Source organism: Chiloscyllium plagiosum, chromosome 22, assembly GCF_004010195.1.
Source record: "Chiloscyllium plagiosum isolate BGI_BamShark_2017 chromosome 22, ASM401019v2, whole genome shotgun sequence".
NCBI classification, from domain to species: Eukaryota; Metazoa; Chordata; class Chondrichthyes; order Orectolobiformes; family Hemiscylliidae; genus Chiloscyllium; species Chiloscyllium plagiosum.
The window spans coordinates 1092932-1165020 of record NC_057731.1 but is presented as its reverse complement, the minus strand read 5'-3'; the positions used below and the strand labels follow the sequence as shown (position 1 = coordinate 1165020).

The 72089-nt window shown below is 41.3% G+C and overlaps 3 protein-coding genes and 2 long non-coding RNA genes across 10 annotated transcripts in view; 2 read left to right on the top strand and 3 right to left on the bottom strand.

Annotated features, from left to right (window-relative positions):
• herc4 (HECT and RLD domain containing E3 ubiquitin protein ligase 4) overlaps nt 1–14874 on the top strand; it is a 102308-nt gene extending 87434 nt beyond the window's left edge. For 3 of the 4 annotated variants that reach the window (XM_043712274.1, XM_043712276.1, XM_043712275.1), the window contains 4 exons: nt 3146–3228; nt 4886–5069; nt 12601–12703; nt 12823–14874. In XM_043712274.1, the coding sequence (XP_043568209.1) occupies nt 3146–3228; nt 4886–5069; nt 12601–12703; nt 12823–13031 (579 nt within the window). In that variant the 3' untranslated portion in view covers nt 13032–14874. Of the gene's footprint in view, nt 1–3145; nt 3229–4885; nt 5070–12600; nt 12704–12822 lie in introns of those variants that run through there. The other variant, XR_006314881.1, reaches the window with a different exon arrangement.
• LOC122561010 lies at nt 9816–20001 on the bottom strand. The gene is made up of 3 exons (XR_006314882.1): nt 18778–20001; nt 17316–17452; nt 9816–10691 (listed from the first exon to the last, which is right to left on the bottom strand). It is a non-coding gene; the product is annotated as an uncharacterized LOC122561010 (long non-coding RNA).
• Nucleotides 20002–24858: 4857 nt separating this feature from the next.
• Nucleotides 24859–33398, bottom strand: LOC122561008 (cytochrome c oxidase subunit 5B, mitochondrial). Its single transcript, XM_043712273.1, has 4 exons — nt 33239–33398; nt 32377–32447; nt 28878–28977; nt 24859–25095 (listed from the first exon to the last, which is right to left on the bottom strand). The coding sequence occupies exons 1-4, from the start codon at nt 33381–33383 to the stop codon at nt 24983–24985; spliced, it is 429 nt and encodes a 142-aa protein (XP_043568208.1). The 5' UTR covers nt 33384–33398; the 3' UTR covers nt 24859–24982.
• Nucleotides 33399–40297: 6899 nt separating this feature from the next.
• Nucleotides 40298–47122, top strand: LOC122561007. 2 transcript variants are annotated; one of them, XR_006314880.1, is made up of 4 exons: nt 40298–40628; nt 43707–43859; nt 46120–46287; nt 47039–47122. It is a non-coding gene; the product is annotated as an uncharacterized LOC122561007 (long non-coding RNA). The 2 variants fall into 2 exon arrangements; XR_006314879.1 differs by lacking the exon at nt 43707–43859.
• Nucleotides 44601–65737, bottom strand: sirt1 (sirtuin 1). 2 transcript variants are annotated; one of them, XM_043712271.1, is made up of 8 exons: nt 65575–65737; nt 62353–62594; nt 60541–60693; nt 55500–55647; nt 54552–54631; nt 52968–53154; nt 50115–50705; nt 44601–47352 (listed from the first exon to the last, which is right to left on the bottom strand). In XM_043712271.1, exons 2-8 carry the CDS (start codon nt 62563–62565, stop codon nt 47027–47029), a joined length of 1698 nt encoding a protein of 565 aa, XP_043568206.1. In that variant the 5' UTR covers nt 62566–62594; nt 65575–65737; the 3' UTR covers nt 44601–47026. The 2 variants fall into 2 exon arrangements, with proteins under 2 accessions (XP_043568206.1, XP_043568205.1); XM_043712270.1 differs by having other exon boundaries at nt 65581–65737.
• Between the last annotated feature and the right edge of the window lie 6352 nt (nt 65738–72089).

Sequence of the window (72089 nt, the reverse complement as noted above, 5' to 3'; positions counted from 1 at the left end):
ATCTGGTCTATCCTTTTCCATCATTATTTTAAAACTAATAGAATTGTGGTCGCTGGCCCCAAAGTGCTCCCCCACTGAAACCTCAGTCACCTGCCCTGCCTTATATATCGCCAGTTCTTCGCTATTGCTTGATCAAAACCTGGAACTTCCCAATAGTACCATCTCACCACAGACTGCACCTATTTAAGAAGACAACTTAGTATAGGGTGTAGTTTTGCTCACTGAGCTATAGGTTTGATAACCAGACGTTTCATTACCTGGCTAGGTAACATCATCAGTGGCGACCTCCAAGTGAAGCGAAGCTGTTGTCTCCTGCTTTCTATTTATATCTTTCCCCTGGATGGGGTTCCTGCGGTTTGTTGTGATGTCATTTCCTGTTCGTTTTCTGAGGGGTTGATAGTTGATATCTAGATCTGTGTTTGTTTATGGCGTTGTGGTTGGAGTGCCAGGCCTCTAGGAATTCTCTGGCATGTCTTTGGTTAGCCTGTCCCAGGATAGATGTGTTGTCCCAGTCGAAATGGTGTTTTTTTTCATCCGTGTGTAGGGCTACGAGGGAGAGAGGGTCGTGTCTTTTTGTGGCCAGCTGGTGTTTGTGTATCCTGGTGGCTAACTTTCTTCCTGTTTGTCCTACGTAGTGTTTGTGTCAGTCCTTGCATGGAATTTTGTAGGTGATGTTGGTTTTGTCCATGGGTTGTACTGGGACAGAAAATGAACATCACCACAAACCCCAGGAACCCCATCCAGGAGAAAGATATAAATAGAAAGCAGGAGACAACAGCTTCGCTTCACTTGGAGGTCGCCACTGATGATGTTACCTAGCCAGGTAATGAAACGTCTGGATATCAAACCTACAGCTCAGCGAGCAAACCAACACCCTTAAAGAACTATATTTGTTTCAACAATTCTGGTGTGTGATTAGTATTTTATTGTGTAAATGTCTGAAACAAAGAAATGTAATGTCTTTTCAGCTTTTTTGCTTCTAAAGGTGTTTGTTTTTAAATATACTATCCATGACAATGTAGCAGCATGATTTTGAAGATTTGATTAAGTAGCGTAAAAGACTTAATTCCCTCACATCCAACAGGAAAGTGGTTGTGATAATAAAAAAAATGCATCCCTCACATATGTCAGGATTTTGTAGGTTTGTTATGAACAATTGGTATCTAGATCTATCAACCCCTCAGAAAACGAACAGGAAATGACATCACCACAAACCCCAGGAACCCCATCCAGGGGAAAGATATAAATAGAAAGCAGGAGACAACAGCTTCGCTTCACTTGGAGGTCGCCACTGATGATACCTAGCCAGGTAATGATACGTCTGGTTATCAAACCTATAGCTCAGCGAGCAAACCTACACCCTAAACCTCAACCTGAGCTACAAATCTTGCACAACTTAGTATCCTTCTCAAGGGCAATTAGGGGTGAGCAATAAATACTTCCCTGGCCAGTGATACTCGTGTCCCTTGAACAAATTAAAACAAAATTGAAGTTTTGCTGGATAGCTAATTTTCTTCAAAATTGTTGTAGAATCATACTCAAATTTACAGCAAGTGAAAGACCCTTCAGCCTATTAAGTCTGTGTGTCAATCAAAAAACAACTCTTTTAATCCCATTTTCCAGCACATGGCCCACAGCTCTATGTATCTAGGCCTCACAAGTACACATTTAAATGCTAAAATGTTATGAGGGTTTCTGTCTGTACCACAGTCTGCGTGAAGTGAGTTCCGGTGTTTTACCACCCTCTGAGTGAGAAAAAAAAATTCCTTATATCCCTTCTAAATCCCCTATCCCTTGCTTTAAATCAATGCCTCTCATAATTTTATACATTTCAATTATGTCTCCCCTCAGTCATCTCTGCTCCAACAAAAACAGCCCCAGTTTATCAATCTCTCTTCTTAACTGAAACTCTCCAGCCCGGGCAATGTCCTAGTAAATCTCTACACCTTCTCCAGCGCAGTCATATCCCTCCTATAATGTGGATTCCAGAACTGCACACAATACTTTAGTTGTCCTAACAGTGTTGAGTGTTTTAGTGAGTTCAACAAAGGTAAAGGTCTTGCATGTGGAATAACATTAAGCTGATTCTTAGGACTGAGGTACTGATTTACGAGACCTGGATTTTCAACACCTTATATGGCTGTGAAGCATGAATGACAAGCAGCAGCCATGTCCTCAAGGAAGTTCAGCAATTTTTTTCGCTGTTGAAAACCCATTCTGGCCATTTCATGGAAGGTCCAAATGACAACTATGCCAAATATCTCAATGGCAAAGCTCCCAAACATATGAACACTGACCAAGCAAACATAAATATGCTGGCTGGAGCACATTCACAGGATAGAGGAGTATTACATACTCAACGATTTTCTATATGGCAAGATAATCAGTCATCAAACATCAGGATATCCAAAGCTATGCTTCAAGAATGCTTGCAATCATAACATAATGGCCCTAAACATTGTTTTTTGTTTTGGGAGACATTACCTGATGACAGAGAAAGATGGTAATGTCACCTGTGAGCCAGTATGCATTGCCATGGCAGACAGTTCAGACAATAACTTGGCAGCAGCCATATTGATTTTCCTGGTACCTTTTTATGTCTCATATTTCTGTAGTAATTTATTTTGGTGAGTAGGACAGGCTATTTTCTGCAGTAGAGCACCATGGTATTTGGGACTCAGATTTTCAGCCATTTGTAGGACTCCATGATTTGTTGAGTTTCCAAATTTTCATTCTGGAACTGCAGTTTTCTGAAACTGTTCATTTGTATTTCATGTGATTGGCACTCAGAAGGTACTTTCTTGGTACATCTAAAGCTTAATCACATAATGTTGCGTTGCTTTTCGGTTTTTAGTGTGACATCAATGTGCTTTTCTATTTTTTTACAAGATGTCAGCCAAGCAACAATATGATTAAAACAGGGAGGAGAAACTGGAAATCTGAAATTAAAATAAAAATGTTAAAAATAGAAACCATGATGGATAATAAATCCAGAAGAGACACCCTGGTCTCTCCTTGCTTATGAGTATTCTATATGGCATAGGGTAGAATTCATATTTTTTGTGGCAACTGAGCACAATGGTTTAGTAACTATTTTAAATTTGTTGGCAACTTACTGCATGCAATTTTCCATCTAATTAAACAGATTGCAGTAGAAAAATTTGATGTAACTGAAGTTAAAGAGTTGGTTCCAGATGGTGCCAATATTCCTGTCACTAAATATAACAGGTAAGGTGACTTGTTCAGATACACTGCAGAAAACTACAAACTAAAGCCCCAGTACTTTTGTAAAAACTTCACCTTGTTCACAAATGTTCTGTTAATTACAATAATTGTATAAATGTAAGCAGTCACTAAAATAATGTGTTGATATTTGGCTGTTTAATTTTACTAATTTTTGTTATGGATATTATCAGTTTTAAATGTATTCAAATGATAGGGAAAGGCAAATGATAAATGTTTTACTTCACTGCATTCTCACTTGCCCTTGGAAATTTACATATAGTCAGGAGACAAGTGTACTATATTCTGGGGATGTTTAAGAGAGTGAGTGAGTAGTGCACTTAATGTTGTTTAAAAGGAGTACAAGAACTCCTCCCCTGAGCTAATCAGGACACTATCCTTTAAGTTTGCCTTTATTTCTCAGTGATCTATCTTAAGCCTTTGGATTTTTTGAGCTGGCTCTCAAAGCATCCCATCTCTACCAATCTTAGCTCAAGTAATTGAAAAATACAATCTAACTTTAATTCAAAGTTGGTTACTTCAATGTGTCTGCTAGTTAAAATTGAAATTATGCAATGTGTGTTTGCTGTGTTCTTAACTAGGTCATTTTAAGTCCAATAATCCTTTGGAAGCACAGATTTTGAGTATTGCTGGAAAAAAAGACATGCAGATAAAGCTTTTCAGCTTGCACTTATCAGGACAGACTCAAGAGTGCCGAATGACAATTTATTCTTCATGAGGAAGGCAAATCTGACTGCTTGTGATGTTGCCCAGGTGAAAGCACCAGGGCGTATCTCAAACATTTGAGCTACTATACAATAACAGCCACACAAGTGGTGGTTTCCATTAATAGGATGCTTCATAAGACACAAACATATCTGGACTGCCCACAAATGAGCAATGTCTGAGAATTTTAGTGCCAGTGTGATACCAGATCTGTAGGTTGTTCATTCCAACGACTGGCAGATTGTATCAAGCAGCACATCCCTTCAGCTATTTGGAATGAGCAGGGAACTGCCCATAGTCAACCAATTCTTGCTTGTAAAACTCAATCTAATTTGAGTTTATTCTGTGTTTGGGTAACATTTTTTGATAATTACGCAATCAGCCAATTTGTGCGTTATCAATTGGGCTCACCGTGTAGTTCATTTATAATTGCTAGAAGGTACCTGTGTATTCATACAAAGTAACCACTCCTTTAGGCAAAGGAACATGTCTAAACCATCAGTGGGACCTTTTCAATGATGATCAGGTGATCTCTACCAAATCTTTCTTTCCAGAAATGTGGTCACTACTGCTGAGCACTGACACTAACTGGTTCAGATTTTAAAGAAAATCTAGTGGCAATCATTTGTAATAGGAAAGAGATGATACCATCATCTATTTGCCACTAAAACTTTGGCAGGTAGAGATTCAAATGTGCAGTTATGAAGTTTGCAGCCACTAGGCAGTCTAACATCTCACCTATTCTTTAAATGTTTTCACACCAATACATATTGCACAGTTTTACAAGTCCAGTGGGCTCAAAATTAAAATTTGAATTGAGATCTTTGAAAGCTTCTTCATGAAAAGAGAAATAGTCTGCTTACATAGATAAACACAGACACTACTGACAGCATTTATACATAAGCCACTTTAAGAAATGTTGCTTGTATGCTTTCAGACAGGAATTTGTGGATGCATATGTGGACTATGTGTTCAACAAGTCGATTGCTCCTTTATTTGACGGTTTCTATGAAGGTTTTCACAAAGTGTGTGGTGGAAAGGTACTTCAGCTCTTCCAGCCTAATGAATTACAGGCGATGGTGATTGGAAATGCAAATTATGATTGGAAGGAATGGGAAAAGGTGAGTATGACCATTCCATAAAAAAGCACGTTTGCTCAGTGGCAAACTTTTGTAATTTTCCAATGAAAATTTGGTGAGGAATGTAACAGATTTATTCAGTACTATTCAAATAAAATTCTAACTTTGAATAAGTGTAGTACTACCAAATAGCATCACTGCTTTTTATCTGATGTTTAAATACTAAATGTGTAATGCTTGGCAATTGCTAATATCCACAACATGTGTTTGAAATAGCACAAAGATGTTGTGGTTGTTGGTGGAAGTCAGTCATCTCAACGCTAGAACATCACTGCCAGACTTCAGGGTAGTCTCGTCGGCCCACTCATCGTTTTCAGTAACCTTCCCTCCAAAGTAAGACCAGATGTGAGAAGTTCATTGATACACCATGTTAAGCATCATTTGCAATTCCTTGAACAGCCCATTTCCATAGCTGCCAAGATTTGGACAATGTTGAGAGTGTGGTGCTGGAAAAGCACAGCAGATCAGGCAGCATCCAAAGAGCAGGAGAATCGATGTTTCACGCAGGAGGCGCTGATGAGGAATGAGGCTGGGAGCCTTGGGTGTGTTGAGATAAATGGGAGGGTGGTGGGACTGGGGAGAACGTAGCTGAGTGCAAAAGGTGGATGGAAGTGGGGGTAAAGGCGTACGTCGGAGAGGAGGATGGAATGGATGGGTGGGAAGGAAGGAAAGAAAATGGACAAGTAGGACCGGTCAAGGGAGCGGTGCTGAGTTGGAGACTTGGGACTGGGATAAGGTGGGGACAGAGGAAATGAGGAAACTGGAGAAACTCACAATGATCCCACGTGGTTGCAGGGTCCCACGGCGTCAAGTAGAAAGGATTTGGCAATGGAGGCGGCTTATGGCCTGCATGTCCTTGGTGGAGTGGGAGGGGGAGTTAAAATGTTCAGCCACGTGGCGATGGCATTGGTTGGTTTATGGGGGTGTCCCAGAGATGTTTTCTGATATGATCTGCAAGTTGGCATTCTGTCTCCTCGATGTAGAGGAGACCACATTGGGTGCAATGGATACAGTAGGTAACATGCTTAGAAGTACAGGTAACTTTCTGTTGGATGTGGAAAGATCCTTTGGGGCCTTGAGTGGATGTGAGGGGGGAGATGTGGATGCAGGTTTTGCACTTCCTGCTGTAGCAGGGGAAGGTGCTGGGGTGAGCTGGTGGTGGGGAGGAGGGGTGGGGGGGGTGGATTTGACAAAGGAGTTGAGGAAGGAATGGTCCCTTTGGAACGCTGGTAGGGGTGGGGCCCAGTACCAAAGGTTGGGCTGTTAATGACAAGTAACATTAAAGCTGCATGTGCCAGGCAATGACCATCTCAAACAAGAGGGAATCTAATGCTCTCCCACCAGTCCACCACTCTCAACATGATAATGATTGCAATTGACCAACGGCTGAACCTGCCATATGCAAGAGCAGGTCAGAGGCGAAGAATTCTATGGTGATTAGCACCTTCTGTTGCCTATGTCTGTCCATCATCAACAAATTACAAGTCATGAGTGGTGGAAAACTCCCTATTTGCCTGGAGATGTGGTTCCAACAACACTCGAGGCTTGACACCATCCAAGATAAAGCAGCCCATTTGATTGGTACCCCATCCAACAGGCCCTTACCAGCCATGTATATGTTTTACAGTGCAGCAGTTTGCCAAGGCTCCTTTGGTAGTACGTTCCAAAGCTGCAACCTTTGCCACCCATTAATAAAAGAGCAACAGTTGCATGTTAGTACCACTGCTTGTATTTCTTCATTAGACCACAAAACCACCCAACTTAGAATTATTTCACAGTTCCCTTACTGTGGCTGGTCAAATTCCTGGAGCTTTCTTTTTACTGCACCTCATGGACTGCAGTTCAAGAAGGTAGGAAAGTTATCTTTTCAAGGGTAATTAAGGATGGGCAATAAATGCTGACCTTGCCACTGACGCCCATGACCGTGAATGAATTGAGAAAGATATACCTCATCGTAAAATATCTTATTAACTTTAAAAGGAATTCTCGGTCTGTACCAGGTGGTTCTTAAAACACAGAATCTATTCTGCTGGTGATGATATCTACTCAAGAAGCCTGGACCTATTCTGCACCACTTGGTATCTTTAAATTGATCTGATTGATCACCATCTGATGGCTGTGGTCGTTAATTAATTTGAATTGATGCTAGCTGATGCCATCATCTGACTGACAACATCTTCTGCCTCTTGCATTAAGATACCACACTAACTGGTTCAATCTGTGACTTCATTAGGGGCCAAACTATTGCCTTACTAGTGCTTCCAGTTCTTGTGTTCTTTTAACAAGCCATCTTCAACAGCAACACCTTGCAGTGAATATAAAATACATATACTGTATATAGATATAAAATTCATCTAATGCAGCAAAATTTCAAAAGGCACTTAAGAATATTATGAATAAAAAATACTTTTGGCACTGACAGAGAGATATATATCAGGACACGCAACCAAAGTCCTGGTCAAAAATCACATTTATGGACAGTCTTTCTGTTTCTGTTCTTAAAGGAGAAGATCAAGGCAAAGGGTTTAGGGCAATACCACAATGGTGGAGTAATGAGAATTGGAGAGCCAGAGGAGCGCAGAGATCTCAAAGTTCCATATACCATTTGGTACCAGCACCGATGGCTGAACTGGAAATGAGATTTTGCTGAAAGACTTTGAACAGTTAAATGCCAAATTAAAAAGCAGAGCCTTCAAGATGATCTTTGGATTGCCATGTGAGTCACAGGCAAACTGGCATAGGGTAAATGAAGCCAAAGGAGTAAATTGTGTGGCTTGAAAATTGGTGTGTGTGGAATGGGTTACAGTTTGTGTGACATTGACCAGAACAGGGTAGAAGGAAGCTGTTCTGGTGGGATGGGCTTCACTTGAACCTTGCTGGAACCAGTGTCTGACCAAATCAAATAATTAGGTCTGTAGAGAAAGACCTAAATTAATAGCAGGGGTGGGTAACTGTTTGGCAGGGGAAAATGTAGGCTTTCGAAGGAAACAAATATAGTATCACAGAACAGCTATTTAGATAATACCCAGAGTAGGACAATAAGGGACAGTGTACAAACATAGAAAAACAGTAAATAGGGTCAAAAATTGGAAAATAAAATCGTAAAAAGACAAAATTAACAGCCCTTTACACCAATGTAAATAGTACTTGGAGCACAATAGATTAATTAACTGCACAAATATGTGTTAACCCTATGTTACAGATGTGATCTCATAGCCATTACAGAAACATGGTTACCAGGGATCAAAGCTGGGAACTGAATATTCAGGGGCATGAGAGACAGAAGGAGCAGGTGATTTGGTAGCATTGTTGGTATGGGATGAAGTAAGTACGATAGCAAGAAATGATCTTGAATCAGAAAATGTAGAATCCAAATGGGTGGACATAAGAAATAAAAAGTGAAGACACTGTCAGAGAAGTCTTTCAACCCCTAACAGCTATACGGTAATCAGAGAATGCATCAGTAGATAATGAGGGCATGTAAAAAATCTGTACATTAATCATGGGTGACTTTAATCTTCATGTAGATTGGGATAGTCTGGTAGAGGAAAGATTCATAGTGTTCAGAACAGACCTAGACCACTATGTGGTGGATCCAACCAGGGATAAAGCTGTTTTGGATCTGGTAATATGTTCTGAGGCAGGTGTAATAAATAATCTGAGCAACATCCCCTAGAAAATTGTGATCCTAACATGTAGAATTTAGTATTTAGTTCATGAGGGAGGAGGTTGGGTTGTTAAATGGATTGGCAACTATTATAGTGTATTCAGATGAGGTAGAGGGGAATAGAAGGGGAGGTGGAGTCACAGTATTGATCAAGGAAACAATTATGAGGAGAGTCGATATCTTGCAAGGATCATCCAATGAGGTCATATGCGTCGAAGTGAAAAGCACAAAAGAGGCAAACAAGAGTATTGGGTTTTGCCCGAAACGTTGATTCTCCTACTCCTCAGATGCTGCCTGACCTGCGTTTTTCCAGCACCACACTCTCGACTCTAAGCTCCAGCATCTGCTGTCCTCGCTTGCACCTATTGGATGCATATCTAAGCCCCAAAGCAAATTCCAGGCCTGTCAGTCTAACTCTATGGTGAGGAAGTTATTAGAAAGAATTTGAGGGGCAGAATTTATCTGCAGTTGGAGAAGCTGATTACTTGGAGATAGTCAGCATGGAATTGTTAACGGAAGGTTGTGTTTGACAGATATGATTTTTTGAGCAAGTTACCAAGTATGATGACAAGGGCACTGCATTTCTTGTGGTTTAAATGGATTTTAGCAAGACTTTTGATAAAATCCCTCATGGCAGACTGGTCAAAAAAAGAACGTGTGGATCCTTGGGTTCAGAGTGGCACATTGGATCCGAAAATAGCTGAGGAGCTGGAAATAGAGGTGGATGATAGAAACATGTTTCTGTGACTGACGGAGTTCCATGTGGTTTGGTGTTAGGGGACTTTTTGTGGTGTAAATCAATGATTTGTACTTAAATGTAGAGGGTATGACCAAGATGTTTGTAGATGTACTAAAATTGGTAGGGATGAGTGGCATTATGGCTCAGTGGTTAGCGCTGCTGACTCTCAGCATTAGGGACCCACGTTCAATTCCATCCTGTATTGAGTTTGCACATTCTCCCCATGCCTATGTGAATTTCCTCCGGGTGATCTGGTTTCCTCCCACAATCCAGCATTGTGCAGGTTAGGTGGATTGGCTATGCTAAATTGTCCATGGTGTCCAGGGATGTGCAAGCTAGGTGGATCAGGGTTACTGGGATAGGGTAGGGGGTATGGATCTGGGATGGGATACTCTTTTTAGATGATTGGTCTGGACTCAATAGACCGAATGGCCTGTTTCCACGCTAGAAATTCTATGAAATAGTGAGACTGATGCAGCAATACATCAATAGATTGGTCATGTTGGCAATTCAGTGGCAAGTAGAATTCAATCCGGAAGAGTTGGGGAAATGTACTTGGGAGAGCTAAAAAGACAATGGACCACGACATGGTAGGACCTAGGAAAGTCATGAAAATTAGAGGGAACTAGTTATTCATATTCAAGGACCCTTGAAAGTAGATTAGAGGGTTTTTTAAAAAGGGATATTTGCCTTTTTATTGGCCAAAGCATAAAATAAAAGAGTAGAGAAGTTATGTTGAATCTGTACAAAATGCTGCTAGTGGTTACTACATTACAGGAAAAATGTGATTGTATCCAAGATGCTGCAGAGGAGATTTACCCGATGCTGAATGAGCTGGAGGGTATGAGCTATGAGGAAAGCCTGAATTGACTGGGATTGTTCCCCTTGAAGCAAGGACCTAATAGAGATTATCTGGTCATGAAGTAGATACGTAGACTGTTGCTTACCTTGCAGTGGTTTCAAATAGGAGATGGAAATGTGTTGCTGGAAAAGCGCAGCAGGTCAGGCAGCATCTAGGGAACAGGAGTATCGACGTTTCGAGTTTCAAATACTAGAGCAAGGATGCAAATCATCTGGCTGAACTTCAGGAGTGTTTCCAGAGTAGAGGTTATAGCTGGAGAAAGAGGTTGGTGGTGGAGACTTCAGTCTTTGTCCCTCCTTTTAGTTTTGAGATGAAGGAAATGTTTGCATTCTGCAGCTATTTTTTGGCAGCAAAAACAACAAATTGCAAAATTTAGATTTGTGTACCAGACCAATTTCAGTAAAAGCTGAAAATATGTTGCTGGAAAAGCGCAGCAGGTCAGGCAGCATCCAAGGAACAGGAGAATCGACGTTTCGGGCATAAGCCCTTCAGGAATGAGGAAAGTCTTTAGCAGAGGGATTGAATTCAAGAGTCGTGAAGTGATGTTGCAGCTGTACAGGACTTTGGTTAGGCCACAGTTGGAGTACTGTGTGCAGTTCTGGTCGCCTCACTTTAGGAAAGATGTGGAAGCTTTGGAGAGGGTGCAGAGAAGATTTACCAGGATGTTGCCTGGAATGGAGAGGAAGTCGTACGAGGATAGGTTGAGAGTTCTCGGCCTTTTCTCGTTGGAACGGCGAAGGATGAGGGGTGACTTGATAGAGGTTTATAAGATGATCAGAGGAATAGATAGAGTAGACAGTCAGAAACTTTTTCCCCGGGTACAACAGAGTGTTACAAGGGGACATAAATTTCAGGTGAAGGGTGGAAGGTATAGGGGAGATGTCAGGGGTGGGTTCTTTACCCAGAGAGTGGTGGGGGCATGGAATGCGCTGCCCGTGGGAGTGGTAGAGTCGGAATCATTGGCGACCTTTAAGTGGCATTTGGATAGGTACATGGATGGGTACTTAATCTAGGTTAGAAGTTCGGCACAACATCGTGGGCCGAAGGGCCTGTTCTGTGCTGTATTGTTCTATGTTCTATGACATTAAACTGCTTTCTGATTCTTAAATGGATATTTTGCAGTTAATCTATTTGCAATCTATATCTTTTTATACGTTTTTTATTAAATAATACTATGGTTATGGTTTTTACAAGTCAAACCCATGTCCTCCAACAACTGGAAAGACAAAAGCAGAAGGCGCAGTGGAATATTTCTATTAGTGTCACTGTTTCAACATCCTAGCTTCTAATTGTGTTCCCATTCATTTATATTTTCTGTGTGACTGAAGAAACTTCCGGAATCTTTTTCCAAAACTGAAAAATGTGAAGATCTATCATGTGTTCTGAAGGGATGAATCTCAGCGTTTAACTACCTCTCTTCACAATCCAGCCCTCGGGGTCAACCTTTAGCCCTGATCTGAACAACTTCCTACAAGGCCTCAGTCACACCTCAGTGTGATGGAGTCCTGTGTCCTGGCCAGAATTTATCCCAATATGATTTTTTTTTTTGGAAAAAAAAGATGATTTGGTAACTTTTTTGTGGTGTTTTTTGAGATGCTGCTATGTAAATGGGCTATGGCATTTCCTGTATTTCAATAATTCAAAGTCTTTCCATTAGTTATAAAGCACTTTGGAGCATTCTGTGATATGAAAGATGTGTAAGTAAATGATTGTCTGCCTGTGTGGAATTCCTCAGGTAACTCATTTCCATTAGATATTTCTCTACATATGATAATTGTGCTCTCTACCTTATGAGCACATTCCTGATGAAGGGCTTTTGCCCGAGACATTGATTTTCCTGCACCTCAGATGCTGCCTGACCTGTGCTTTTCCAGCACCAGTCTAATCTAGACTCTGATTTCCAGCATTTGCAGTGCTCACTTTTGCCTCTCCACCTTATAGCCATATGTAATTCAATATACCCTATATACTTGGACACCTTTACCTCAGAGGACTGGAGGAGCAATCATTGAGTATATTCGAAACAGAGATGTATAGATTTACAAATTCTAATCGTATGAAAGGATATGGGAATAAGGCAGAAAATTGCATTGAGGTTGATGATGAACCTTGATCAAAAGTGATGAAGTAGGCTTGAGGTCTATTCCTTCTCTGTTCTTAACCTAATAGTTGTTTCAAATTGATTCAGTTTGTAACTAAACTTCTTGGTTTTGCAAATAAGCAGCTATGTATGTTTTCTGTATAGAATACTGAATATAAAGGAGAATACTGGGCAGAGCATCCTACCATCAAATTATTCTGGGAGGTATTCCATGAACTGCCTTTGGAAAAGAAGAAGCGTTTTCTGTGTAAGTCTTTAAACTAACTAACTGACTTACTGTGGAACTCACCTGTTTGTGATTTTGTGTTTTTATCTTCTCTGCTCACTGAATCTGAAAATGACACTTTTTTTGCAATTATTTTGCAGTGTTTCTAACTGGCAGTGATCGTATCCCAATTATTGGGATGAAGAGCCTAAAATTTATCATTCAGCCAACTGGAGGTGGGGATGAGTATCTTCCAGTTGCACATACCTGCTTTAATCTTTTGGATCTACCAAAATACACTGACAAAGAAACCCTTAGGACCAAGCTAGTTAAAGCCATAGATCACTATGAAGGCTTCAGTTTGGTGTAAAACTGGCAACTCTTAATTACACATCTTTTGCTTTTTATGTTCAGTAAAAAGCAGCATCCTTGGAAACTACACGTTTAGCAAGAAATACTGTGTTGTGAGAAATTGAACTGAACAATTACAGTGTTAATTTTAGCAACTTGTATAGAATCATGTACACTTGATGCTACATATTAAAATTATATTTACAGATTATGGGTGAAATGATCTACAGTGATAACATCAGAAGAGTCCTTCATACATTGCCTTATTGATACAATGTCAACTAGGGTATAGGGAGACTAGAGTGCAGATGCATGGGAAATTCACCGAAAATCTTTTCATTACTTGTTGGCGAGTGTAAATTAAGTTGTCTGTACGATTACATTGTTGGTAAATAGTGTTAAGATTTTTGTAATACAATCATTTTTTGGTACGTAGACAAAACACTGAGAAAATATACATATGGCAGCACTGGCATGCTGTACATAACAGCATGTGTTAACAAAGTCTACTTCTAAACCCCTTGTTCATACCTCTTCAGTGCTATAAATTATCATATACATAGTGATTGAATTATGGCCCGAAGTTAAATTACAGACAGATTCTTGGCCAAAGGAATTTTAATCAGTCTAAGCCAAGATGCAAAAATAAGTGACAGACATAGTGTCAAGGATGTGTACAATCCAAGAAACTTGCCACAAAACAACTGGAGGGATCAAAAACTAAGATTGCAATTTAAAGGGACCCTCTTCTTCCATAAAATTAATTTGCATTACAATTTTGAATCTTAGAATTATTTTTGTAGGACTCCATCACAACAAAGGGGTAACTTTAGGTGAAGGCAGAGCTGCTGGGTAAAGAAATAGCTTAAAATTATTTTTGTAATAGATACAGACGTAAGATTTAAAAATTTTGGATTTAAACCTAAGCCAACACTCCAGTGTCTTTAATGTCACCTGATCCAGTAGTCTTATGTGACTAGCACTGTTTCAATAGCCATTGCTGTCTTGTAGAATTACAGAATAAAATATTTCTACCATAAAAAAATGCAATGTATTTGTTCATAGGGTGTCTTGGCTTGATTTTGAAATGTCAATATTCTGTAACTTATTTTCTAGTTACTTTTGGAAAGTTATTGAATTTTATCTTGCTCCATAAAAGAAATGTTACAACCTTGAATTGAAGATTTCATTTTTCAGTAAAGATAGTAAATGCCTTAATTAAGCTTGTGTGTATTTCTCTGAAAACAATTATATAATCATTAAATTTCCTGTTGTAATGCTGTGATTTTAGTGAAAATGTGGCATCAAGAGCTAGAAGTGGGCCATTCCATACAATGTGTATTTAGCATTAATGCCTGTGGACATAAGGTATTTGCATATGAGAGAATTGTTGTAGCTGCATGCATGGAAGTGTTCTCTGATTTCAAAGAATTAGATAATATTATGTAATGTGAGAAGTAATATTGGCAGACCTCAAAATATAAATATTCTGCTTGTGAAATCTCCCAATTTTCTAATTTGAGTAGTTTACTTGTCCCAAAAATGTGCTTTATGCAGTTTGATATCAGAGTGAATTGCATCTCCACAGCTAAGTCTGAGTTATGAGAAATGCTGAGCAGTTTGGCTGAGAACTTGTAGCATAATATATGCCGATGCATGGGGTTCTGTATTTGATTCCTGAGACTTGTATAGTAATTTGTGAAAAGCTGCTTTCCTTTAAGCATTTAGTATTTTTATTACAATAAATGTACCAAAAATAGATTCCAATTTTGTTACTTTTTAACCAGAAATCTCAGTGCCTCAATGTTCATTTACCATTCTATTTTGTAGCGTTTGGGGATCAATAAAGGGGATGCTGTGTTTTTGTGGTGGTCATTTTGATTTTTTGATATGTTGCTGATAGACGCAGACTTAAACCAATACATTGCTTTCTGTTAAGATGTCTCCATTTAGTCCTTTTCTTTCCAAAATTGTGGACACGCTCATGATCAGAAAGAATACCAAGTCTTTGACAGGGGTCCTGAATATACGAGAACAGCCTGGAAATCTCTTTCCCTTTATCCTTGCTTTTGATCTTTACCCCAACAGATGGGTCACCCATAATCAGAAGCTCCAAGGTGGCTTTAAGAGTTTTTGTTTACTACTACTGTTTATTAATAAATCTGCAAAACAATTTCAACTATGCTTTGCTTTCCCTACAGTAACATTTAAATATATTGCAGATGCATTAGTTTATTTTTGGAAATTTGCATAGAGCATTATGAATAAAAAGTAATTGCACATTGTCCTGAGATAGAATTTTCTTGTTCTGTAATACCTGAAAGGTTAATGGCTGTCATACAAGACTCAAATGCTTATTATTCTGAAATTACCTCATTAGCATAATTTCTTCTGGGTGAAGGTAGTAAGTGTTCTCGTACTAGTTCTTCTAAACTATCCTGGGACCAGTGCTCTGGCACATTGTATAACTAAGGCTGTAGAACTTTAATCTAAATAATGAGGGGACTGATGGGAAATGAGGTAAATTAACAAAAAAGAACAAGGCAACAGGGCTGTATGGCAAAAAGAGGCAAGCATATATAAATTTGAGTGTAGCAGAAGGCCGATGTTTCTAAAAAGAGTATACTATCTGAATGTATGTGACATCCTTAAAATGGATTGTCAGCTGAAATACAATAAAATATGCATGACCTGACACCATTACAGAAACATGGCTGCAAAGTGACCAAGGCTGAGATCTGAACATTTAAGAGGACTTTACATTCTGGAAGGACAGGAAGCCAAGAGAGAGGATTAGCTCTCTGAGTTGAGGTATATAATTTATACAAAAACAAAAAATCATCTTAGTTATAAAGCTTAAGATGTGAAACCATTTTAGGTTCATGCTTCATATATCTAAGTCATTTATTGGTGTAGTCTCGGTCTCCATCAAACTGCTGTAAGAAAGTATGCAGGAATATTGGGGGACTAGAGAAAATGCTCATAAGCATAGATTATTATTAGGTACATGGTGTGGATAGGTACGTAGCATTGTTTTCAGGACAATTTCTTGGATCAGCAATGTCCAGCAAAAACAGTGTAAACTATTCTGGACTTGATAATGTGTCGTGGAACAGAACTTCATAATAATGGAGCATCATGGAGCATCTAGGTAGCAGGATCATAATGGTTGAAATTTGAATTCAGCTTAGTCAAAGACAATAACGATTTTTAAAAACAAAATCTTTTCAAGGATGCTCAGCCAGCTGTATCAAACTGGGAATTTAAGTAGGACAGGTGGTGTACTGGCAGACTAATGTAAGAGATTTCAGAACACTCAAAGATAATCCACGAGAAAGACTTTTAAAAGGTTGCACCATATGTTGCTAATTAAGCAAGTTCAAATGGTATTAAATTGAAAGTAACAGCATATATTCCTGCAAAGGTTAGCAATACTTAAGCAATACTAAAAATCTGAATGATTAAAGAATTAAGAAACATGAATATGACAGAAAGCTCGCTAGAAATACAAGTTCCTACAAACATTTATAAAGGAAAATGATACCTAAAATGAGAGTTTTCTTGATACTGATTACGGAATGGGAAATAATGAAAATAGAGTCAGAGTTATACAGTACGGAAACAGGACCTTCAGCCCAACATGTCCATGCTGACCAGGTTTCCCTTGCCAAACTAGTCCTATTTTCTTGTGTTTGGCCCATATCCTTCTCCACCTTTCCTATCCATATACCTGTCAAAAATGTCTTTAAAATGTTGTAATTGTATTCACCTCTACCACATGCACTGGCAGCTCATTCCATGTACGCACAACCCTCTGTGTGACAACAATCGCCTCTCCGGTCCCTTTTAAATCTTCCTCTCTCACCTTATGTCTATGCTGTCTAGCTTAGACTCCCCTACCCTGAGAAAAAGACCTTTCTATTCTTATCTATACCCCTCATGATTTTATAAACCTCTAAGGTCACCCCAGACCCCCCTCCACTCCAGGGAAAAATATTCCCAGTCTCTCCTTATAACTCAAACCTTCTAGTCTCAGTAACATCCTTGTAAATCTTTTTCCACCCTTTCCAGTTTAATAGTACACTTGCAGCAAGGTGACCAGAATTGTATACAGTACTCCAAGTGTGACCGTACCAGTTTCTTGTGCAGCTGTAACATGATATCCCAACTCATGGTCTGACCAATGAAGGCAAGTCACCAAAAGCCACCTTCATCACCTTGTCTACCTGTGATGCCACATTCAAGAAACTATGTGCTTGCACCCATAGGTATCTTTGTTTGACAATACTCCCCAAATACTTACCATTACACTAAGTTCTGCCCTTGGTTGTCTTAACATAATGGAATACCTCGCATTTATCTGAATTAAACTCCGTATGGCATTCCTTGGCCCAGTTGATCAAGATCCCATTGTACCTTAAATAAATTATCTTGACGTCACTGTAGAAGATAAAGAACAACCTAGAAATATTTGTAAATCAAGAGGTGAAAGGACAGAAGGATCTTAAAACAATTACAATCACCAAAACTATTAGAGTCATATAAAATAGAAACAGACCCTTCGGTCCAACCAGTCCATGCTGACCATAATCCCAAACTAAACTAGTCCCACCTGCCTGTGCTTGGCCAATTTCCCTCCAAACATTTCTCATTCATGTTCTTATCTAAATGTCTTAAACGTTGCAACTGTATCTGCATCCGCTACTTCCTCGAAGTTCATCCCACACACAAACATTCTCAGTTTAAAAAAACATCAAATTGCCCCCAATCCTTTTTTAAATCTTCCTCCTCTCCTCTTTTAAAAAAATATGGTCCCTAGTCTTGAAATCCCCTATCCTAGGGAAAAGACCCTACCATTCACCTTATCTATACCACTCATTATTTTGTAAACTTTCAGCCTCCTACACTGCAATGAAAAATAAATCTTAGACTATCCAGCCTCCTCTTAAAACTCAAACCCTCCATACCCAGCAACATCCTGGTAAATCTCTTCTGAACCTCCTCCAGCTTAATATCCTTCCTATAATGTGGGCGGCACGGTGGCACAGTGGTTAGCACTGCTGCTTCACAGCGCCAGAGACCCGGGTTCATTTCCCGACTCAGGCAACTGACTGTGTGGAGTTTGCACATTCTCCCCGTGTCTGCGTGGGTTTCCTCCGGGTGCTCCGGTTTCCTCCCACAGTCACAAAGATGTGCGGGTCAGGTGAATTGGCCACGCTAAAATTGCCCGTAGTGTTAGGTTAAAGGGGTAAATGTAGGGGTATGGGTGGGTTGCGCTTCGGTGGGTCAGTGTGGACTTGTTGGGCCGAAGGGCCTGTTTCCACACTGTAATGTAATCTAATCTAATAGGGTGACCAGAACTGGATACAGTACTCCATAGGTGGTGTCATCAGTGTTCTGTGCAACCTCAACATGATGTCTCAACTCCTGTACTCAAAGGTTTGAGCAATGTATTAAATGCCACCTTAATCAACGTTTCTATACGTGATGCAGACTTCAAAGAATTATGTACCTGAATCCCTTACTCTACTAAGTTCCAGTGGACAAAAACCTAGCCTATTCAATTTTACCCATTAAAACAAATTGTCCATTTCAAGTATTAGTCTACTCAACTTTCTATAAATTTCTTCCAATGCATTTACATCGAGACCATTACTCCAGATTTGCCTTTGAAAACGAAATTATGATGGCCTTATTTTTGTATTAACTTCCCCTTGCAATAGGATTCTATTAGCTTCCTTAATTACTTGTGTCTGCATACTAACCTTTTGTGATGTATTCATTATGTTGACCAGATCCTTCTGCAGTTCAGAACTCTGCAATGTCTCAGCACTCAGTTGACGCATTGAATTGAAGAGTAGGGAGGTGATGCTGGAACTGTATAAAATGTTGGTAAGGAGGAGGGATGTGATTTCACTGGATAGCCCAGTCCAGCCAGCTTTCCCTTCATTAACTTTGTCTGCACTTCAGCCAACAAAGACCCCTCTCACCCTGTCATACACTCCTCCACCTTCTTCTGTCAGACAGAAGATAAAAAAGATTGAAAACATATACTGACATAATGAAAAACAGCTTCTTCCTCACTGTTAAGACTTATGAATGGACCTCTTATACATTAGATCTTCCTCTGCACCTTCCCTGTTGCTGTAACATTATATTCTGCATTCTGTTGTATTGCCCTGATGTTATGTAAGGTACGATTTGGCACGTGACAATATTCCAATCATTCTGCTAAACTGCAGTGAGTCGTGTCCTGTTCAGCCTCTGCTCATAAGAGGGATCATCCTAGTGAACCTTCTCTGAACTGCCTCCAGTGAAATATCTTCAGTGAGGGGATGAAAACTGCCCACAGTATTCCATCTATGGTATTAACAGCACCTTGTACTGTTACAATAAGACTTCCCTATATTCACTCTCCAACCCCCTTGAAATAAGGGCCAAAATTCCATTAGCCTTCCTGATTATCTGCTGTATGTGTGTGCTAGCTTTCAGTGTTTTGTGCACTACAATAAGTCCCTTCATATTGCATTTCCTCCATTTAAATAATATTTTTTTACACACTGTTGCAAAGTGAATAATTTCACCATTTCCCACATTATACACCACCTAGGAGGGGAGATGGTGAGATAGGGAGATGCAGGGGTAATGGAGGATAAGGAGTAGGAGGTGTGGGAGATGGAGAATGGGGAGGTGAGGATGTGGAGTGTTGGAGGGGGGAATTGACTTGATCACCAATTACCCTATCCCCAAAACCTGGAATCAACACATCCTCCCCAAAGTTTCACCCTATGGTCATGTGAAGACAGAAGCACATTGTGAAAAGGATTGGAAAACAGTAGCTTAGAAGTTAGTCTGAGCAAATCAGAAAAGCTTTAACAAATTTGGGTTTTTTTCACTCTGTTCTAATGCTCTTCATCTTCCACAGGAAGGCAGAGTAGGTTCTGTAACATGTAAACTTACCTTAAATGATGGAGTTGGGACAGCTGATGTTACAGGTAGTGTCAGAGGATCAGGCTTCACTCACTCACCCTGTGCGTTCCAACTCTGTCACTCCTGGTTATAGTTGTTCTCCACATATTTTCCCCTTCCTTTAAATCTTACTCTCTTCATTCTCAGAACTGCTGACTCTGCTTGGGATCGAGTTCCTTTGGGGAGGAGTCATCAGACCAGCTGTTTGGTGAGGCAAGTCAGGGGAATAGAGCATTCTCACCTCAGCAGTGCAGAGTATTGATTGTGGCTCAGTGGGTACCTCTTTTTCCTGCCTCCTCAATTGTGGGTTCAAGCCAAACTCCAAAGACTCAGGTGCATAATCCACTGCAGAACTGCAGAAGTGTGGCACTGTCAGATGTGTTGTCTTTCAGATGAGAAGTAGTCAAGAAGGTGGATGTGGCTCTGTGATCCGATGTGAAAGGGAGATGTATTGCCCTCTTGTTCTAGCCAATGTTTATGTCAACTGACATCACTAAAAGTAAACTAGCTGCTCATTTGTCATATTCCTATTTGTGGGAACTTCAGAAAAAATAGCTGCCATTATCTTGCATTGTAACTTGAAGCATGCATTAAGCAGTGACTGCAATTCATTGAACTGGGAGGTGTATTGACAAGGGGTGTGACAACTGCTCCATAAATGAACACGTGTTCATCATGAGGATATTCTTGCAGGTACAGGACTGTCACTGTATAACACTGATACACTGGGGACTGGCCTATTTCTGTGTAAGAAAGATCTTGGAGTTCAGTTTCACAGTTCTCTGAAAGTGGAGTCACAGGTAGACTGAGCAGTGAAGAAGGCTTTTGACGCACTGACTCTCATCAGGGGACTGAGTATTGAAGTTGGGAAGTTATGTTAGTTATACAGGACATTGGTGAGGCTGCACTTGGGGTATTGTGTTCAGATTTGGTCACCTTACTTTAGGAAGGATGTTATTAAACTGGAAAGAGTGCAGAAGAAATTTACAAGGATGTTGCCTGAATTCAATGGTCTGAGTTTTCAGGAGAGGTTGGACAAGCTAGGATTGTTTACTTTCGAGTGTAGGAGACAAAGGGGGAATCTTATAGAAGTGTATAAGGTTATGAGAGGCATGGATAGGATGAATGTATTCAATGATTTACCCAGGGTTGGGTAATCGAGGACGAGAGGAGAAATAAAAGGGAACCTGAGGGGCAGTGTTTTTACACAGAAGGTGGTACGCATATGGAATGAGCTGACAACGAAAGTGTTTGAGGCGGTTACATTAATAACATTGGATAGAAAAAGATTAGAAGGATATGGGGCCAAGTGCAGGGAAATGCAGTTAGCGTGGATGGACAGTTTTGTCAGCATGGACCAGTTTGGGCCAAAGGGCCTGTCTCCATGCTGTAGGACTCGATGATTGGAGTACATTACTGGTGGGTACAGGTCTGTCACTGTATAACACTGGGGTACATTACTGGTGGGAACAGGTCTGTCCCTGTATAACACTGGGGTACAGTACTGGTGGGAACAGGTCTGTCCCTGTATAACACTGGGGTACATTACTGGTGGGTACAGGTCTGTCACTGTATAACACTGGGGTACATTACTGGTGGGTACAGGTCTGTCACTGTATAACACTGGGGTACAGTACTGGTGGGAACAGGTCTGTCCCTGTATAACACTGGGGTTCATCACTGGTGGGTAGAGGTCTGTCATTGTATAACACGAGTACAGTACTGGTGGGAACAGGTCAGTCTCTGTATTACACTGGGGTACAGTCCTGGTGGGTACAGGTCTGTCACTGTGTAACAATGGAGTACATTACTGGTGGGTACAGGTCTGTCACTGTATAACACCGGGGTACAGTCCTGGGGCGGTACAGGTCTGTCACTGTATAACACTGGGGTACATTACTGGTGGGAACAGGTCTGTCACTGTATTACACTGGAGTACATTACTGGTGGGTACAGGTCTGTCACTGTATAACACTGGGGTACAGTACTGGTGGGTACAGGTCTGTCACTGTATAACACTGGGGGTTCATCACTGGTGGGTACAGGTCTGTCACAGTATAACACTGGGTTGCATCACTGGTGGGTATAGGTCTGTCATTGTACAACACGATTACAGTACTGGTGGGAACAGGTCTGTCACTGTATAACACTGGGGTACAGTACTGGTGGGTACAGGTCATTCTCTGTATTACACTGGGGTACAGTCCTGGGGAGGTACAGGTCTGTCACTGTATAACACTGGGGTACATTACTGGTGGGTACAGGTCTGTCACTGTATAACCCTGGAATACATTACTGGTGGGTACAAGTCTGTATGTGTATACCACTGGGGTACAGTACTGGTGGGTACAGGTCTGTCACTGTATACCACTGGGGTACAGTACTGGTGGGTAAAGGTCTGTCACTGTATACCACTGGGGTACAGTACTGGTGGGTACAGGTCTGTCAGTGTATTACACTGGAATACAGTACTGGCGGGTACTGGTCTGTCACTGTATAACACTGGGGTACAGTCCTGTGGCGGTACCAGGTCTGTCACTGTATAACACTGGGGTACAGTACTGGTGGGTACAGGTCTGTCACAGTATAACACTGGGGTACATTACTGGTGGGTACAGGTTTGTCACTGTATAACACTGGGGTACATTACTGGTGGGTACATGTCTGTCACTGTATAACACTGGGGTACAGTACTGGTGGGTACATGTCTGTCACTGTATAACACTGGGTTGCATCACTGGTGGGTATAGGTCTGTCATTGTATAACACAAGAACAGTACTGGTGGGAACAGGTCTGTCACTGTATAACACTGCGGTACATTACTGGTGGGTACAGGTCTGTCACTGTTTAACAATGGAGTACATTACTGGTGGGTACAGGTCTGTCACTGTATAACACTGGGGTACAGTCCTGGGGCGGTACAGGTCTGTCACTGTATAACACTGGGGTACAGTACTGGTGGGTACAGGTCTGTCAGTGTATAATACTGGGGTACATTACGGGTGGGTACAAATCTGTCACTGTATTACACTGGAATACATTACTGGTGGGTACAGGTCTGTCACTGTATACCACTGGGGTACAGTACTGGTGGGTAAAGGTCTGTCACTGTATAACACTGGAATACAGTACTGGCGGGTACTGGTCTGTCACTGTATAACACTGGAATACAGTACTGGCGGGTACTGGTCTGTCTCTATAACACTGGGGTACAGTACTGATGGGTACAGGTCTGTCACAGTATAACACTGGGTTGCATCACTGGTGGGTATAGGTCTGTCATTGTGTAACACGAGTACAGTACTGGTGGGAACAGGTCTGTCACTGTATAACACTGGGGTACAGTCCTGTGGCGGTACCAGGTCTGTCACTGTATAACACTGGGGTACAGTACTGGTGGGTACATGTCTGTCACTGTATAACACTGGGGTTCATCACTGGTGGGTACAGGTTTGTCACTGTATAACACTGGGGTACATTACTGGTGGGTACATGTCTGTCACTGTATAACACTGGGGTACAGTACTGGTGGGTACAGGTCTGTCACTGTATTACACTGGAGTACATTACTGGTGGGGACTGGTCTGTCACTGTATTACACTGGGGTACAGTACTGGTGGGTACAGGTCTGTCACTGTATTACACTGGAGTACATTACTGGTGGGGAATGGTCTGTCACTGTATTACACTGGGGTACAGTACTGGTGCGTACAGGTCTATCTCTATAGAACACTGGGGTACATTACTGGTGGGGACAGGTCTGTCTCTGTATAACAGACTAAATGCACTTAAGCCACACATCCCTGAACACTATGGGCAATTGAGCATGGCCAATTCACCTAACCTGCACATCTTTGGATTGTGGGAGGAAACCAATGCAAACAGGGAGAATGTGCAAACTCCAAACAGACAGTGACTCAAGGCGGGAATCGAACCCAAATCCCTAGTGCTGTGAGGCAGCAGTGTAACCACTGAGCCACCGTGTTGCCAATACAGATTCCACTTGCCCAAGTGCCCCATCAACCAGTGGTCACTCGATGCAATCACTTCTCTAATCTTATTTGCCTTCTGCCGATGTGCAGATGGCTCAGGTAAGAATCCAGAGATTGGTTTTGGAGGTTCTGCTTTTTAAAACCTGGGGGTTTCGCTCCTCATTGATGATGCAGAACTGCTGTCTTTGTGGTACCTACATGACAACTGATCCTCCCACTCCAGCAGACAGAATGTCACAAATCCTAACACCAGGCAAGAATACAGCCAGCTGAACTGGCCCTCGAATGCGGAGAATATCAGATCCTCTTACTGTCAGTAGACCCTACTTCCTTTACAACTGAATGATTTCCTGCAGTACAGTGCCACGATCAATTGGCTCATCCAAACAAGCTGAAAAAACATTGCACCTGTTGAGCAATAACGGTCTGAGGCTCCTGTGCCCATACCTGCCTCACCAAGTATTCTCTGAACACTGACCAAACTAGAAGACACAATCTTAAGGGCTGTGACAACATCTTGGTACAAAGAATCCAGGGAATCAGGATCCTCAGTTGTTTAGTCCGTAACCCAGCCTCCAGCTCTGAAGCTCAAGTATGTCCAGCTCAAAACCACTGCAGGAACATTTGCCTGGATGATACTGGCATCCAGGAGCTCCCATGTACTGCAGCTATGACATGTGCTCTGCCATGCTTAACATGTTGATTGACCCAGTGAGTGGGATGGATTGTCCTGGCAATTTGGGAACTTTCAGGGGGTGATCCACTTGTCATCTGTCTATTTTCAACATTGCTGGTACATCAAATACAATAAAACCTCCTTCAATGCAAGAGATCACAATACCTCAAACCAACCCAGTGAACAGTCAAAAATAATTACTTTGTAATTATAGGTCATTATTCAGTGTTTATTTTTAAAGTGCACATAATCCAGTATTTTTGTTTCTAGTGATAAAGACATTTAAGTTAAAACAGATTATTGAAGAAAATCCATAGCACATTAACAAAGATCTAATGAGGAAGTTCGTGATGCTCAAGTTTATAGTGAGATCCGCAGGACGGACAACGCTGGGGGCTCCCTGAATGCAGCCAGAACCAAACAATTGCAGTGTTATCCTCTTCACCTGTAGTTAGAATAAAGAGTAAAATTAGACTTCTGCTAATTGCAACACTTGCATCATTTGTCTGTAAAGTTATGGAGAGCATTGTCATTTTAAATTTAAAAAAGCACTGTGGCTCAATGGTTAGCACTGCTGTCTCACTGCACCAGAGACCCAGGTTCGATTCTAGCCTCAGGTGACTGACTGTGTGGAGTTTGCACATTCTCCCTGTGTCTGCGTGGGTTTCCTCCAGGTACTCCGGTTTCCTCCCACGGTCTAAAGATGTGGAGGTCAGGTAAATTGGCCATGTTAAACTGCCCACAGCGTTAGGTGCAATAGTCAGAGGGAGAGGTGTCTGGGTGGTCTACTCTTCGGAGAGTCAGTGTGGACTTGTTGGGCCGAATGGCCTGTTTCCACAATGTTGGGGAATCTAGCCATCTAGTCAAATAAAGATGCCAAGTGGATCATTGACTTTGACCTCTGGATTCTGTCTTGGTCCATGTCGGTCATATTCTGTACAGTCAAGACCTAAATGTCTCTGGAAAGTCATAAGTGTAATGACTGTGGATAGAGTACTCTCCCATGAAGAGGTATACTGGACAGGATGACCACTTGCAAATGTACAGCTACCATCTGGCTACTGAGACATGTTTAAGACTTCTCTCATCTTGAGAAACCAGAGTACAAAAGAAACCAATTTATCACTAGTAGCGAGATGTCACCATTATCCTCCACATTGTGGCGGTGGTTTCCAAGAAGAACATCTGAGTGGACAATGGAAACTTTGATCAGTCATACGATTGAAACGTACTACAGGTAACATTATTCCAGAGAGAGACATCAGTCTAGAGACGAGAAGAAAGGGGAGGACTGCAGTTGCTGGAGATCAAAGTCGAGAGTGTGGTGCTGGAAAAGCACAAAGATCAGGCAGCATTTGAGAAGCAGGGGAGTCAATGTTTCAGGCAAGAGATCTAAATCGATGTGTTTATTGATGGCGTTCTGGTCAGAATGCCATGCCTCGAAGAATTCTCTTGTGTCTTTGTTTCGCCCGTCCTAGGATATGCGTGTTGTCCTAGTCAAAATGGTGTCCTTCTTTGGCTGTATGTATAGAAAGTAGTGATAGTGGGTCATGTCTTTTGGTGGCCAGCTGGTGTTTATGTATCCTGAGGCAGGCTTCCTGCTAGTTTGCCCGATGTAGGTGTACAGTTCTTGCACGGTATCTTGCAAATGACATTAGTTTTGCTGGTGGCTTCTAATGGATGCTATAGCTTCATTAGTTACTGCTTAAAAGTGTGTTGGTAGGTTTATGGGCTACCATATGCCAAGGAGTCTGATTTGTCTGGAAGTCATTTCTGAGATGCCTTTGATGCAAGGCGGCGTGGCTATAATTTTTGGTTGCATTGTGTCTGCTTGTTAGAGTTGGTTCCTGTGGAATCAGTGGATTGTGTTTGTTGGGTACCCGTTTTTCTTGAAAACGTTGCATAGATATTTTTCTTCTGCTTTTTGTAGTTCTTGGATGCTGCACTGTGATATACCTCATTAAAATAACATATTCACATTCAATAATAAAATCTACAACAAGTCTACAGAACACCTCTGGGATCCCCAATATCAGGGTTCATAGCGAAGCCGTAATGCAGAGATTTGAACAAGCTGCCCTCCCATCTATCCCGCCCAAACTCAGGGTCCGCTACGTAGATGACCCTTTGTCATCACATAACAGAACAAATTTGAGGAAACATACACCACCATCGACAATATCCTGATGGGTATAAAACTCACAAAAAGAGAACAAGAACAGACTCCCATTTCTGGACATGACAGTTGAACGTACACAGTTAACAGAGAGCTTCAAACCAGCGTCTACAGAAAAAACAACAGACATGGACCAAATACTTAACTTTAGAAGCAAAGCACCCCAACACCCACAAACAGAGCTGCATCGAGACATTATTTCAACAAGTTCCATCACACTGCAGCACCCAGGGACTATAAAAAGCAGAAGAACAATATCTATACACTGCTTTGAAGAAAAACAAGTACCCAATAAACCAAATCTGCCCATTGCACAGAAACAAACCCAAACAAGCAGGCAACGCAACCAAAGTCTATCGCCACACTACCTTCCAAAGGCATCTCAGATGGCTTCCAGACTATTCAGACCCTTTGGCGTCCACAAACCGCAGCCCCAATACACTGAAACAGTAACGAATAAACCTAAAGGATCCATGAGATACCAAAGATACAGTGCAAGAACTATAAAAAACATCACATCAGACAAACTAGCAGGAAACTTATCACTAGGATACAAGAAGACCAACTGGCCACCGAAAGACACGACCAGGTGAATTGGCCATGCTAAATTGCTCATAGCGTTAGGTGCATTAGTCAGAGGGAAATAATGGGTCTGGGTGGGTTACTGTTTGGAGGGTCGGTGTGGACTGGTTAGGCCGAAGGGCTTGTTTCCACACTGTAGGTAATCTAATTTAATTATCACTCGTTTCTATACAGGCAAAGGATACCATTTTGACTCGGATAACACACACCACCTAGGATAGGCAAAACAAACATTCTGGATTAGTGGTGCTGGAAAAGCACAGCAGTTCAGGCAGCATCCAAGGAGCAACACATACGTGAAGTCTAACCAGAACTCCATTAATAAACATCGATTTAGATCCTATCTACTTTCCCTTGAAACAAGAAAAAATGACATCACCCACCTTAAGAAACCAAGACCTATAAAGAGAGGCGGGACATACCACCAATGTTTCAGAGACTCTCACTGATGTCACCTAGTATGGTGACAAAACATCTGAAAACAAACCTTCAAGCTCAGTGAGCAAACTTAGAGTTATGGATTTACATGTTAAACATTTTTTTAAATTGGAAAAAATACTTACCAGAAAATACTGTGTTTCTTATCTATTCTTTAAAGTCCAAACACCAAGTATAAAACACAAACAGAACTAGTAGCCAAAAGGTGGCAAGGATAAAGGGGAAGGTTATCTTGCATCTCACCTTATCTGTCACATACTATTTAAGAATTTCATTTGAAAGTTATCTTTGGAGACACTGATGCAGACAATTGGTACATAGCTAGAGTGGGGAACAACTGAACAAGGTCCTGAAAAACAAAGGTTTGAGCGAGGATCTGGGATTAGAGAAGGTAGCTCCAGTTGAACAGTTAGTGACAGCACAGCTAGTTGAGGAAGAATGGCCTCCTGAGCCATTACTGCAAAATGGTTTTACGAACTGCTCTTGGCTGTTTCTGAGATAATACAGCATTCCCCACAACTATTCAAACATTAGTTGCAATAATAAGCAACCATAACAGCGATTCCACATGGCCCCCTCCACTGACAGGGTGGCTTGCTGGTATGGGTTCAGAAAGGACATCAACTGGACATTTGCCCCAAGCTAGATTAGATTAGTGTGGAAACAGGCCCTTCGACCCAACAAGTCCACACCGACCCGCCGAAGCGCAACCCACCCATGCCCCTACATTTACCCCTTACCTAACACTACGGGCAATTTAGCATGGCCAATTCACCTGACCTCACATCTTTGGACTGTGGGAGGAAACCGGAGCACCCAGAGGAAACCCACGCAGACACGGGGAGAACGTGCAAACTCCACACAGTCAGTCGCCTGAGGCGGGAATTGAACCCGGGTCTCTGGCGCTGTGAGGCAGCAGTGCTAACCACTGTGCCACCCACAAGCTAAGATTTGATTTTGGTGATGCATTACTCAGCTACTAGAGCAAAAGGTCAATTCAAGTAAATATCTTCACTAAAAATCTAACTTACAGATGCAACCAACAAGCCTCTTCTCAGTGATTGAAGGAACGATATGAGGATCCTCTTTGGTGCCTGCATACTCTTTAGGTTTGAAGATACTGTAGGGATCCTAGGGAAAAAATTAATTGAAGAGATTTTAAAAACTTGAAATAAAAGTAAAATCAGAGCAACATGATATCTAATGGGTAGAAATTCGGTGAAGAAAGCCTGGAGATTAAAATTGCACTGTTATGGTTGGCAGCTTTTTCCAACTAATTCTCGAATATTTAATTCTACTTTAAAATCACTTTCACGAGTCTTGATTCCTCATCTTAAAAAAGACTATTTCAAACAAACTGGAATTCCTCACTGCAGTTACCCTATCCTTTATCATCTCTTTACAAATCAAAAGTTTACAATACCACTGATCAACTGTAGGTGCTTAAAAAAAATAAAATCTTATGTACACACAATAACTTTCCACCTTTACAAAATACATTTCCACAAATAGAGCTGATCCTTTGTAAAATCTCATGAGATTCCAGGCTTTTTCACCCTTCATGGGATTTGATATCCTTTTATGATTTTCTTAGCTGTCTCTATTAGACTCTATATAAAAAAAAAGAAGATGCAAGCTACTGAATAGAAGACCCCAAACTTCACAAGGAATATCTGGTCCTGCTGAACCAATCGCAACACATTGTTTGAGCTCTCCATGACCATCACAAACATTATCATGTTACACTGTTAAAAGTACATAAGGTACAGCAATTTAACATGCTGGCATGTTAAGGCTGGCATTTCCTTTGGTGATCCCGACCGTATTCTCTAACCACGATATTAAGACCTGCAGAAACAAGGCAAAATACTGTTAGATGTTCACATGCACTATGTACACAAAACCTGGGCAGCACAAGAACTGTGAACCTTTGTAAACCAAACACCACTGGTGAAGACTGACATGATCGCATGAGAGCGCTACCAAAATACTTCAAGTTGACTAAGACTGAGAAACAAAAGCCTTCACTTACTCAGACTTTTCAAAGGATTTAATGCTAACCCTTTAAAAAAAAAAGAAAAGTCTTGATCAGGCCTCAGGAGTGTTGTTGAACAAAGAAATCTTGGAGTGCAGGTTCATACTTCCTTGAAAGTGGAGTCACAGGTAGATAAGATAGCAAAGGCAGCATTGGATAGGTTTTCCTCTATTGGAGAATGCACTGAGTCACATTGTACAACTCTAGTCTCCCTCCTCCAGGAAGGATGTTGTGAAACTTGAAAGGGTTCAGAAAAGATTTACAAGGATGTTGCCAGGGCTGGAGGATTTGAGCTATAGGGAGGGGCTGAACAGGCTGGAGCTGTTCTCCCTGGAGTGTCAGAGGCTGAGGGGTGACCTTATAGAGGTTTATAAAATCATGAGAGGAATAGATAGGGTAAATAGACAAGGTATTTTCCCTAGGGTGGGAGAGTCCAGACTAGAGGGCATAGGTTTAAAGGTGAGAAGGGAAAGATTTGAAAGGGACCTAAGAGGGTAACTTTTTCATGGACAGGGTGGTGAGTGCATAAATCGAGGCTCGTACAATTATAACATTTAAAAGCCATCTGGATGGGCATATGAATAGGAAGGATTTAGAGAGGTATGAGGCAAGTATTAGTTTAGGATATCTTAGTGAGTTTTGAGAAGATTTGTAGCTCAGGTTGAGGTTTTGGATGTAGGTTTGCTCGCTGAGCTGAAAGGTTCATTTCCAGACGTTTCATTACCTTACTAGGTAACATCTTCAGTACACTTTATGCAAAGCAATGCTGAAACTTCCTGCTTTTATTTATATGTTTGGGTTGGTGATGTCATTTCCTTTGGTGAAGTCAATGCCTGTTCTTTTTCTCAGGGGGTGGGATCCAACTCAATGTGTTTTCTGATAGAGTTCTTGTTGGAATGCTATGCTTCTAGGAATTCTTGTGCATGACTGTTTGGCTTGTCCTAGGATGGATGTATTGTCCCAGTCAAAGTGGTGTCCTTCCTCATCTGTATGTAAGGATACTAGTGAGAGAGGGTCATGTCTTTTTGTGGCTAGTTGGTGTTCATGTATCCTGGTGGCTAGTTTTCTGCCTGTTTGTCCAATGTAGTATTTGTTACAGTTCTTGCACACTATTTTGTAAATGACGTTAGTTTTGCTCATTGTCCATATAGGATCTTTCAAGTTCACCAGCTGCTGTTTAAGTGTGTTGGTGGGTTTGTGGGCTACCATGATGCCAAGGGGTCTGTGTAGTCTGGCAGTCATTTTAGAGATGTCTGAGGTACGAGAGAGTGGCTAGGGTTTCTGGACATGTTTTGTCTGCTTGTTTGGGTTTGTTGCTGAGAAATCAGTAGACTGTTTTCCTTGGATACCCATTCTTTTTGAACACACTGTATAGATGGTCTAGTCAGCATGGATGAGTTGGACCAAAGGGTCTATTTTCATGTGGTACACCTTTATGACTCAGTTAGACTACTGAGCATTTGAAGAGGGCTGTCAAGACTTTAGTAAATTGCATCTTCCACCCCACCTAAAAGGGAGCAGACTTCAATGATCTACAGAAAATGGGAAGTCAGGCTGTTCTCCTTAATATAGAGCAGCTTTAATAGAGTTCAAATTCCAGAAGAGTTTTAACAGAATATGTTAGGAGAACAGGCAGCACAGTGGTTAGCATTACTGCCTTACAGCACCAGAGGCCCAAGTTTGGTTGCACCCTTGGGTGCTTGTCTGTGTGGAGTTAGCTATTCTCCCAGCGTCTGCATGGGTTTCCTCTGGATGTTCCAGTTTCCCCCCACAGTCCAAATACGAGGGGATTAGGTGGATTAGCCATTGGAAATGCAGAGTTAATGAGATAAAGTCAGGGTGGGATGCTCTGCAGAGGATCTTTGGACTCAATGGGCCATTTGGCTTGCTTCCTCACTGTAGGGATTCTATGATCCTAAGTTGTGGTTGGGCAGAAAAGCTAGTTGAAGCAAAATGGATAAAATGGTAACTTCATAAAAAAAGGGAATTGGATAAATATCTGAAAGAAACAAATTTCAGGGCCATGGGTGGAAAAAAAAAGGAGTGGGTGTTAACTGCAGCTCATTCAAGCCTATGCTTTGTGTTGTGTATGAATATATCAGACAACAAGCAAATTTTTCTCTGAAATGAACACAGACTTATCACTTTATTTAAAATAGAGGGCAATAATTAATGTAACTGCTCAAAATATCATCCACTAAAGTCAGCTTTTGTAGCACAGTGGTAGTATCCCTACCCAGGGCTAGGAGACCTGGGTTCAATTCTCACCTGCTTCAGAGGCAGGTCATAACATGACAGAACAGGTGAACTGAAATCACAGCAAGAAATCAAATGGTTTCAAATCAGTTCCAGCAAATGGAACAAAATTAAATCTAAAATTATTTTCTGATCTTATTCAGTATGTTTTTCAACATCATAAATGAGTTATAAAACTTGAGACCATACAGACACATTATCAGCTGTTTTGTTTTACTTTTAAAATAAATTGAGCCTACCATCCCTTTCTTCATAGCTTGCAATGTTTTCCGCTCAAGCCCAGTTGATTGTTCTTCATCTGTAGGAATACCTATTGTAGAAAATCTAAAGTAACTTGCAATATCCTTACAACACTGCCTCAAACTGAGTAGACCATGAAATGCTCTCTTGCATGTGGTTATGCAGTCTTCAAACTAACTCTGGGCCACAATTTTCAATTACTTTATTACCCACTGTGCTTTAACATAAAAGAAAGACAACTTCCCATGAATCAGGTTGTAGAATGTTGGATTCTGAAACAAAACAGCTTAAGTGGTTTCCAAAACATGGACTTTCTCTCAGCCTTTTATTCCATTTAATTTTAAATCATGTCAAAATGATTCCAAAAATAAACAGCTGCAAATCCTCTCTGCCAGGTGTAGGGACTTATCTGGTTAACTCAAGAGAACCATCACAATCATAGCATTTATTAATCTTGAAACATCTCTAAAGGCTTTACAATTTTAAATGCATTTGTCCTGAAACCTTGTTTTCTCTTCAACTACCCTCTACCCCCCCCAAAAAAAACAAACAAACAAACATTACACTGGACAGCGGATATTTGACTTTAAGTGGGAAGGCAAAGCCCCTATTAGATTGAAAGCTCCCCCAGGTGACCTTTCACCTCTTCCCCCCCCCCCCCCCAAGAGAGATACCAACCCACATTCCTCAGGGAATAGTTCCGCCTGCTCCCCCTCCCCCATCCTCGGAATGGACCATTCCACAGCGGGAAGGTCACCCAGGGGTCACAGTCAGCGCGGTCTCACGGTCACACTCGTATCCTCTGGCTCCACCCCCAACGCCCCCCGAACTCCGCTGGTGGACCCCAGGAAGCTTCTTTACCCGAGGTGGCCATAGGCCTAACGACAGCGATCCTCGCTGCCCCCAGCCGGCTCAGGCCGGTACCGAGCCCGCGGATCGCACACAACCGCCCAACCAGAGCCACGGCCATTCTAGTGACGAGTGAGTGACCGGGGCCGCCCTTCATCCGCTTAATACCCGGGGGTGGAACGGAACGCTGATCGACAGCGGAAACAGCCAATCGGGGAACGGGATGGGTTCCCCAAAACCGTGGTGGACGAGGCTAACCAATCAGAGAACGGATCGTAGCAAGGTCATTGGGCGGGGGGGGCAAGTCAGTGGGCGGGTAAAAGATAGTACACTGATGGACAGTGAACTTGGCCAATTATAAAACGATATGTGGACACAATGTCCGTGAAACTCACCAATCAGAGCGAGGAGGATTGAAGGCAATGATAGACTGGAGGATGCCCTAATCGGCGTGAGGAAGGTGGGATGAGACAATGATAGACAGCAGGAATCCACCACCCAGAGTGCGGAGGGCGGGGTGAAACAATGATAGACAGCGAGGTGCATCCATTAAATTGAGGAAGGCCGGATGAATCAGTGATAGACAGCTGACTGAACCAATCAGATGGAGACAGGAGGGTGGAGACAAGGTCGTCTGAACCACACACCAATCAGAGCGATGAGGGTGGGATGAGACAATGATAGACAACAGGATGCACCAATCAGAGTATATCCGAGAATGAGTACTGCAGGTCAGAGTCAAGAAAGTGTGTCGCTGGAAAAACACAGCATCCGAGGAACAGGAGAGTGGATGTTTCAGGCATAAGGCCTTCAGCAGGAGTGTTGTTAAGATGAGGTTTGACCCGCTGGTCTTCATTGTTCAGTCCTTTACCCAAAAGGAGTTGGGAAGTCATGTTGAGGTTGTACAGGACATTGGTGAGGTCTGTTCTGGAGACTGTGTCCAGTTTTGGTCACCTAGTTACAGGAAGAACTTACTAAGCTGGAGAGGGTGCAAAAGGATGATGCCAGGTATGGAAGCTTTGAGTTATAAAGTAAGGCTGGATATGTGGAGCATGGGAACAGACCTTTTGGTCCAACTTGTCCATGCCAACCACACATCCTAAATTAATCTGGTCCCATTTGCCAGCATTTGGCCCATATCCCTCTAGACCCTTTCTATTCATACACCCATCCAGAAGTCATTTAAATGATGTAATTGTACCAGCCTCCATCATTTCCACTGGCAGTGTATTCCAAACACGCACCACTCTTTGCATGAAAAAGTTGTGCCTTAGGTCCCTTTAAAATCTTTCCCCTCTCATTGATGACCTCTAGTTTTGGATTCTCCCACCCCGGCAAAAAAGACCTTGACTATGCACCCTATCTTTGTCTTTCACAATTTTATAGACTTCAATAAAGGTCACCCCTCAGCCTCTAATGCTGCAGAGAAAATAGCCCCAGCCTATTCAGGTTCTCCCTAAATCTCAACCTCTCCAACCCTGACAATATGCTTGTAAATCTTTTCTGAACACTTTCAAGTTTCACAACATCTTTCCTATAGCAGGGAGGCCAGAATTAACTCACATGATTGAGTGAAGTTAACTTAAAAACTACTGCAATTTAGTTGGTCAGTTCCAGTTCAAACTGATCATGCTCTTTCATAACCATCAATGGGACTTTTCGACAATGTCAAAATCTCAACCTCCCACACTTGGTGAGTGGAAATGATGGAGGCTGGTACAATTACATCATTTAAATGACTTCTGGATGGGTGTATGAATAGAAAGGGTCTAGAGGGATATGGGCCAAATGCTGGCAAATGGGACCAGATTAATTTAGGATGTTAGGATGTTTATAAAATCATGAGGGGTATAGATAGGGAAAAGACACCTACCATTAACCAGAGGATGTGGGATTTCAAGATGAGAGCAAAGGGACTTTTAAAAAGACATGAGGAACAAAGTTTTTGTTTACACAGGGTAGTTTACTTATGGAATGAAATTTCTGACACAGTTACAATGTTTAAAATACATGGTGGCATAGTGGTTAGCACTACTGCCTCGCAACGCCAGGGACCTGGGTTCAGTTCTAGCCTCGGGCGACTGTCTGTGTGGAGTTTGCACATTCTCCCTGTGTCTGTGTGGGTTTCCTCTGGGCAGTCTGGTTTCCTCCCACAGTCCAAAGATGTGCAGGTTACATGAATTGGCCATGCTAAATTGCTCACAGCATTGAGGGACATTGTAGGTTAGGTGCATCATTCTGGGAAAATGTAGAGTAAAAGGGTCTGGATTGGGTACTCTTCGGAGGGTTGGTGTGGATTTGTTGAGCCAAAGGGCCTGTTTCCACACTATAAGGATTCTATTCTATATTTGGATAAGTACAAGAATATGAAAGATTTGGAGGGATATGGACCAGGAGCAGGCAGGTTGGATTAGTTTAGTTTGGGATTAAGTTCAGTGTGGACTGGTTGGACCGAAGGGTCTGTTTCCATGCTGCATAAATCTGTAACATTATAATTGACCTCATGAAGTTGAGGAAATGAATTAGAGGCTCCTGTTGCTCTATCTGAATCTAAATCTGAAATTCTACTATGTTGTGATTCCCATTCCCTAGAATATCCTAAGCACCAAGATGTTTTATTAATTCCAGTTCACTACACATCACTAGATCTAAAATAGCCTGTTCCTCAGTATGATATGCAACATACAGAAACAATCCCAGATGTGCTGTACAAACGTATAGTCAGCATGCAGTTAAAAATCACCCATGACAAATCTTACATTTGCCTTCTTACCTGCCTCTATTATTTCCCAATTTATCCTATGTTCTATCATGAGAGAACTCTTTGAGGCCCATAGATTACTCACACTCGTGACCTCCACCCCTCGGCATACCTTATTTCCATTCAAATTGATTCCATATTATATTCTGTTGTACCGACATCACTACTAACCACAATCATCCAAACTGCATAACCTCATATTTTCCTGTGTTTATTCCATCTGCCAAGATTTTGCCCACTTGCTTAACCTGTCTATAATCCGTTGCAAACTACAGTATTTTTGTCATCCTCACCGTTTGCTTTTCCATTTGTTTTTGTCATTTGCAAACTTGGCCACAGTATGTTCACATCCCTTGTTCAGGTAATTAATATATAAGTAATTTTGACCCCAGTACCAATCCCATGGTAGGCTATTGCACAGAATATGGAGGCATGGGATTGAGGGTGATTTAGCGGTTTGGATCAGAATTTGGCTAGCTAAAAGATGACAGAGGGTGGTGGTTGAGAAATGTTCATTCCTGGAGCTCAGTTACTAGTAGGGTACCGCAAAGATCTGTTTTGGGTTCAATGTTATTTGTCATTTTTATAAATGACCTGGATGAGGGCATAGAAAGATGTAAATTTGCGGATGACACTAAGGTTGGTGGAGTTATAAATAGTGCCGAAAGATGTCGCAGGTTACAGATAAGCTGCAGAGCTGGGCTGAGAGTTGGCAAATGGAGTTTAATGTGGAAAAGTGTGAGGAGCAACAGGAGTAAAGAGTACTGGGCTAATGGTAAGATCTTTGGTAGTGAAGATGAGCAGAGAGATCTCGGTGTCCATGTACGTAGATCCCTCAAAGTTGCCACCCAGGTTGATAGGGTTGTTAAGGAGGCATACGATGTGTTAGCTTTTATTGGTAGAGGGATTGAGTTTTGGAGCCATGTGGCCATGTTGCAGGTGTACAAAACTCTGGTGTGGCCGCAGTTGGAGTATAGCATTCAGTCACCACATTATAGGAAGGATATGCAACCTTTAGAAAGGATGCAGAGGAGATTTACTAAGATATTGCTTGGTATGGAGGGAAGATCTTATGAGGAAAGGCTGAGAAAATTGAGGCTGTTTTCATTAGAGAGAAGGTTGTAACGCCACTGTTTAAACAGGGAAGTAGACAAAAGATGGGGAATTATAGACCAGTGAACTTAACCTCTGTAGTGGGGAAGATGCTTGAGTCTATCATCCAGGAAGAAATAGCAGGGCATCTCGAAAGAAATTGTCCCATGGTTTCATGAAGTGCAGGTCATACTTCACAAATCTTTTGGAATTTTATGAAGACATTTCAAGCAAGGTAGGCAACGGGTCCCAGTGGATGTGGTGTACCTAGATTTCCAAAAAGCCTTTGATAAGGAGCCGCACATGAGGCTGCTGCATAAGATAAGGATTAATGGTGTTTGGGGTAGAGTATTAGTATGTATAGAGGATTGATTGACTAGCAGGAAGCAAAGAGTGGGAATAAATTAGTGCTATTCTGACTGGCAATCAGTGACCAGTGGTGTGCCTCAGGGAACAGTGTTGGGACCACAGTTATTTACAATTTATATGGATGATTTGGAGTTGGGGACCACCTGGACGGTGTCAAAATTTGCCGATAACAAGATGAGTGGCAGAGCAAAGTTTGCAGAGGAGTGTAAAACGTTGCAGAAGAACATTGGCAAATTGAGTGAGTGGACAAAGGTCTGGCAAATGGAATACAATGTTAATAAATGTGAAGTCATACATTTTGGTAGGAGTAACAGTAAAATAGATTATTACTTGAATGATAAAAAGTTGCAGCATACTGATTTGCAGAGGGACCTGGGTGTCCTTGTGCATGAATCACACAGGGTTGGTCTGCGGTACAACAAGTAATTAGGAAGGCAAATGGAATTTTGTCCTTCATTGCTAAAGGGCTTGAGTTTAAAAGCAGAGAGGTTATGTTACAGCTATACAAGGTGCTGGTGAGATCACACCCCAAATGCAGATTTGGTCTCCTTACTTGAGAAAGGATGTACTGGTACTGGAGGGGGTGCAGAGGAGGTTCACTGGGTTGATTCTGAAGTTGAGGGGGTTGGCTTAAGAGGAGAGACTGAGTAGATTAAAATTATATTCATTGGAATTCAGAAGAATTGGGGGGGGGGGGGAGTGATCTTATAGAAACATACAAAATTATGAAGGGAATCGATAAATAGAAATAGAGAGGAGGTTTCCACTGGTGGGTGAGACTAGGACAAGAGGGCATGGCCTCAAGATTAGAGGGAGCAGGTTTAGAACTGAACTGCAAAGGAACTTCTTCACCCAGAGGGCTGTTAATCTATGGAATTCCTTGCCCAGTGAAGTAGTTGACATTATTTCAGTAATCGCTTTTAAAGCTAAGGTAGATACTTTTTTGAAAAATAAACGAATTAAGGGATATGGTAAAAATGCAGGTAAGTGGAGGAGCTGAATCCATAAAAAGATTAGCCATGATCTTATTGAATAGTGGAACAGGCTCGAAGGACTAGACGGCCTACTCCTGCTCCTAGTTCTTATGTTCTTGAGAGGTGGCTTAATTGAGAAATAAGATAATCAGAGGGTTAGATAGGGCAGATAGTGAGAGACATTTTCCTCGGATGGTGAGCATGAGGCTAGCATGAGGGACATAGTTTTAAATTGAGGGGTGATAGATATAGGACAGATGTCAGAGGTAGTTTCTTTACTCAGAGTAATAGGGGCATGGAACACCCTACCTGCAACAGTAATAGACTCGCCAACTTTAAGAGCATTTAAATGGTCATTGGATAAACATATGGGCTTCAGATTGGTCCCACAGGTCAGTGCACCATCAAGGGCCGAAGGGCCTGTACTGCGCTGTAGTGTATTATGTAATCCCTGTGGTACTCCATTACAGGTTGCCATTCATCACTTAGCCAATCCTCTATCCATGTAAATATACTACCTCCAGTACCATGGATTCTTATTTAAATTAGATTAACATATGGTACTTCATCAAATGCCTTCTGAAAATGCACGTGTATCATATCCCCGCTTACTCTTTATCTATCCTGCTTGTTACTTCCTCAAAGAATTCTAACAGATCAGTCAGGCTTGATTTCCCTTTTATGAAGCCACGCTGATTCTGCTTGATCTTATCATGTATTTATATACGTCCTATTACATACTTCATAATAGACTCGAACATTTTCAAATAAAATGTGTTATTGTCTTCTTCCCTTTTTGAATAAGGATGTTTACATTGGCAGTTTTTCAATCTTGTGGGACTTTTCCTCAATCCAGGGATTCTTGGAAGATTAGTATATTGCATCCACAACCTCTGACGCTATTGCTTTTCACTCATTGAAGTTGCAGAGGATTCTAGGTCTTCCCCATCTGTTTGCCTAGTATATTCTCTCGAAGGATAATTATTATATTGATTTTGTCGCTACTTTTTGCCCTTGATTACTTAATATCTTTGGAATGCAAGTCATCGATCTTGTTACAAATGCTGTGGGCACTCAGCTGGAGGCATGAGTTTTAACATTATTACTCATTTTGGTTCTAATTCCTACTGCATGGTTCTGCTTACTTTTTCTGTTCTTTCCTTCACACTTTGATTCATGTTCGCCTCTTTACTACCATGCACCTCAGGTCTCTCACTTCTTTTTGAGTTTTTAAGACTTCCTTCAATGGAAACCTCCTCCCTTCCCTACCACTGCTTAATTGAGAACCCTCACTAGTTATTCAGTTCGCTGGTCCCAACACTGTTCAAGTGAAGCCCAACCCACAGGAACAGCTCTGTCTTTCCCCAGGACTGGTGCCACTGCTCCATGAATCAGAACCTTTCCACCTCCCCCCACCACCCGCCAACACCAATCCACACATTTACATCATCAGTCTTACTTACCTGACACCAACTTGCACATGGCCTAGGTAGTAATCCTAACATTACTATGTCCGTAGTTCCAGTTTTTTATTTAGCCTTGAGCTGTTTGGAATCCTGCAGCAGAACCTCTTTGTCCCACAATCCCTTCTTGCTACCTAGATGGATAGCAACGGCTGGATCCTTCTCCTCTCCCCATTTAAGTTCCTCCTCATCACATTGGGAATACCTCACATCGTGCTAAATGGGACAGACTTCAAACATGCCAAACAACAGAACAATGTGAGATAGCTGAAGCTAAGAAATTGAATTAGCTTTATTGTCACATGTACTGAAATGAGTACAGTGAAAAGCTTACAAGTTGCCACTTATGGCACCATCTTAGGTACAAGTTCTTAGGAAAAAAATTGGAAAAATAACGCAGTAAAACGTCCAGCATTACAGATTGTATGAATAAATTAGAAAATAGAGAAATAAGAAGTTCAGAACAACAGTCCTTCCAACCCAGTCCTCGCTGGTTCCTAAGTCTCCAGTCAGCACTGGGCCTCGACTCCTGACCACATTGGGCTTCACCTTGGGAGACCACTCTGGATTCACCTTGGAAGTCCTCACAGAGCCAAGAGACCGCCACTCTGGCTGTGTGCTGAGGCTGAGAGTCCGTATCCATGTTGAGGCCGGGAGTCACCAAAAAGAGGGAAAAACAAAGAAGAGGAAGATGAAATCAATGAGCTCCAGCTGAAGTGTCCTACTCTGCCGCCATCTTGGAGGTGAGTGCACAAACAATAAATTAGATCAAAGCTCCGCAGTCTGTTGCATCCAGTTATGAATGATACTGAACAATTAAACAATTAACCAGATGAGGCAGTCCCAAAAACATCCCTGTGCTCAATGGTGGTGGAGACCAGCAATTCAGAACCACAGATAAGGCTAGAGCATTTGCTGACGTCTTCAGCCAGAAGTGCAAGTCCCTGTATCGTCCTATAGTCCCCAGCATCATAGATGCCAATGTTCAGCCATGTTGGTTTCCCCCAAAGATTCCCAAACACTGTATCTGATGATGCTGTAATGCTCAGTCAAACAACTCAAGTTACAATCCAATGATACTGGCCACATCCCTTACATAGCACATTGTAATATGTTTAAATTCCAGCAATAATCCTTGTCTTCCAAAGGAGAATGCTGTTTGATAATGTCACAGAGGTGAGTAGAACAATACATGCTCACTAATGAAATTTGGCTGACACAAATGTAGAATATCACACTCTTGCAAATGTGTACCAGTTCGTGGGTAGGAGTCTTTTTAGAGATTAAGCCCATATGCAGTGGAGATGGTAGATGAGCCATGTAATCCTGTTTGAATGGAAACTTGTCGAAGACTTACCCAGTAACAGAGTGTTTTTTTTAAACTAGCTTCTTGTGAATAAATATTGTGCACTTTGCTCATTGTGCCTGGTCTTGTTTGCTCAGACTTCATCCTTACAAATATTCTCATGTAACATAGGGTTGCAGTATTTTATATTTCACCTCATTTGTTTGAGTTTTTTACACTGGAAACCAAGAAATGTCCATTCTATAAATATTATCACTTAACAGCACACCATATTATTTAATGATTTTGTTCAAGTATTTGGAACTTTTCATTGATTCCCTCTGATTGACAGTCCAATATTTCTTGGGAGTTTACTTGCATCTTGCACTTTCCTGATCACTTTGGAATTCTGCTACAAAACTGGGGTAATGCAGACAATCAATTTGAAAACCATCAAATGTAGGAGCAGGAGGAGGCTATTCAGCCCACTGAGTCTGCTCCACCATTCAAGAGGTCATAGCTGATCTGAATCCTCAACTTCAGATATATTACAAAAGACTCAGAGTTTCACTAGTTTTTAATCAGCACCGTTGCATACTAAACCTTATTATTACAGCCTTGTTCTGAGTAAGGATTGCCTGAATCCTGAAGTCTAAGCAAAAATGCCTTTCCCTGATTTGTGTGAATCATTTGAACTGGACAGCCCTAAGGAACTGAGTCTCTCTCAGAACACAACCACAAGACATTCCTCAGGTCAGTGGCTGAGACTCAACTAACTTCAGCTGTTGCCCAAGTGACTTTCCCACTCAGGTTAGAAATGCAGCTGTTCCCTAAAGGCCAGCTCACGGCTGAGGACAGGTCTTGTGGCTGCACAGAAGACAGGTGCAGCTCAGAGGAGCATCAGAAATTGTGTCAGTTCTTTTTAATCGTAAGGAAGGTTGCAGCCTTCTCTTCCATTCAATAAGATTACAGCTGTGTCATGGGAAATCATGTCTCACAAACTTGATTGAGTTTTTTTGAAGTAACAAAGAAGATTGATGAGGGCAGAGCAGTAGATGTGATCCATATGGACTTCAGTAAGGCGTTCAACAAGGTTCCCCATGGGAGACTGATTAGCAAGGTTAGATCTCATGGAATACAGAGAGAACTAGCCATTTGGATACAGAACTGGCTCAAAGGTAGATGACCTTTGGTGGTGGTGGAGGATTGTTTTTCAGACTGGAGGCCTGTGACCAGTGGAGTGCCACAAGGATCGGTGCTGGGTCCTCTACTTTTTGTCATTTACATAAATGATTTGGATGCGAGCAAAAGAGGTACAGTTAGTAAGTTTGCAGATGAGACCAAAATGGGAGGTGTAGTGGACAGCGAAGAGGGTTACCTCAGATTACAACTGTATCTAGACCAGATGAGCCAATGGACTGAGAAATGGCAGATGGAGTTTAATTCAGATAAATGCGAGGTGCTGCATTTTTGGGAAAGCAAATCTTAGCAGGACTTATACACTTAATGGTAAGGTCCTAGGGAGTGTTGCTGAACAAAGAGACCTTGGAGTGCAGGTTCATAGCTCCTTGAAAGTGGAATCGCAGGTAGATAGGATAGTGAAGGAGGCATTTGGTATGCTTTCCTTTATTGGTCAGAGTATTGAGTACAGGCCACTGTTGGAATATTGCATGCAATTCTGGTCTCCTTCCTATCGGAAAGATGTTGTGAAACTTGAAAGGGTTCAGAAAAGATTTACAAGGATGTTGCCAGGGTTGGAGGATTTGAGCTATAAGGAGAGGCTGAACAGGAAGGGCTGTTTTCCCTGGAGCGTCGGAGGCTGAGGGGTGACCTTATAGAGGTTTACAAAATTATGAGGGGCATGGATAGAATAAATAGATGAAGTCTTTTCCCTGGGGTCGGGGAGTCCAGAACTAGAGGGCATAGGTTTAGGGTGAGAGGAGAAAGATATAAAAGAGACCTAAGGGGCAACTTTTTCATGCAGAGGGTGGTATGTGTACGGAATGAGCTGCCAGAGGAAGTGGTGGAGGCTGGTACAATTGCAACACTTAAGCAGCATTTGGATGGGTATATGAATAGGAAGGGTTTGGAAGGATATAGGCCGGGTGCTGGCAGGTGGGACTAGATTAGGTTGGGATATCTGGTCGGCATGGACAGGTTGGACCAAAGGGTCTGTTTCCATGCTGTACGTCTCTGTGACTCTGATCAGATTATGGCCTGAACCCTTCTTTCCTGTCTGCTTCTCACGACCCTAGTCTATCTTATACATCAAATATCTATCTCACTGAGCTGCGAATAAAATCAAGGACAGCCTCCAATGCACGTGGGGAAGAGAATTGAAAAGATTGGGATAAAGAATTTCTAATCTCCATCTTAAATGGGAGATCTCTTATTTTCAAACAATATCCCCCTCCCCATACCAGATCTCAGACTCCCCTACGAGGGGTCTCAGCATCTATCCCATTAAGCCTCTTGGCGTCTTAACAGACTCCACAAAGTCAACATAATTGATGGCTTTGTTGTCACTTCCCTGCAGGTCAACCTTGCTGTGTTTTTGGCTGTTTCTCTTTCTGGGACAAGACTCCCCCCTCCACCACTCTTACCACAGAACACATCCAAGTCTTGAAAACTGCAGAGGTTACAGGCACTGAACAAATTGTCACGGAAAAATAGGCAGTAATGCTGACAGGTGAGACGTGAAACTGAGAAAATCCTGAAGCTTGTTTAATTATGGAACGGTGCTGCACATCCCATTTCCAAACAAAATACAAGAAAGGGAATAAAAACACCATTTTAGTCTAATGGGTTTTCTTACAGACTCCCTAACTCCTATAGATTACATTTCTAAAACACTTGGGAAAGAAAAGGAAATAATGATTTGGAAAAATTTTACTAAGTATATTCCACACATTTACGGTGGCTCAGTGGTTAGCACTGCTGCCTCACAGCACCAGGGTCCCAGGTTTGATTTCAGCCTCGGGCGACTGTCTGTGTGCAGTTTGCACATTCTCCCAGTGTCTGCGTGGGTTTCCTCCGGGTGCTCCGCTTTCCTCCCACAGTCCAAAGATGTGCAGGTCAGGTGAATTGGCCATGCTAAATTGCCCATAGTGTTAGATGCATTAGTCTAGAGGGAAATGGGTCTGGGTGGATTACTCTTTGGAGGGTCGGTGTGGACCTGTTGGGCTGAAGGGCCTGTTTCCACACTGTAGGGAATCTAACCTATTCTATTTTTGCTGTATCTTTACAATCATTTTAAATAAAACAATGGAGAGCAAACAGCTCGCAGACTTTCATGTCCTAGCAGTAAAAGAGATTCCTCTATGAAGTGAAAAATTGACAAATTAAGATTGCAATTCAGAATCCATTAATGATCTTACAATACACCAAGACAGGTCCTCAAAGGTAGTTTAATAATGAACCTGAAACCAAATAATTTATGAAGGAGATTTATTGCAATATATTATCCATCCAAATACATCTTTAAAAGAGAAGCACAGAGAACAGAGACTGTGGTATATGGAAGAGGAACAAGCTTTTAAAACTTTAAATTCAGCTTAAACTGGCAGAACATTTCCATTAGTCACAGTATTCCAACAGTCCGGTTGTCAATTTCAAAAAGCATTTCTCTTGTAAAAGCTTGTAAATTCAAATTGGAGGATTTTAAATGCATTAAAAAATTCAAGACCCAAAACTTTTAAGTATGAAATTGTTTTTGTATCTGAAAACATGTTACCTTTAATAACTGCTCCTTATAAAAGTAGTTTGAATACATTAATTATTCAGTATGTACAAAAAGAGAAATAATTTGAACACCATCCTGCAAAGTAACAGAGCAAATATAGCCTATATTCAATACCTTAAAATTTGTTGATCATAAATTAGATCATGTCACAAAATTTCTTCAATGATATTGGTAAGATACTTATGGTGCTGTCAGAGCAGGGAATGAACGTAAGAATTTTTAAAGTATGTCCCGTGAATGAATTTGACTCCCATTTCACTATTCCAGGGTAAATCAGATTGGATATGGACAATCTGGCCTATATTGTTTCTCAGCTGCAGAACAAAAAGAATGTAACCACAGGATTAAAACTTCCAGAGTGCTGGAATTACTGTCAAAGCCAAGGTCAGCATCACTGAAAACAGTGTGGTCACATTTCACCAAACTATTTTGACATTGCTTGAAGATTATAATCAATGCTTCTCTTTTTAATCACCATCTATCAGCTGACTCATGTCCCTTCACCCAGTGAAAACTAAGAAGAGTTCTGCACGTGAGCAATAGTGAACATTATCTGCAGAAAGGAAGGTACAGAATAAAAGTGTGACTTTATGGAATATTAAAAAGAATTGAGAAAAATAATTGCAAATGTGGTGAAATGACAGTGTCCCAGGTACGGATGGGGGTGAGGAGAGAGAAATTTGTGTTGACATGTTGAACTGCTCATGTTTAACTCTTGTACCATGCAAAACTAATCAATTCTTTAGTTGTTTCACCAAACAAGTACATACGCATAATAAGACCCTTTACAGAGTTCAGACATCCTCAGCTTATATGTTCTAAGCAAAATATGCTGCGCCCACTTTAACATCCAAAGATTTCTTCAAGACATCAGAAGACTAGTTACACTATTTGTTCTGCAAATTACAGAATTTAAGTCTCATTGTTGCTGGACCAACACTTTATAAAGGGCCTCTGGAATAAAGCTGTTAATAAGTTGCATAATTTTTACCTGGCAGACAATAAGGTTTTATTAAATGCTAAGCTTATTTCACGTAATTAACAGTCAAAATACTTGAAGAAAGTAATTTCCAACACAACAAGGAAGTGGAACGTTGGCACATCAGCAGAAATTAGAGCTCAGTATTGTGTTCCTTCTTCAATTCTGCAATGGTGTTCAAATATTTCAGTTTTTAAAAAAATTACACTTTACATCTCATTTCCACAGGAAGAAAATGCAAGGAACAACATGAACCTGCTACATACCAAACCCGAAACCAGGCCTGAGCAGAACCGGTACAGGAGTAAACTCTACTAATCTCTATAAGGCAGCATGTAACTACAAGTGCTACATCTTGTAAAAGTTATCTTGAATCCACTCAAGTACGCCTCAAAGGTACTTACCTGGTTTCTAATATACAGCTTAAGCTCAATGAAAACAACAAGTAACTTGGTATATAAATTAGCTGCCAGCTCATCTCATAGAAAACATTATGATCTTCATGAGAGAAGATACAAACTGGAAATAAAATCTGCAATACGCTTCAACAAACTGCCCACCACCCAAAAATAATTTCTGCAACACAACTTCTTCAACCTCTGTCGCAGCTGTAGTCGAGATCACCCACTGTTCTTTGGTCTTATTATTCTCTTTGCTCCCTTTGTATCCTTTTCAGCAAGTAAATGGCTTTTGAACAAGCATCCACAAAAATATATACAGAAGATTCATTTTAACTTCTGAGGAACTCTATTAAATAGCTGTACAACTCAAAGCATTTAAGTCAAAACAAAAAAAAACTAAAACAAAGTGAAACATTTTGGCAGGGAAGAGAATCCATCCCAGTAAAAATAAATGCTCAACATAAAGGCAATACAAATGAACTCATGTTAAACAATTGTCCAAAAATGCAAAATTTGTATTTGGTAAATGTACCATGTTCAGTGAAAAGGAGTTAGTAAAGGTGGCCTAGTGTTTCAGTGTGTAATAGGCTGAACAAGAAGTTTCAGACTGAAGTTCTGCATGATCAATACAGCCACTGTACATCCAGGAAAGCACACTGGCTGTAAGAAGTTTCCTAAAAGTGGCTTAATGCTGGTATATAGCTTAACAAAACAATATCATGCAATTATGTCTTTTATTCCAACAGATTACCATCTTCACATTCACTTTGCATGGGGTTTTCAACAGACTCACTCAACACATTGCCACCTGCGAGATGCCCAGTCTCAAAGTACATCCCCAAAGCTCCATAATGAGCACCAACTCCTTCCTCCTCTATTCCATGAGGAAATTCTTCAATCTCGCTCTCCTCCTCCCCATCACCAACACTTTGGCTGCTGCAGGATTCATTGTTGCTAACACTGTTGGCAGAAGATGAGCCGTCATCTCCCTCAGAATCTGAGTAGACTTCAGCACCATGGAAGATGTACCGACTGGGCGCCAAGAACAGATACTGGGAATCTGAAAATTGAGAAATGAAAATGTTGTAAGGTCACTGTGCTAAGTTACAAATACGCAATAGTCAGATATATCCCTTCCCCAGCAGCTCAATTTGCAACATACAATGTGCAAAGCTTAGCCCTGAGGAGTTCCACAAAGATACTGGGATTTGATTATTGGGAGGTAACATAAACTCTTAGACAACAAGGCACAAAGTTCTTTGTTACTTTATTTATAGTACATTGCACCAAACTGTAAGATTTGGATGTGCAAAAACACATTCCAGAGACAGAAGAAATCTGCTTGTTTCATGGAATTGTAGAATTACAGCATGGAAACCGACCCTTCAATCCAACTCATCCATGCCGGCCAGATATCTTACACTAATCTAGTCCCATTTGCCAGCATTTGGCCCACATCCCTCAAAACCCTTCCTATTCATATTCCCATTCAGATGCTTTTAAATTTGTAATTGTACCAGCCTCTACCACTTCCTCTGGCAGCTCATTCCATACACACACCACCCTCTGCGTGAAAAATTGCCCCTTAGGTCCCTTTTAAATCTTTCCCCTCTCACCTTACACCTATGGCCTCTCTGGGAAAAAGACCTTAGCTATTCACCCTAACCATGCCCCTCATGATTTTATAAATCTCTATAATGTCACCCCTCAGCCTTTGATGCTCCAGGGAAAATAGTCCCAGCCTATTCAGCCTCTTGCTGTTGGTCAAACCCTCCAACAGCAACATTCTGTAACCTGACATTTTAACCTGCAGGATCCATACATTCCAGTCTCACGGAGAATAACCATCTTTGAGACTGGGAATACCTTTGGAAAGTTTGTCACTTTATTTCCAATCTTTGTTTCCACTTAAAAGTCACCAAACTAACAGATGTCCTGCAAATGTGTAATCATTCTTGGAGTTAACTGTAGATGAGAGTCTTACCTACCTACTGGCTGAGCTAGGTCACGAAGACCAACAGCAGAAACCTGAGCACAAAATCAAGATTGACAACACACTGCAATAGGGAGGGAGGGGTACCCTGCCTGAGAGGCCAGCTTTTGGATTTGTTGAAAACTTAGGGATCCATCTGTTTGATCAGGAGATACAAAAACATCTAGTGACACTTTTGCAAAATTGGGAGCAGTTTCTTCTGCTGGACAATGGCCCTGAACAAATTTGACTGATAGTCATCTTTTCTCGATTACCCACTTACCTGCTGGTATACAGCTGGTTAACATTCAGAGACCAGTCTGTCCTGGATATTGGAGTAAACTAGTAAACTACTTAGCACAGGAGCAGCAATTCAGACATAGCCCTTTTTTGTTCACAGGACTGAACGGTGTCAGTTGTTTAAAGATTACAGTGAAAAAGCAAAGGCAAGCAACCAGGTGGATAGGATCTGGCAGATTGGGGAGGATTGAGGGTTTTGGGTTGGGTGGGAGTGGTTGATGAGGGTTTGCAGTCAGCAGTGTGTCAGAGGTTGAGTTAATAGTTATAGGGAGTCAGACTAGGTATTGAATCTTCGAACTTCTTCTGGGTAACTATTAAATTAAGTCAGAACCCTCTGAATTTTCTAACTTTAAGTCCTTTCTCAGAAGATTCCAGACATGGGGGGAGTTTCCTGTGTACTTCCCTTGAGTCAGGTAGGTCAGGATTTCCACATGGTCCCAATGCACAACACAAGGCTGTGCTGGGAGCCATTCAAGGGCAGGAGGAAATGAGGATTTAGTTGTGGTAGGGTACAGTATAATTTTGGGGACAGACACTGTTCTCTCCAGCTGTGAGTGTCCTGAAGGCTTGTTGCTTGGTACTAAGGGCCAAATGGTCTCGACCTGCACCATAACTATCCTGTGATTCTATGATTTTGGCTGCGTTAACTTGGGTCACTCACTTGAGGCAGTGCTATATTCTGTCACACTGTATTGGGTATTATTCACATCTTGCTGCTTGTGATGACATCAGTGAAGTATAATGGTTTTGTAGTTTGGTTCGGACACTCAAACGAATTTTCACAAGCATGAGTTACCAATTCACCATAACTAGGGTGAACCACCAACAAAGGGGCATGCTCAGATTCATTAAACGCCTCAGTTTAGACAATGGCTGCAGGCTGTCCTCCTTATTAACACAAACTCTTTTCTCATCCCCTGCAGCAGGAAACTTTGCTATCGTTATTTTTTGGCTGAACTATATTCTCTGCTGCTTTCAAAGTTCTTTCACCAGCAACTTGGTCAGTTACATTTGTGGTGCAGTGGTAGTGCTCCTATCTCTGAGCCAGAAGGTCTGGGTTCATGTTCCACCTATCCTAGTCATGTGTCATAACATGGCCAAACACACTGATTGAAAATAATTAAGACTGGTCCCTACTCTCCACTCCCCTCTCTCACATACAAAGTCTTGTGGTTACCAAGCTCAACTAGTGGAACTATTACAACTGGTATCATCTCGGTTAAGGATGGGCAAGGAGGGCAACAATAAAGATGTGCACTTCTAATTGTTATCCAGTGTTGGAAGTGAGGACAGTACTGATCCTGGCTGCTCAAATATGCTCAAATAGCTACAGTCAATGTCCAGGTCCATGTATTTATAAATACAATACTGAACATGGACAAGGTAATCACCAGCAATCAGCAGCTCCCGAAGCTGATTTTATACATTGGTGTGCTAATATTTCTGGTGGGTTGCTGGTGAACACAGCATTGGTCACTGTCCTTTATTGTCCAGTGCATGGAATATATCAACAGTCAAGGACACACAAAACGTCTACAGGCAAGACTTACCACCTAATCTTTTGCTGATTTGTTCTTTTGGATATTTATTGCTCCATTCTCTTTTGAAGACTTCTTTAGTATGCTTTATATTACTTGGAACATGATGCCCTGGGTTTGGACAATTATCCTCAACAGGTTCGTCAGTGCAATTTCCAAAACTTTCCTCCACAGAACTCTTGCTCTCCAGTTCCTTCTCATGAAGATCTTTTTCTACCTCAGATTGCTCTGGATTTTCATCTGCACAACTTGTAGTAGATTCTCCAACAGGTTCACAACTTTTAGTGATAGAAACTTTTCTTGCGGTCAATCTGTGAGACTCTATTTCTTGTTCACATGAACTAGAATCTTCTGTTAAAATGGGAGGCGTGGGTGGAAGATCAAACGAGGGACATTTTGACTCTTTTTGCAATCGTGGGGGCTTTTCAGTGATTTCTGTCAGCTTTATGGGATTGCTGCAAAGTTCTTCAAACTCTCCACCCAAACGATGAAATAGCTCATTAATGACAACATCACAGTCGCCCAACAGTTCCACATCAAAGTTCAGGTGATTCAAGGGCTCCCTATTAATGAGTATCTGAGGCACATGGTGTGGTACAGAGCCTGTATAAAAATCGAGAGAGCGAGTTAGGATCATACTACATAGAAGACTACAAAAGTACACAACTAAACAATGGAGGTAATGCCTGGAAATTCTGACCTGTACAGAGAATGCCAAATTATCATTTCAAGGTGTATATCGGAGTGTGATGAAGGATTCATACTTGAAACTTCAATTTGCCTCTTCCTTCCACAATACTGATCAAAACGGTTAGATTTTTCCAGCTTATCCGACTTTTCTTTCAAAACTTCCTGTACCTGCAGCTCTCCTTCCACTCACAAGTAGGATTTGGAAATACACATAACCATTTGCCAATTTCAGATCATAAATTACAAACTGAAACAATTGCAATAAACAAGTGTTACTGTCATTCCTTCACTGCCGGGGGGGGGGGTCAAAATCCTGGAACACCGTCTCAGGAGCACTGTGGGTGCCCCAACACCATGGTGACTGCAGCGGCTCAAGAAGGCAGCTCACCACAACCACCTTCTGGCTCGGCTACGAATGCTGAAGATGCCCGAGACACCTGTACCCCATGATCAGAATACAGGAAAAGTAACTGGCTTCAGTTTGAAGCAACCCATTTTCTTTGATAACCCCTTAAAGTGACACTGAATTGCGCGTACCTAAAAACACTAAAACCATTTCTCAATACTACTAAATTGGCTGGACAGTAGCTGAAGGAGTTAATTTATCTCATTTCCTAAGGGCCAGGGTCTAAGCAAGTTATAAACCAAACTGAAAACCTGGCTGACAGCATATACTCAATAATGTATGACAGATGTGGAGAAACTCAGCAAATCTGGCAGCATTTGTAGAGAATGAAACTGAATGAATGTTTCAAGTCCAATATGGCTCTGTGACTTTAGGTTGTAATTTGTTTCACCTTCAGCTGTAAATAGTCACAATGTGCCACATGTACTGCTCACACTTTCAAAATTGGCCACCAGTGCATGCCAACATAAATCACTATATTCTGAAAAGCAAAGACATTTAAAGCTCAATTTCATCAACTGCACATGCCAACCACCATCAACAGAAGGAAAACTTCTGCTGAACTTTGTAACAAATACACAATAGACATTAAAACAAAGTAGGTGGATATTTTCCACAGGTATCCTCTCTCTCTCGCTCTCACTGTGAGAGAGAAAGAAACAAATCAGATTTCCAATCAGCAATTCATACAAAGAATGTGAAATTACTTTCAATGTTCATTTTGGACTTGCACAATTTGCGTGGAGTGAGTGCTCCAATTTCTGAAGAATACATCTCCCTTCACTCAGCATTAACAACATCCCAATGTTCAGAACAGCATGGCACAATTGTAACAATATCCCTCTTGCCCACACATCTGTGAGGCCTTTCTGCCCTCTCAAATTAAAATATTTAATCATAGGACATGGGTGTCCAGGCTAGCATTTATTACCTATCCCATAGGTGTGGGTGAGCTACCATTTTGAACCATTGTTATACTTGGCAAGCAGGGACACACACACTGGCGTTAGCAAAGGAGATTTTCAGTTTTAACCCATTGACAGTGAAGAATGAGCAGTACAATTCCAAGTCAGGAAGCAGTGTGGCTGGGTTTGGAGTTTGCAGGTAGTGTTTCCTACATGGATCTGGTGCCCTTCTCCTTCAAGGTATGACCATGATTTACTAGCTTGAGATCACCAAAGCTCATAAATGCCTTATAGCCAAAAGATATATCAGTGTAAGTGAGAAATCCCAAATTCTACAATTGACAGACTACTGACCAGTTTTGAACTAAGATTTGTTGAAGCGAGTTGATTAAAAACAGAACAGCATTTTCATCTACTTCAAAGTTTATGCAAAAAGCAATGACTAGCAGACTATGTAACGGTTGCAAAGCCATATGTAACATGACATAAACCAAATACACTTCTATACAGAACATGCCATACGAAGAACCCAAGCTTTGAGTGCAAATTTAACTAAGTATCGAAAGCTAGACTTTTGTTGAAAGCAGTAGAGGGATGGGTCTTGGACACAAAAAGCACCACGTCCAAGCAGGCCCTTATGTACCATGTGGCACTGTTTGAAATGTTTTGAATGTGATACCCAACTTCAGTATTTCAAATATTAAGAGAATACTGGAAGGTCAGGCAGTTGCTGTGGAGAGAATAGAAGTAATGTTTCAAGTCAGTGACCTTCAATTTTCTGGATTTCAAAATGTATTGCCTATAATTGCACCTGAGCAGCACAAGCCATCAATGTGGATCTAACTGAAGGGTGGAATTTCTTACTTGGTATGAGGGCCACTGGCCGCACTTTTAAGGAAGATCCGATCACAATTAGGAGATCAACCTCGTCTTTGTCATATTTCATACTTCTGTGGAATTGCTCTGGTAGATTTTCTCCAAAGAATACTATATCTGGCTTCATAATTGCAAGAGGAACATCAGGTGGACATTTTGGGCACTGGGGCACTACCTGATGAGGAATGGAATACACAAATTAGTTCCACATGACAAGCTATTCTGCTTATTTAGAGATACACATTTCTCAACAAAACATGTACTGGTCTCTAAATTAGCCCTGGTATAAAAATTCCAGCCAATCCAGTGCGGCAATATATTAATGCCCTGGAGGAAGGAAGCGAACACACTTTAGCCACATTTGCAGTTAACACTAAATTAGATGGAAAGATAGGTTGCAAGATGCATACAAACAATTTACACAGACTTTTGACAGGTTAAGTGAGTGCAAAAATTTGGCAAGTGGGAGTTGTTCATTTTGGAAGGGAGAACAAAAGAACTGAATATTACTTAATTTGAGAGAAACTGCAGTAAGCTGCAATATAAAGGTATTTGTGCATGATGCGCAGAAAGCTAGCACACAGGAGCAGGAGATAATCAGGAAGGCTAATGGAGTGTTGGCTCTTATTTAAGGGGGTTGGAATATAAGAGTAGTGAAGTCGTATTGCAAGTGTACAAGGTGATGGTGAGACCACATCTGGCATATTGTCACCAGTTTTTATTCCCTTATTCAAGGAAATATATTGTTTCATTGGAAGCTGCTCAGAAAAAGTTCGCTCAGATAATCCCAGATATGGAGGGATTGTCTTATCAGCAAAAGTTAAACAGATTGGGAGTCTACTCATTTGAGTTTAGAAGAGTGAGAGATGATCTCATCGAGACATATTGGATTCTTAAGGGGCTTGACAGGGTCAATGCTGAGAGATTTATTTCCCCTCATGGAAAGGTCTAGGACCAGAGGGTATAGTCTCATAATAAAGGGGTACATTTTTAAGACTGAGATGAGGAGGAACTTCTTCTGTGAAGGTTCAGTGTCTCTGGAATGTCTTGCCACACAGAGAGCTGTGAGGCAGAGTCCTTGTGTATATTTAAGGCTGAGATATAAAGAATCTTGATCAGTGAGGGAATCAAGGGTTATGGAGAAAAGGCAGAAAAGCGGACATGAGGAACATTGGATCAACCACGATCCTATTGAATGGCAGAGCAGGCTTGGCGGGCCGAATGGCCTATTCCTGTTCCTATTTCTTATTGTCTTATGGTCTAAAATATTAGAAGATAGAATGGGGTTGACCATGTGAACTGTGGTAACTGTCAAGTCTCCATATTTAGCAACCAAACAGTAGATGAAAAACCAGTGTGATGTTATCTGTGCCCCCCCCACTGTCTCGTATAAAAGCTGCACGGACAGCAGTCCAAAATCAGCCAGGGTCCTGGGCAGGGAGAAACTTCAAGCCAGTGCATCTCAACTTTATTAGTTGAGGAAAGGAGAGGCAGGCCCAATTACATGCCTCAACCCCTGATGATTTCAAACACTAACTATAATAAATATTCAACAAACAGGCTTATTCTTACCTGGTTGAAAACATCTTTCCTGATTGCTTCGCAATCAACTTTATATTTGCACATCAAACAAGAAGCCATCGCAAATGAGCCTGTGGAAAAGTTTCCAGAAAATAAAGCAACAGTTTTGCTACTAATCAAGAACAAAAATTCACACAGATTTAATAATGCCTAAAAGCTTAGTCTGGAAAGTATTGCCAATCCAAAGCTGTAAACTGATCCAAATAATGGTTCCTCTAAAGTGATGTTAGGATAAAGTCATCCAACATTTCACACATAAAATTTACACCATCACTTCAGCAATATAACATTTTCAAAATAACATTCTTGGATGTAGAATCATAAAGATAGTCTCTCTTTAACTTTTGCTAAATCCTGGCTCTCCTCCAGTACATTAAACTCCAAAGAGGGCTTTTGTGGCACAGTGGTAGCATCCTCTGAGCCAGGAGGCCCAGGTTCAATTCCCATCTACTCCAGAGGTGTGAGAATACATCACTGAACATGTTGATTACAAAATATCTGTAAGCTCTAATGTGTTTAAAGAGCCTGGCCCCCTAAACAATCCTATCATCTGCCAGGCCAAGCCAGAAATAACAGAATATAAATGGCACAATGCCAAAGTGGTGTGGAATGCTAGCTTTCAAACACATGCCAGTGACTGGAGCCATGTAACCTTGTACTTGAGATGCAAGGTCACAGAGACAATGTGCTTAACAGCAGTGCAACACATTCCCTGACTTGTAATTGTTCAGAACTGCTTTTATTATATTTGGATCTTACCAAACAAAAAAGCAGCAAACAAACTACAATGCTTTCTGCTCATGAAAGCATGTAATTGCCCAGGATGTGGGGGATCAGCAAGAGATATCTAGGGTAAGGGAGCAGAGTTGGATAGGGTATAGTGGAGGAAGACTCATTCAGTAATTTTAGTACCTAGTTAAGAGATTATCCTCAACTAACCATGACACTCGACAATCCTGCCAATGCCAGCAACCTGTTCCAGGGTGTCGATGTTCTGGGTGTAATTCCGCAGCAGCTTTTCTTGCTTATCCAGCAAAGCTATAAATTTGTGGCAAAGAGATGGCTGGAACTGGCCAGGATAAATCTCCTGTGTAATAAAAATACAAGGAATTGTTCTCAAATTTAAGGAGTTCAGATATTAATATTGAATTAACATATACTTAATACACAATTTCATCAAGGATGAGATTTTTATCTGACTAGGCTTCTAAAATTCTGAGTATATTGGGTGAGCCTATTCAAGATGCTCAATGAACTCCCTACTCTTTAAACTGTTTACCTCCTCACTCCATGAATCAATTTTGCAGCAAATCCTCCTTACATTTAATAAGGACAGAGTTTGCACTAGTTCAGCAGAAGCTTATTTAAAACCTCGTAAATCAACAATTCAAGTGCTACCACATCATGGTAAGCCTTCTGGATCCATATTACTGAGAGTAGGTCACGGAAAGGGGTGCAATGCTGAATAGATCACATTGTTCTACCAGTTACTGTAGCAAACAGGAGTCAGTGTTTTTTTTTAAAGCAGTATACTGTATACCAATTGTTTTGGGGGAGAGGCGATGGCTTAGTAGTCGTTTCACGGGACAATTAATCCAGAACCGCAAGTTTATGGTTCTGAGGACGCAAGCTCAAATACCACCATGATAGATGAAGACATTTAAATTCAATTTAAAAATTTATGAAATAAAAAAGCTAGTCTAATGGCAACCACATAATCACTGACAATTTTTTTTTTTAAATTCTGGTTCACTAATGTCCTTTAGGGAAGGAAATCAGCTGTCCTTGCCTGGTCTAGCCGACATGTCACTCCAGACCTACAGAAATGTGGTTGACTGTTAATGGCCCTTTGAACAATAACACTAGCCGAGCAAGTGACCCACATCCCATGAGCAAATAAAAGAAAAAACACAGCAGTGGAAAGGATAGCAATTAAGGATCTAAACAGGTAATGCCAAACATCGAAAGAGGTAAAGCATGGACTCAAATGCAAGTCCTCAGATCTTTGATAGGCACAGAAGGATGCCAATCAAGTTTGAAAGTGCAGGAGAAAAGGCTTATCATGATGGTTCAATGAAGGCTGTGAAGATGAGAAGCAGACAAATATGTGCCTGCAGCAGAGAAAACTGGGAGAAATATCGGTGAATTTGGATGAAGCCAAAAAGGTCTGAGAATTATTTGTGACAAAGAATCATGCACACATTATAGTATAAAGCAACAAAGTCATTGCAGGGTGACTGTACAGAAAATTGTGCTCTGCAGTGAAATACAAAGACTTTTAAGCCATTTCCAATGAATGAAGTTATTAGTTTTCAACTGGAAGTATTAGTTTTCCATTTGTTTACTTTTATCATCATCAAGACAGTGGACTTATGCATTTATACTAATGCAAAGTAACCTCAGCATTACAGCATTCAAATTAGTAGGTGCAACACAGGATGAAGTTTATACCTCTAGAACATGACTCTGCTGGACTGTGCAAATCTGAAGCAAAGCAAAGGACCACCCAGAGGAGGCAATGACCGAGTGGTATGCTGCAAAGGCTACGAGCCCTGACAACATTCTGGTAATAGTACTGAAGACTTGTGCTCCAGAACTTGCTGTTCCCCTAGCCAAGCTGTTACAGTACAGTTATGTATTGACAATGTGGAAAATTGCCCAGTTATGTCACAAAAAGCAGTTAAATCCAACCCAACCAATTACTGCCTCATCAATCTCCTCTCAATCATCAGTAAAGTGATGGAAAGCATCATCAAGTGCTATCAAGCAGCACCTACTCAGTGATGGCCAGTTTGGGTTTTGCCAGGGTCACTCAGCTCCTGACCTCATTACAGCCTTGGTTCAGACAAAAGAGCTAAATGCCAGAGGTGAGGTGAGCGTGACAGCCCTTGACATCAAGGCTGCATTTGACCGAACATAGCATCAAGGAGCTCTGGCAAAACTGGAATAAATAAGAATTGGGGGGGGGGGGGCAAACTCTCCGCTGATTGGAGTCAAACCTGACACATAGGAAGATGGTTGTGGTTGTTGGAGGTCAGTCATCTCAGCTCCAGGGCATCTCTCTAGGAGCTCCTTAGGGTAGTGTCCTAGATCCAACCATCACCAGGTGCTTCATCAATGTCAGAAATGGGGATGTTCACCAATGAATGCACAGTGTTTTCAGAATTGCACCATATGTGACTCCTCAGATACTGAAGCAGTCTATGTTCAAAGGTGACAAATTCTGGACAATATCGAGGCTTGGGCTGACAAGTGCTAAGTAACATTCGTGGCACACAAATGCCAGGCTATGACCTTCACCAATAACAGAAAATCTAACCAATTTGACATTCAATGGTGTTACCATCGCCTGAAGCCAAAACAATCAACATCCTGGGGGTTACCGAGACCAGAATTTCAACTGGACTTGCTATAATAAATGCATGGCTACAAAAGCAAGTCAGAGAGACTCTGAATACTGCAGTGAGTAACTCACCTCATGATTCCCCAAAGCCCAAAGCCTGTCCACCATCTGCAAGCCTCAAGTCAGAAGTGTGACGGAATAGTTCCCATTTGCCTGGATAGGTGGAACTCCAACAACACAAGAAGCGTGACACCATCCAGGACAAAGCAGACCATGTCCACAAACATCCACTCTCTCCACCACAGATACTAAGTAACAGCAGTGTGTACTATCTACTAGATGCACTGCAGAAATTTACTAAAGATTCTTTCCAGCTCCTTCCAAACCCACAACCATTTTCATCTAGAAAGACAAGGGCAGCACATATATGTGAATCACCGCCTTCAAGTTCCCCTCCAAGCCACTCACCATCCTGACATGGAAATATATCGACGTTCCTTCTGTCGCTGGGTCAGAACCTTGGAACTCTCTCCCTAATGGTAATGTGGGTCTACCCACAGCACATGGACTGCAGAGGTTCAAGAACACAGCTCATCATCGTCTTCTCAAGGGCAACTAGGGTGGCCAATAAATGTTGACCAGCCAGCGATGCCCACAATTCATGAGTGAATTTAATTAAAGGCATAGAATTCCCAGAGGATGGGCTTTGATGCAGATGGGAACTTGGACCATGTAAAGCTACAAAAGGCAACACTGGCCAAGATTTAGATAGATTAAATTAGATTACTTACAGTGTGGTAACAGGTCCTTCGGCCCAATAAGTCCACACCGACTCTCCGAAAGAAGGGAAGAAGTTGAAAGAGTTGCGGAAGTGTATTAAAGCAAATATTGGGACCGATCATGTGGAAATGAAAGCTTCAACGTCATTCTATGTTCCATATCTTTGAGCAAAGAAGGAAACGGATTTGAAACTGGACAAATGTAGGCTTTGGTTATGGTTGTGTCAGCATAAAGGCAGAGGAAGTTCTTCTGTGACTTAATGCCAGCAAGCATTTGGAGATGGTGCAAAAAAACTAGAGGGTCGATTCGGGTACAGTCAATTCTGATATGATGTGATAGTTCTGATCTTATGTTGTAAGAAAATTGTATAATAGCTGCCCCATTTACAATAATGGGGCCGGAATCACATTATAGCCAATTAAATTCTACAAGTAACGGTCTAAATTCTTCAATCGCATTAAAACCAATCGCGTTGAAGGAAACATAGGTTATAGCAGAACAGACTGAAGTCACGAGATCATGCTCAGTGCCATCAACATCCATGAAACTGACCCCATGGACTTGGATAACACCATAATATGCACCAAAGGTTATGCAAAATCAGCAGGAGACACTACCTGAGGAGGCATAAACGCAACATGAAACTAGGCAAAAGCAGCAACTTGGAGATAAAGACAAGATATGCAACCAAAATGTGTGAGGAGAATGGAGCAATCCATGACAATGAATAAAGGATGAGATAAAGGGAGGGAGAAGATCAAATAGACAGCAAGAGAGACTTGAGACAGTAGACAGTAAGGTTAAAGCAAAAAGACAGATACATAAACACTGTCATCCAATTACAGTTTATAAATGTACATTTACCAACTTTACCCCATTAATCATGAGTGAGCATGATTAATGGGGTAAATGAGATTACCTGCATCCCCACATAAACATTGCTGCTTAGTAGTACAGAATTTTGTTTAACTTTGTTAAATATTGACAAGCAGTTGAAGCTTCTTGTCTTGTCTTCATCAGAAATTGGATGTAAGAAACAGCCTTCCAAAAAGGAACATGATCTTATATCGAATGAGAAGAGGGTTCTGATTGGTTGGGCCATCAGTGACATGGAGATACAGCAATAACAGTGAACCAGCAATCTTAATTGTCAAACCAGGTGGATTCTGATTGGTCAGGGTATTGCCGTGTGGATGCAGAATAGATTAGTTGTCTCCATGATTCTCGTTTTATGAAAAAGGTGCACAATGTGTTTACAAATTCCTTTTGCATCCATAAAACCGGCATTTATGTATGTCACTTCTAGCCCACACAAATGCATCCCAATGCAAGCCTGTCTCATGGTTTTAAATTGACTTTTAATTTTAACGAGCACAGTCCGAATAAGTAATTAAATTATTTCCAATAGTAGAATCACAACCAATTGTGGATATACTTTTGAGGATTGCAAACACAGGCTGGTTGAGGTCGACCAGCATGCCAGCTGTGAATGTTCAACGTGTCGTCTGAGATAAGATGGTCCATCAGTCGAGGCTTATCACCTACGGACCCGGCATCACACTGGCATTGAAACTCATTGCAGCACGTCAATCATGCTCAACCTGTCTCTTTTTGTGAATGTATAAACATTGTTTTCATGCTCACTCATGATTAATGGGGTAAAGTTGGTAAATGTACATTTATAAACTGTAATTGGATGACTGTTTATGTATCTGTCTTTTTGCTTTAACCTTACTGTCTACTGTCTCAAGTCTCTCTCGCTGTCTATTTAATCTTCTCCCTCCCTTTATCTCATCCTTTAAATCAATCATGATACTCACGTAACAAGTTTTTAAAGAATTCGTGTGAGATATTTACCTTTGCAAACTTAAAAAATGGCCGGGGGTCTTTTCTAAAATATTCAATATCAAACATGGCATGAGGATCTGGAAGGTCTGGGAAATCTATTGCTAATCTGGCGTAGATGCCATCTCTTGATCTGAAGTCTGGTATTCCACATGAAACAGAGACCTAGAAAAACCCAAAAATATATCAATCAACTCAAAGACAGAGAGCATATTTAACTTAGTTCGTTTTCCAACTATTACTTCTACTTAAAAGATTTAATAATTCAATCTTCTTTGCCAATACAATGGTTAAACATGAATCTTATACATAGGGACTGCTGAGCTAAACTGCTGAACAATGCAACGGCACTAAGAGACTGATGAAATACTGACACTTTTAAGATCACTGCAAACAAAATACAAACTTACTAAAAGATCAAAGGCCTTACTCCTACTCAATTTTTCATTATTTTCCCACACCTGGCACATTAATGTGCCACAACGTTTGGACATGTGTATATTTCTTCCTCGTTGCTCCTGTCACGTAATTTCATGCTCCAGTTAGAAAATGTGATGCACAGCAGTATCGCTAGCATGTTTCTAGCAAAGATTCAGTTCAAACGTAAGGAACCAACAGCATCAAACTGTACCAGTTTTTCACACTGTAACAGGAGCTCTTCTGACCACATATGAGCCACATGGGCCAACCATTAGGAATGAAGGGAAAAGCAAGTTGCTGGAAATCTGAAATAATCAAAGCATGAACGCCGGTTCTCTCTCCACAGATGTTGCCAGAGTCATTGAATTGTTCCAGCACTTTGTTTGTGTTACACTAGAGATAAGCTCAGGCTGATTAGCAATAATTTTACACAGAGAAGGGAACACGAGAGGCACAGATAAGGTAAATTATGAACAGCTTTTCGCCATGGTGGGGGAGTCTAAAACTAGAGGGCATAGGTTCAAGGTGAGAGAAGAGAGATACAAAAGGATCCAGAGGGGCAATTTTTTTCCACACAAAGGGTAGAGTGTGTCTGGAATGAGCTGCCAAAGATAGTGGTAGATTAAATTACATTACATTACAGTATGGAAACAGGCCCTTCGGCCCAACAAGTCCACACCGACCCGCCGAAGCGAAACCCACCCATACCCCTACATTTACCCCTTACCTAACACTACGGGCAATTTAGTATGGCCAATTCACCTGACCCTGCACATCTTTGTGATTGTGGGAGGAAACTGGAGCACCCGGAGGAAACCCACGCAGACACGGGGAGAATGTGCAAACTCCACACAGTCAGTCACCTGAGGCGGGAAATGAACCCGGGTCTCTGGCGCTGTGAGGCAGCAGTGCTAACCACTGTGCCACCGTGCCGCCCATCCGGTAGAAGTGAGTACAATTTTGTAATTTCAGAAACAATTAGACAGATACATGGAAGGGATAGATATGGAAGGATATGGACCAAACACAGGCAAATGGGACTAGCTTAAACACGAAAACTGGGCAGGTTGGATAAGTTGGGCTGAAAGGCCTGTTTCCATTTGGCAGACCTCTATGACTTCAAACTGAGAACCAAGAAAAACCAATGCATTCTCCCAAACAGGAAATATATTTACACAATTGCAAACAGGTCAAAAAGGTAAGCTTGATAAAAACTACTATAATTCACACTACTAAAATATGGTAATTAAAAATGAACTCTTCTAAAATGACAAAGATCTTAGTTGTGAAAGACAATTTCAATTTGATAATAGCCTGCAGGTGCTACTCATTACATTTACAACAGGTAAGAGGATTGTAAAATTGTGATATTTTAGTTATTCAACACTTTTCCTTAATACTTACCCCAGCTCCAGTAAGGACCATGATTTTTTTGCTCTCTTTCAAGATCCTCACCACATCCTCGAGGGTGTTAATATCTTTGCGCTTCTTCCGTTTTGGTGGCTCTGACAAAATGTTCAGAACAATCTGCCACAGTGTCATGTCATCGAGATCAGGTGGAGGACTGCTCCCTCGCAACAGATCCTTCAGGATGGAACGTGGATCGGTACCCAGCATGAGATGCTGCTGGACAAAACTGTAAGGACCTAGTCAGAAAGGGGAAAGGGAAAAGTCAGGCATTTCAAAAATAAAAAATTCTTGAAAGGTAATCCAAATAGTGTCTAAGTTTTCTCATATCATCTGGGGGCCACAAATCCTTCCACCTGATCCCCACCAGCTGTGGAAGCACATACCAGTGAATGTCATGTGAAACGAGTGTTCCCTTAGGCGTCTGCACTTAGGTTCATCACTCTCACCATTAAAGGTCATGGATCAATGTGATGATTTGAGCAGATTCTGACAGCTTGTGAAATTGAAAATCATGAAGGATCTAAAATGGAGGACGACTGAGAAACATTATGCACAGGGAATGGAGTGTGTGTATATAAATCAAACAGTGAACATGCAGTTATAACAAGCAAGGAGAAAACTAAGTGGTGTGCCAGCTTTTATTGCAAAAGGATCATGGAATCAAATAGTTACTGCACAGGTGGTGCCCATGATGGCTTGCTGCAAGAGCAGCTCATCTAGTCCTGGTCCACAGCCTTTCCCCATAGCCCTTTCACTGTCAGATAATTACCCAATTCTATTTTAAACCACATGACAAAATTAGCTTATGCTACACTCTGAGGCTTATGCTACATTCCAGATCCTAACCAGTCACCACATAAAACGCTTTTGTGGCTTTGGCTTCTGTTGACAATCAGCTTACATTGTGGTGTTCTGGTTTTGGATTCTTCCATCAACAGAAGTAGTTTACCCTGTACCAACAGCCCTTGGATTTGAAAACCTCTATCAAAACTTCTCCTAACCTTCTGAGGAACATTAATTCTGACTTCTCTTCACAGATGCTGCCAGACCTGCTGAGCTTTTCCAGTAACTTACGTTTTTGTTTCTGGAATTCAGTCAGTCTCACTGGAAGGCATTGACCACTCAGGACTAGGACAAGAAGGAATTTATTTACTTCAAGGACTCTCTGGAATGCTCTAGTCCAAAAGGTGGGTGCTCAGTCAGCCAGCCAGCATATTCAAGATAGTGGTTGATAGATTTTGAATACTAAAGGAATAAAAGGATAGGCTGGTAGGTGGAGTTGAGGTACAAGATCATCCTATTGAAAGATAAAGCAGAATTGAAGGGTGAATGGTCCACTTCAATTCCTACTTTGTATGTTCTTGACACGCCTGTATAAAAAAACAAATTCACGAGAGATAAGAAAAGACAACAAAATTAAAGTAGAGGATGCATTTTTCTTCACTGTTCAATAATGCTCACCTGTCTTGATATAGTTCCTTTAACAGCAAATTGTCCCAAGGTACTTCGTGGAAGCATGGGTCAGACTAAATTTGACAGTAAACCAAATAAATGGTTAAGAGGACAGGTGTCCATGACAGGCAGATAGAAAAAGAGAATTTCGAAATGTCAGAGCACAGCAACTAAAACATGGCTATCAATGATGAAAAGATTAAAACTGGTGCAAGAGATTGGAGAAATAGATAGAACTCAGAGGATTGCGTGACTGGAAGTGATTAAGGTCCAAGGACATGGAGCTATTTGAATACAAGGATGAGAATGTCCAAACGGCACAACTGCCAGACCAGGAGGCAGTGCAGATTAGCAAGCAAGAATGGGTGATGGATGCAAAATTTGAAAGAGAATGAAAAGGGATTGGAAGCTCAATTAAGGTGAAGTTTGTAAATGGTCTTGTTCAGTTCAAATTGTTTAAACAAAATTGTGGTCATTGCTGACTGAGCCAGCATTTACTGCCCATTCCTTATTGGCCTTAAGAAAGTGGCGTTGAGCTGCCTTCTTGAATTGTTGCAGTCCATGTGCTGTAGGGAGACCCACAATGCCATTAGGGAGGGAGTTCCAGAATTTTGACCCAATGACAGTGAAAGAAATGGCAATATATTTCCAAGCCGGAATGGTGAGTGGTTTGGATTGTTTAGTTCTATCTAGGCATGTAGATTCTGCAATTTGGCATGCAAGCAGTTCTGCTTTGTAGCTTCACCAGGTTGACCACTTCATTTTTACATCTGCTTGGTGCTGCTTGGCATGCCTGCCAGGATTCCTCACTGAACCAGCGTTGTTTCCCTAAGTTTGATGATGGTGGTACAGTGGGAAATATGCCCAGGCTACACGCCTGTATTTACAGATATGCTAGTTTGCTCAAAAGCATATAATCTGAAGGCTGTCAATCCATGTACCATTTTATAAATTCCTACTTTGGAAATAGAACCAGTCTGACGCAAGATTGGAATCCAGACAGACTCTAATTTCACACCTTTAATGCATTGCCTGAGCTGACATGTAACTTTCTTTTATATAAAACCTTTAGTTATCTCAGGAATGTGACTTGAAAGAAGTTCTGGGATTTACATATTAATGAATCGAAACCTGCAATCCATTCTAAAAGATGAAAGACTTAACAGGTTTGTTCAATATATTGTATCAGTTGCATGACACTATGATCGTATGCTATAAGTTCTGTGTCTTATGATCCTGGCCCCACTAGCTTCCTGAAAAAAGAGCAGTGCTCTGAAAACTTGTACTTCCAAATAAACCTGTTGGACTATAACCTGAAGTTGTGGGGTTTTTAACTTTGTCCACCCCAGTCCAACATCGGCACCTCCTCATCATGTATTTAACTGGATGCTGCAAGATATATTCACTGATGAAGAGGAACATGACTACAGTCAGACATATACTCCAGTTGACACCATCAGTTTTTAAGATACACTATTTTAAAAACAAAGCTTGAAACACTAAAATCAAACAGTTTCACTATGCTAAGCTGCACGCTGTAAAACAGGGAGTTTCAGAAGAAAATATTAGAGCGCTTGACAACAGAAAGAGGTGAGGTAGGAGAGAATAGGAGTCAACAGCAAGAAAATGAATTGCACTCTACTGAGCACACCTAGTGCCAATAAAATCATACTATATAGAGATGAAAAGTAACTTGTGCATGAATTATGCATTTGAGCTTCCAGCTCTTCGCTAAGTAAAATAATCCATTAATTACATATTAACCTGTACCTATCCGGGTACGTGGAGTCCAGTCACTTGAGCTTGCATGGGATGTTTTGTCATCGTCATCACTTTCCCAAGAACGAACCCCATTTGGAACAATTTCCTCGGAAGCAGCATTTACCTCATATCCTCCAGATAAGCTGGCTGAAATTTAAAGAACAAACACTGTAAAACTACACTTAACAAAAGTTAGTTTTTATGAGAAAATAATCAACTGGCCATCCCAATCTTATGCCAAGCAGGATCAAGTAATATCATCAACGAGCTGACGGTTTGTGGTTTGGAGTTACCAAGCTAAACGTCTCATTTCTGAGTAGGTTTTTGAAGGAAACACTGGGGGGGGGGGAAAGAGGGGCTGTTCATCTGGCTCCCCATCCTGGTGTGCTACCAACTGGGTCATCTACTGGAATCTCATTTTAAGGTGCAACTTTAACCACAAAAATACTTAATTTAGTATATGCTTTAGCCACAAATGCACAAATTGGGCACTGTCACTCAGCAGACGTTACAATTGGACAGAGAGCTTCTCATTGTGTGGTTATTTGAGGAGAAAATAGATCATGCAAAAACTCAAAAGTAACACACACTCAGCATATACACATAATAGGTCAAAACAATCATTCTGCCTGGCAGATGACTAATGAGAAATATTGGATGATCTGGTAAATTACACAGCAATTGTAACTCCATCCAAAACTTCAACCTGTTCAACAGAAAGCTAATGACAGCCCATCATGTTGATTAGTTTGTTGGATCCAATAAAATTCACTGTTGTGAGCATAGAAAGCAAGTTAATAAGATTCGCATTGATAATGATCAGACCTTCCTAACCAATGTGTTAGCATTTACTGCAAGTGAAGCATATTTAATATGAGCAGGAGTTGGCCATGGAGCCTGCTCTGCTATTCAATCATGGCTGATGATCTCCTTCAATGCCACCTTCTTGTATCTCCAATCTCAATGTATCTCGTAACTAGAATCTATCAATCTCTGGTTTGAAAAATGTCAGTGACTCAGTGTAGACAATTTCAAAGATTCACCAGCTTCAGTGAAGAAATTTCTTCTCCTCTTGGTCCTAAATGGTTTATCCCTTATGTAAAATATTAAACAGTCATAGTAAATAAGTTCATAATAAAAAATAGTTACAATTTTAAAACAATCAGGCTGCAGTATTGTGATTGAATATTTGATGAATATTCTGTTTCTACATATAAATTTTCTGTTGAATATTACAGAAACTGCTACTCAATTACAAGTACTAAAAATTGCATTTATAAAGTGACTTTCATAAGCTAAGGATGTTCCAAACTGTCCAATAATTAAGTACTATTTGAACAAGTCATTTGGTGATACAGAATTTGAAATTGTTGAAAGGACATATCTGGTCAAAGCTTTTCATCTTGAATATATCAGTGCAATTTGCAAGAAATACCAAAGTAAAGGAAAAACATTTATTGGGAGAGTAATGCTGAGTGGTTAGTAAGCACACTGACTGGTACAGGAATTGACACGGAGAATGCACAAGTCAATGACGGACTGTTAACTGCCAGGCTTTGTTTAGATTTTAAACCAGGTGAGTAGACTCCAAATTGATTCCATTTGTTTGAGAACCTACTAGAGAACGGTAGTCACCTATTTTGTTAATAGGAAACAAACATAGTGAGTGCACAATCTCTTTTTTGTTATTTCAAAAATACACTTTATTCATTAAATATTTTGATGATCTGTACAATTGGTCATGCCATACATACGTAAGCATTCCATTTCTTTGCATACAGAGACAGAGTAATCATTCTTTTATATAGGTCTGTACGACTACTATCCACATATTTAGCTGGGGGGGTCAGCAGAGCCCCCGTACTGCGTCCGCCCCCTGTGCTTAGGCAGGCAGACACCTCCCTTTGCCTGTAAAAGCAGCACGATGGATCACTACTTAGTACTGCTGCCTCACAGCACCAGGGACCTGGGTTCGATTCTACCTTTGGGTGACTGTCTATAGGCAGTTTGCATATTCTGTGTGTGTGTCGGTTTCCTCCCATAGAGGATGCAAATTAGGTGGGCTGGCCTTGCTAAATTGCCCATGATGTGCAGGTTAGATGAGCCAGGAGAAAAGACTGAAGCCAGTCTTAGTGGGCGGCCCGGTGGTTAGCACTGCTGCCTCGCAGCGCCAGAGACCCGGGTTCAATTCCCGACTCAGGCGACTGACTGTGTGGAGTTTGCACGTTCTCCCCGTGTCTGCGTGGGTTTCCTCCGGGTGCTCCGGTTTCCTCCCACAGTCCAAAGATGTGCAGGTTAGGTGAATTGGCCATGCTAAATTGCCCGTAGTGTTAGGTAAGGGGTAAATGTAGGGGTATGGGTGGGTTTCGCTTCGGCGGGTCGGTGTGGACTTGTTGGGCCGAAGGGCCTGTTTCCACACTGTAATCTAATCTAACCTAATATAAATGTGAGATGTTCTTCATTGGGTCACTGCGGACTTTATTGGCTGAATGGCCTGCTTCCATACTGTAGATGTTCTAGGAACTAACCTTATGTATTAATAAACATAGGTTCCAGTACATATCATGAGCACCTGACTAGATGTCAGTGTTTTTTTTTACAGAATATTAGTAAATGCTGTCCAATCATATAATCACATTTAATGCTGGACCCTTATTAATTTGGAAGTGCAAATTGGTTGGGTACAACTAATCTCAACAAAATGTGCATTTTTTCCAGCAATACGTTATGAAATGTTAAAACAGAAGAAAGCTGGCAGCCAATTTGCAAACAGCAATCCAAACAGTTTTTGATATCAACCAAGATTTGTATTTCATGGTAATTCTGGGGAAGAGATAGTACAGTATTCAGAATTTTCTGCACCTATGATCTATGGGGCCTTTTATTTCCTACTGTGGTTTAAGACTGTGTCTAAATTGGAATCGTACATTCCCACAGCTTCGATTCTATGCTCGCATCACTGAAGAAAAAGACTGAAGCCAGACAGTGATAGAGGTGAGTCATATCCCAGGTTATGCAGCAGTCACCGAAAAGAAGCTTTCTATATATTAAATACAACATTGAACATGCCTCAGAAAGTGTTAATTATATTTAAGTATACATCTGCCACTGTTACGTGTTCTACTTTGTTATATGGTGGACTTTACAATCTAATAATGGTTGTCATAAACCTAGCACCCATTCTGGATGAGGCACATGCCAAACAGCTGGGGGAGATCATGTCGAATCAATTTAATTGAATTTTTCATAGTGGTAACAAGGTGTATAGATGAGGCTAGTGCAGCTGATGTAGTCTGCCTGGACTTCAAGGCTTTTGGCATGAATTTACAGGGGAGAATGGTCGCAAAAGTCAGGATCTGCAAGGATCCAGTACAATTTGATAAATTCAAGGCAGAGGGTAATGGTTGAAGGGTTTTTTTTGGTGACTGCAAGTCTGTGCCTCGTGGCATACCACAGGGTTTGGCACTAGGTCTCTTGCTGTTTGTAGAGTACAAAGATGATCTAGACATTAATACTGGAGGTGTGATCAGGAAATTTACAAATGTCACAAAAATTGATGGCACGGAGGAAAGTCTTAAAAACTAGGGACGATATGAACAGGTTGGTCTGTTGTACAACAGCAAATTTGAGAGAAATAACAAGACAAGGGAATACACAATGAATAGTAGGACCCTAGGTAGTACAGAGCATCAGAGGGATCGCATGCCGATAGATCCTGAAGGCAACTGGCAGTTGGATAAGCTGGTTAAAGCAGCATATGAGATACTCGTCTTTATTAGCTTGAGGTACTGAATGTAAAGCAGGGAGGTTATGATGAAGCAGTATAAAAATTTGGCTAGGCCACAGCTGACGTACTCTGTGCTGTTCTGGCCAGCACAGCATAAAAAGGACATGACTGCATTAAAGAGGGTTGCATGGGCTGGAGTGTTTCAACTACAAAGGCTGGGGTTATTTTCCTTAGAGCAGAAAAGACTGATGAGGGAACTAGAGTGAAGTATGCAAAATTGAAGGGAAAGGTAGGGTATACAGGAAGAAACCTTTTCTCTTATTTAACAGGTCAATAGTCAAAAGCCATAGGAAGCAGCATGAAGATTTGAGGAAAATGTTTTTCAGAGAGGGTAATGGTTGTTTGGAACTCACTGCTTGCAAAGGTGGTAGAATTCACACCTCAACATTTAAGAAGTATTTACATGAGTACAGTACTTGAAACACTATAGCAAAAAAGACCAAGGGACAGGCGCAGGAACATGGGATTAGAGTAGGTAGGTACTTGATGACTGGCACAGATAAGATGGGCTAAAGGGCCTCTTTAAACTCTGATAGTCATTCTGCACTGTACCACATGCACAGCACCCTCCCTGCTTCAAACTATAATCTAAAACAAACAAAGCTGTCCACAACCTTTAAAATGCAAACACTTTTAAAAATGTCTACTTTAGATTTTTTGGTGTGGACTTCAGTAGCATATCAATCAGCTTACTCCCTAACAATGGCCTCATTACATCTGCCCACCTTGTGTTCCTCTACTGATGACCAGAACTTCCTCTTGAAATTATTTCCCCTTGCTTTGCCGCTACCCATGTGTAAGTTTTATTAAAACCTATTTATTCAAGGGCATGCTTCTCCAATTCCTTTCCTTCAGCTTGCTGTCTATTCATAGAATCAACAGAATTCTTACAGTGTGAGAGCAGGCTATTCAGCCCATAAAGTCCACACCAACCCTTCACAAAGAGCAGCTCACCCAGACCCATTCCCCTATCCCTGGCTAATCTACATAGCCTGAACACCCCTAGACATTATGCAGAAGCAAAGAGGTTCTTCTGCAGCTGTACAGGGCCCTGGTGAGACCACACCTGGAGTATCGTGTGCAGTTCTGGTTTCCAAATTTGAGGAAAGACATTCTGGCTATTGAGGGAGTGCAGCGTAGGCATTCTGGCTATTGAGGGAGTGCAGCGTAGGTTCATGAGGTCAGTTCCTGGAATGGCGGGACTACCATACGCTGAAAGACTGGAGCGACTGGGCTTGTATACCCTTGAGTTTAGAAGACTGAGAGGGGACCTGATTGAGACATAAGATTATTAAAGGATTGGACACTCTGGGAGGAAACCAGAGCACCCAGAGGAAACTAAAACAGACACAGGAAGAATGTGGAAACTCCACACAGACAGTTGCCCAAGAGGGAAACTGAACCAGATCCCTAGTTCTGTGAGGCAGCAGTGCAAACCACTGAACCACTGTGCTGAACCCATACTTTACTGTGAAGCATTCTCAGACATGTTTCCTCCTCACCTGGCAAACACCCAGTTAATTGAAGCCAAGCGTAAACAAATGAAATTACAAATAAACTCAAAACATCAATTCATTCTAACCTTAAAACTAAGTTTTGAGTTAGAATAGTTAGCTTATAAAATCTCACGATAGACATCAACTATTCAACCATCTTCCATGGAATTTTGCGGGTGTAGCACAGTGACAATTTGCTCTGCAACTTTTATAACTGAACTTTAACCATAGCTTTAATTTATGCTGGCACTGTTAAGTACAGGAGGAAGGAAGGAAGGAACAATATTGTATCATTGAGGTGGAGTAGGGAGAAAAGTGGTTGAAATGATGCAAATGCACTAGTTGGGCTGATGGCCTGTTTCCAGGTTGTGAATTCTGGAATTGTCGAAGAATGAGATGTAATCTAGAGGATTCCAAGAGGCTTGATAGGGTAAATGCTGAGAGGATGATTCCCCACAGGGGAGAGTCTAGGACCAGAGGGCATAGTCTCACAAATAAAGGAGAGCCACTTTAATGCTGAGACGAGGATGAATTTCTTCTCCAGCGATCTTTGGAACGCCTCGCCACAGAAAGCTGTGGGGGCAGAGCCCATATGAATATTTAAGGCTGAAATAGAAAGCATCTTGCTCCACGAGGGAACAAAGGGTTAGGGGGAAAACGCAGGAAAATGGACACAAGGAATATTTCATATTGAATGGCAAAACAGGCTTGAGGGTCCAAACGACCCACTCCTGGTCTCATTGCTTACAGGTCATGCAAGGTATGTTTATATGCCATAATGATGAAACTGCCCACTTCTAGCCTTGAGAGATGCAGAAACAGAACCTGAAAGATATTCGTGCATGTAAGTATTGAACTCCTTTCAAAACCAGAAAAGGTAGATTGTTCATTGGTCAACAATTCAGTTCAGAAAGAAGGTCACAACACATTGTGACCATGCAGCTTTTGGGAGATTCAATTGCTGATTTAAAAAAAAATCCTTTCATGCATTGTGGGTGTCATTGGCTGGGCCAGCATTCATTTCCATCCCTAGTTACCCTTGAGAAGGTAGTGAGCGCGGTTAGGAAAGACATTCCTGGATTTTAACCCAGTGACAGGGAAAGACTGGCAATATATTTCCAAAGTGATGAGTAGTTTGGAGGGGAATTTGCAACTGGTGTTTCCACATGCCTGCTGTCCTTATCTTTCTAGATGCTAGCGGTTGTGGGTTTGGAAGATGCTGTCGAAGGAGGAGA

Excerpts from the sequence above, each read along its gene's own strand:
- LOC122561008 (XM_043712273.1), bottom strand. The coding sequence starts at position 33,383 with ATGAAGGGCGGCCCCGGTCACTCACTCGTCACTAGAATGGCCGTGGCT. Across the intron at positions 32,448-33,238 it reads TAGGCCTATGGCCACCTCGG|GTATTCCTACAGATGAAGAA; the intron begins GTAAAGAAGCTT and ends TTTCTACAATAG. Across the intron at positions 28,978-32,376 it reads AAGCTATGAAGAAAGGGATG|GATCCCTACAGTATCTTCAA; the intron begins GTAGGCTCAATT and ends TTTTTTCCCTAG.
- sirt1 (XM_043712271.1), bottom strand. The coding sequence starts at position 62,565 with ATGCTGGGTACCGATCCACGTTCCATCCTGAAGGATCTGTTGCGAGGG. Across the intron at positions 55,648-60,540 it reads CATTTTTTAAGTTTGCAAAG|GAGATTTATCCTGGCCAGTT; the intron begins GTAAATATCTCA and ends TTTATTACACAG. Across the intron at positions 50,706-52,967 it reads GCCAGTGGCCCTCATACCAA|GCTCTGTACCACACCATGTG; the intron begins GTAAGAAATTCC and ends ATTTTTATACAG.